The sequence below is a fragment of the Opisthocomus hoazin genome, chromosome 1 (assembly GCF_030867145.1).
Source record: "Opisthocomus hoazin isolate bOpiHoa1 chromosome 1, bOpiHoa1.hap1, whole genome shotgun sequence".
NCBI classification, from domain to species: domain Eukaryota; kingdom Metazoa; phylum Chordata; class Aves; order Opisthocomiformes; family Opisthocomidae; genus Opisthocomus; species Opisthocomus hoazin.
The window spans coordinates 57,747,839-57,819,927 of record NC_134414.1 but is presented as its reverse complement, the minus strand read 5'-3'; the positions used below and the strand labels follow the sequence as shown (position 1 = coordinate 57,819,927).

Genomic DNA, 72,089 nt, shown 5'->3' with positions numbered 1-72,089 from the left:
AGGGGGAGCCTTTAAATAGCCGCGGCCGCTGCCTCTCTGATAACATGCAACATGCTGAGCTCTCTAAGCATTCTCACTGCAGCCCTCCAGCTCGACCTGTCATGGTGGGGCAGGACCGCACCTGCCCACAGGTTGTGGTCTGCCCAGCGACAACAGACTGCAAGTGAGAAGCTGGGTAGTGCAGGACATGGAGGGTGTATTGGAGGATGCGCCCTTCCATGTTTTGATGTGCCTTACCAAATATGGCCAGAGGTCATATAGAGTTCATTTGAGGAAGGGGCTTAAGACCACCTGAGATACTCCTCGTGACCACCCCCCCCACTGGCACCCGCACAGAAGATCTCATACTTTCTGGAACAAGCACCATAGAAGTCCTCAAGAGGCGGGACTGAGGGTGGAGACTGGACTATAAAAGATGCAACTGCAAAGAGCCAGGTGTGTGTGCCTGCCACTGGAGGACTGCACCATCCATCATCGTCATTGCAGGATCCTAGGGTGGTGATACCTTTGTCTTCTCTCTTCTTCTCTTTTCATCTCTTTCCTTTCCTCTCCCTCTTACAGATATTTCTGACAAGAACCCACATTGGCAACGTTTTTCATGTTTTACAAGTTCAAGATACCTCTGTTATAAATAAAACATTTTATTGGTCATTTGGTGTCATTTCACCTTAATTTAGCCCAAAGGGGTCCATGGAACCTTAGTTGCGCCCCCCCCCCCATAGGTGGGACATGACATTTCATGTTAAATTCAGGTGAGATGTCACAGAGGTGTTAAATGCCATAGGATGCCTGTGGAAAAGTCTACCCTGCCTAAGAAAACTTACCATGAACAGTCGACTCTGTGGAGTTTGGAGAGTGATCTGCTCACATCAAATTATACATCTTTATTGATTAGTCGAATCTCGTATGTACAGCAACAAATATTATGCTACCTGTATATGTAGATTGCCTAAGATCATGCTAGGGTTGAATTAGACTTTTAAATGAAAATGTGAGTTTTCTTCTTTTCATATATATTGCATGTCAGTTGGCAATGGAGAAAATCTTGTGTAACATTTATGTGCAATCATGGTAAACCTTAGAAGTTAAAAAAAATAATTTCTTTGTCACCAGAAGTATTGAATGTTAAAAGCCAACAAATAACAAAACATGAGGAAACCCAAACCAGCGACAAAAAGAAAAAAAAAAAAAAAAAGAGTTAACTAGATTATATAAAATTAACTGGGACCTAAGGACTACATATTATAAGGCAGAGTGAAATATCCAAATATCCATTCTCAAGTCTGTCTGGCCAATGGTTGTCAGAAAAACCCACAACAGGGCTGATAAATTTCTTTTGTCTTTACAAAATCAAAGTCTTGAATGATACTTCTCTCTCACACCGGGTTTCTTCCCTAAACAGGACTAGAAACCTAGAACATCGTACTGAAAATTACCCAATGGTTAGGACACTTTACAACACGTCCTCCATGTTTTTTTTGGTGGCTATTAAGGATAGTCTTGCATTGCAACATCTTGTAGTAGTGGCACCTAAATGAACTGACTTCTATTGAATCACATCTTTCCAAGAAGCTGTAAGAATGTAAGTGGATTCAAGACTTGCAGCAGTGCTTCTGAATTGACTGAAATCCTCTGAATCATTAATAATGCTATTTTTCCCCAGAGGACAGAAATAAGGTGAGACCTTACATTAGCTTGGTTTCAATAAACTTTCCCTTTTTTCTTTCAAACACACAGAGAAAAGGCTTCTGTGAAGGAAGACCAAATAAAAATTGTTTCAGAAAAAAGATCAGTGTTACGTTTTATGCAGTCAAGGACTTCAGGAGATGAAAAGGCTAAAAAAATTTTATTTCTTAATAGTGTTGTTTCTCTTCAGAATTCTTCCTTTCTTAGAACCAAAACTAGAGAGAGAAAATTGCCTTTGACCTTATCCTTACAAATTATTAATAATTACTGATTTCAAAACCAACCCAACAAAAATATGCCCATAATATTGTACACTAAATTAGAGATCATGCTTTAGAGACACACAGGAATGTGAGATGTCTAATTAAAAAGAAAGAAAAATATAATTTTATAAAGCATTCTTTACTATCTTAACATCTTCAGAATTTCTCTTCTCTGGAACAGCTAGAAGTTAATCATTGGGAAAGAAGTTGTGCCTGCACCCAACTGCACTGCAAAAGTCTTGCATGTGCATATTGATAAAAATATCAGTGCAATTCATATGACATCATGCCAGTGACCGCAAATAGGAGGATAAAAATAATTCTATATAAAAAGAATGAAAAGAGAGGCTGTGTTTGTATTATTTCAGGATTTATTCATCAGGTTCTTTGATACTGATTACATTTTTTGTTCAATAATATTTTTTTATGGAAGTTCTGATTGTTATCTTTGTACATAAATAGACAAGCAGAAATAGAACTACTATAGATTCAGATGAAAATAGCTTTTAAGTTTTTGCTGCCTTACATGAGATGATCAGTATATTCATGAAACTGCACATCAGTAAAATATGAAATACAAAATACAAATATACTACTGAGTGTTGCCACTGTATACACAGCAATGTTTAAAAACCAGAAATGGAGTCAGTTATCTAAATCCAGTGTAATTGATTTAGCTCTATTAATTCAGCTATGTTTATTCTTTACACCAGAGGAACATCTAAAACTGCTGACTTTCATGGCAGAACAGCAATCTTGCATCACAGGGGAGTTCTGCAGGACTGACGTAAAACAATGAAAGAAAGAATGAGAGCAGGGTGGCTAGTCTACCTTCTGTTTTCCATTTGAGTGCAGTATCAGTGAGGCATTGAGGGCAATATACAGTTGTCATGCAAAAAGATGGGTTAACTTCAATATAAGGAACTACTCCATTGCTTACAGGCATCTGCATGTCTCAGTATGTCCTCTCTGTCTTCCTCCTGCCTCCTGGAATGTGATGAGTTTCCTGTGGGTCCTGCAAAACATCTGCAGGTTCCATACAAATGTTTTGGGTATCATAAGGGTCAGAAATGGCTCTAGGTGTTTCAGTCAGCTGACGATAATGAGAAGATTTAGGCAAAATTAAATGATCATGTTTACACAACTGATCCTGCCTGCTCTTGAGATCATGATGGCATTCATTTGCCTGAACAGCAGTGTCTGGAGTTTTTCTGGGATACCCCACCTGGCTTCTGTCTCTCCAAAATAACGCAAGCTCACTGTCATTCTAAACCACACCTGCCAGCCTGTCCAGATGTTTAGCTATCCTAAGACATAGCAGATGGCACTAAATGCCTGTGTGTAGGCAAACAAATTGAATCTCTGTTCAGTACAATCACCAGCTGGACCCTCAGTGTCATCTGAGACATCCTATCTCCATTACCTGGAAGAGGCTGGCAAATGACACACAGGACTTCTAGGAGACCCAGAATATCTTTTCAGAGCAGCATCTGAATATCATCCAGGAATACTCTAAGGACTCCTGGAAGGCTTTAAATACATGTGCTTAGGTGAATGAAACAGCCATTGAGTGCAGAGAGCTATTTAGCTAAATGAGACACATATTTTTTAAAAGCTCTCTAGACTCCACTGACTGTGTTGAGTAGAAACTTACTGCAGTTGTCTGTATGGGGTATATTAGGAGTAGACAGCAAGATTTAAGTGGGAGTGGGCTGAAGGGATGGTCACTGTAAGAAGAGGCTAGGAGCTGTCCAGACACAGGCAATACCAGCTGGCTCCAGGGCACCCACTTCAGGACACAACTGAGCCCACCAGCCAAGCTGGTGGTGCCTTGGGGAAAATGTATTAAAGAAAAGGCAAAACACTGCACAGGCAGTGAGGAGTGAGGAAAAAAAAATGTGTGAGAAACAATCCTGAGACAACCAAGGATAAAAAAGAAGGATGGAAAGGAGGTGCTCCAGATTCCACAGAAGACAGTCACTTTCAGCCCATGGAGAGGGCCATGCCACGGCAGATATCCACACTACAGCTTGTGGAGGACCCCACACTGGAGCAGGTGGGTATTCACCAAAGGAACTGCCATCCATTGAGAGCCCATGCAAGAGCAGGTTCTCCTGACAGGAACAGCAGCTTGTGGAGATGGGTAGATATTTTGCTGCAGCCTGTGGATTCTGTCACAATGCAGCAGATATCTACACCATGGTCCATAGCGGACCCATGCTGGAGCAAGCTTATCCTGAAGGACTGAAAGTCATATAAAGGACCCACAATGGAGATGGGGAAAAGTGGGAGAAGAAAGGAGTGTGTTGTGGTTTAACCCCAGCCAGCAACTAAGCATCAAACAGCCGCTCACTCACTCCTTCCTGGTGGGATGGGGGAGAGAATCAGAAGGGTAAAAGTGAGAAAACCCATGGCTAAGAAAAAGACAAATTAATAGGTAAAACAAAAGCCATTCACACAAGCAAAGAAAAATAAGGAATTCATTTACTGCTTCCCCTCGGCAGGCAGGTGTTCAGCCATCTCCAGGAAAGCAAGGCTCCACCACTCATAATGGTTCCTTCTTCTTCCCCTCCCTTTTTAAGGTGAGCATGACATCATATGCCATGGAATATCCTTTCGGTCAGCTGGGGTCATCTGTCCCAGCTGTGTCCCCTGTCAACTTCTTGTGCAACCCCAACCTACTCACTAGTGGGGTGGAGTGAGAAGCAGAGAAGGCCTTGACTCCGTATAAGCACTGTTCAGCAGTAACTACAAGATCTCTGTATTGTCAACACTGTTTTCGACACAAATCCAAAACATGGCCTCACACTAGCTACTATGAAGAAAATTAAACCTACCCCAGCCAAAGCCAGCACAGAGTGGCAGAGAGGAATAACTATGTGCTGACCATAACCACCTGTTCCCCACTCTCCCTGTCCTATACTGGGTAAAGGCGTAAGGGACTAGGAAGTAAAGGAGTAAAGTTGAGCTTGGGAAAAATGAGTGGCTTGAGGGGGAAGGTGTTTTAGTGTTTGGTTTTGTTTTTCTTCCTCAGCTTCCAAATCTATTTTAATTGGTAATAAATGAAATTAATTTTCCCCAAGTTGAGTCTGTTTTTCCTGTGACAATAATTTTTAAGTGATCTCCCTGTCTTTATCTCAAACACTGCATTTTTTGCATCATATTTTCTACCCTTGTCTTGTTGAGGAAGGGGAATGAGAAAGCAGCTGGATAGGGGTCTGGCAGCTGGCCAAGGTCAGCCCACCACCCATAGGAATCTGGACATTTTTTTATGCGACTATCTTGGATATTAGAGTATCCCAGACAGCAATTGCAACAAATAAAAAGCTTGATCTCCTTTGATTGATTTGATTTGGAGGCTGGTAACTAGTGGTGTCCCTCAGGGGTCAGTACTGGGCCCAGCCTTGTTTAACTTCTCCATCAACGACCTGGATGAAGAGTTAGAATGTACCCTTGTGGAATTATTAGTAAAATTAACATTTTACATCTGAAAATTAAGGTTTATATGAAAAACGTAGCAGTGTTCACACATTGAGGGAAAACATGAAATCAAAAGGAGCTCTGAGGATGGGACACAGCCGCAGCAGGCATGCAAGGAATCCACTAACACAGCAACTCACTGCAATGTACCATAGAGGACGGAACGGATTGGAGACTCCGTAGCCGTGCTCCGTGATGGTAAAGCGGGAAGAAATGGTTCTCTAGAACTGATAAGCAGCTCATCTGGCCCCCCGAGCTAACAGGTTTTCGAAACCTTGCCAAAGTGCTATCCTCTCGTGAACTTTGCTCGTTTTAATATCATTTTAATACCAAAACACACCTCCATCCCAAAGGCTACCCACTTCCGAGGTGCGACCACCCCTCTTCGAGTCTGCGCTCTCGATTTTTCGCAAGCAATACCTTTAAACGTGAAGTGACAGAATTTTACACCAATCATGATAAAAGGTATGTATGACTACAGTCACTCAAACTCCACCTTAAAGGTAGAAAGAATATAAAAATAGCCAGGGAAATGGGGGATTTTCAAAGGAGAAGATAACACCGTAGATTTTCGGAGAAGAAGATCTTCGGAGGAAAAGAAGATAACACTGTGAGCAAGTCAAAGGAAACTCCACCTCAGACTGCCTCCGACAACCGGGATTGGCCGACGGGCTGAGCCTTGCTTCTCCCCCTCTTGGGATGCCTTGGGTGAGACTTAAACTAAGCGCTTTTCTTGGGAATAGTTAGTCCCTAATGATTATAGCCAGGCTGTATTATTTATAACCTTTTCACGCGTTTTATATTTGCACGTGCTTTCTTGCAGACAGTCACTATCACTGGCAATTCAAAAAACCTATATATCTGTTGCACAAATAAAACTGCACTGTTTAAGTAGCCAGTTGTCACAGTTTCTCACTGAACGCGACCAAATGCAGCCATGCTAGTTCATGAGCACGACTGGACTGAAGATGCAGACTGCTATTAGTGTATCCAGAATCGTGGTAGTTTAATATACGTATTAAACGCGACTGGACTGGTAGTGGCAAATTGGACATCACTCAGAATTTAAACCTAGCCGCACCTAGCCTCTCACTTCGGTGAAGAGCATTAGAAAGCAGGGAGTTTATTTTCTGCCGAATTAACGCAACAACCCTCAGCAAGTTTGCTGATGACACCAAACTGGGAGGTGTGGTAAATACACCAGAAGGCTGTGCTGCCATTCAGCGTGACCTGGACAGGCTGCAAATTTGGGCAGAGAGGAACCTGATGAGGTTCAACAAAGGCAAATGCAGGGTCCTGCACATGGGGAGGAACAACCCCATGCATCAGTACAGGCTTGGGGTGGACCTGCTGGAGAGCAGCTCTGCGGAGAGGGACCTGGGTGTCCTGGTGGACGACAGGTTAACCATGAGCCAGCAGTGTGCCCTGGCTGCCAAGAAAGCCAATGGGATCCTGGGGTGCATCAAGAAGAGTGCGGCCAGCAGGTCGAGGGAGGTTCTCCTTCCCTTCTACACCGCCCTAGTGAGGCCTCATCTGGAGTACTGTGTCCAGTTCTGGGCTCCCCACTTCAAGAAAGATGAGGAGCTACTGGAGAGAGTCCAGCGGAGGGCTACAAGGATGGTGAGGGGACTGGAACATCTCCCCTACGAGGAGAGGCTGAGGGAGCTGGGCTTGTTCAGCCTGAAGAAGAGAAGGCTGCGATGGGACCTAATATATACTTACAAATATCTGAAGGGTAGGTGTCAGGAGGATGGGGCCAAGCTCTTTTCAGTAGTGCCCAGCGACAGGACAAGGGGCAATGGGCACAAATTGGGGCACAGGAAGTTCCGTCTGAACATGAGGAAGAATTTCTTCCCTCTGAGGGTGACAGAGCACTGGAACAGGCTGCCCAGGGAGGTTGTGGAGTCTCCTTCTCTGGAGATATTCAAGACCCGCCTGGACGCATTCCTCTACAGCCTACTGTAGGTGACCCTGCTTCATCAGGAGAGTTGGACTAGATGACCCACAGAGGTCCCTTCCAACCCCTACCATTCTGTGATTCTGTGATTCTGTGGTTCTGTGATTGTATTAGGCACTTCAATATGCAGTTCACCTATAGGGACGTACATTTTGATGACTAAATTTAGGCATCCCAAGTATGCAAATAAGTTTTACCACATGCAGCTCACAATGGATAGATATAGTTGCGTAAAACTTGAAATCAGTTTCAGTCAGTATACAAGGGTAATATGGATAAGCATAATGAGAATTTAGAAATTCACCAGACTTCTGAACAATCGTAGGACTGGTGTCTGTTATCTGCTCTGCAGATGTAGCTTCTGTAATGGTTTGGCAAAAAGATAGATAGATAAATGTGCACCAATATATGTTTTAATAATTAAGAACATTTGTTTTGAAGATTAGGTTTGATTATGTTGAAACACCATCAACAGAATGAGGAACAACTTCAATTCCAGTATGAGTCTGTACAGACACACTTTCTTCAGGAACTTTTTTCAAGCTGTCAAAATATAGATAATGAAATCTAACCAGGAGAATATGTACTATGATTTAAAGATGTCAGATAATATCTTTATAAAAGAAATACTTGTTTTGTAACACATCATAAAGTGATTAGACTCTCCAAATGACTCTTGCTGTATAAATGTTGCTAAAGAATTCCAGTTAGATCAAAAGATAAAATGCAAATGTGGATACCATGATTACAGTGATAAAAGAGACACGTTCAGCTGCACATGAAAAAAAAGGATAGTTCTTGTTCTCATTCCATTTATCCAAAGAGAAAGAAAGTACTGGCAATAATCAAATTCTTTTTTTTTTTTTTTTTTTTTTAATAATTAAAAGCTATGCAGGAATAGCTGTGTTGTAATATGCTGAAGCCCTACTCTGCCATGAAGAGGAAGCGTTCTTTTAGGACCAGGTCTGATTCTGAATTACAAAGCAGGCTCAAAAAGCAAAATGTTTGTCTGCTTATAAGTCTCATGAGGAGTCTGATTAACTTCCCTCTTCTAGTTAAATTTTGACACATCATTTCATAAAACTGGAATACTAATTACCTGATACACTCTTTTCTCATTTTGTCTCCTGCCTCTAGCTGGTACCAGCTGTATACAAATCCCAGATTAGACAATTACAGAGTAATTTACTCATAGGGAAAATTTCTTTGTAATCCCACTAGTTAGAAACTAATGTACGCTTTCAATTTTTTTTTTTTTATATCTATCCATTTCATTTATATATGTGAAATGTATCTATGATTTCTCTTCCATAAGGTTTATTTTACTGATCTGGGGATGTGAATAGGTGAAAAGATTAATTTATGTATAAAAGTAAAAGCAAATTAATAAATATGAGTGTCTCGCATTGTCTGGAAAAAATCTCTATGCATTTATGAAGACTGTATAGGCATCTCGAATAGTAATTAATCTGATCAGATTCAGTCTGACTAGGATGTTGGATCGTTGTTCATCACTGGATTAATATGAGCCTACAGTGAGTTTCCTGTAGCAAAAATATCAGATACATCATTTTCCTAATAAAAAGAGCAATACTAGGCAGTGAAATAGTATACAGCATTGATTAAGTAATTATTTGAGTACCGTATGTCCGTATTTTAAGAAAGTTGTATAAAACTGAAAACGCTTGAGAGGGCCTAAAAATAGAAGCATTACCTACTTATCAAAAAGAAGCTTGAAAAAAAGTGATATGCAATGTGCATTATACATAGAACAGTTAAAGGATCTATTTAGAATAGGTAGAATACACCTCTGTACAAAGAAGTTTCTGTTGAAGGTGGAAGGATCTTTTTTAATTAGCAGGGAAACCATTATAAAATGTAGTGGTCTCCAGCAGAAGAAAGCAGAGCTTATACTAGAAATAAAATGTGAACATTTCATACTTAAAGCAATTAATGCTGGAATAGATATCCTAAAGGTATGGGAATTTTTCCACATCTTACAATATTTAAAACAATGTGGATATATTTATGATATGTTTTAATTTAGCAACAAATTACTGGATAGGTACAGAAAGGTATCAAATTAGTATAATCATTCCTGTTGCTTTGAAAATCTTCCATTTTCTGCCCTCATGAATGAGCTTAATCTAATATCCATTGAAATCAGAGTGTTGCCACTGATTTCAGGCTGTTTATGACTCCCCTGTCTAGTCTCCAGTACAAGTCTTCCTTTTATATTTTGTAATGCAATCAAAAAGCATTGGTGCAAAAACAAGTCTACGGGAAGATTCAAAAACATTTTTTTGCTGGATATAATTATTAGAATTTACTTCAGATCCAGTCTACTGCTTCTTTACTATCTGGTTCTCATTAGTTTTCCTTTAATAAGATTACAAGCAACAGTGTGGTCTGAAGAATTTTTCCTGGTTTAATTCACTGGGGTTTTTTTCTTCTGAAAAAAATTGGCATTTTGTAATTTAATATTTAAAATTAATTTCTTTCTCTGCACACTGTTTTCTGGATTAATTATCCTGACTTTGAAGGCCCTTTAAATGTGAGGCAGTGAAGTACAGGTTCATTTGGCACACTACAGTATAAATCTTTACCTGAGAATCTGCTTCAGGTCCAGACCTGCTTCAGGTTGTAGAAACAGGAAAAAGATCTACGTATGAAAGCAATTCTGAGTCTTATGCTCAGAAAGCAATAGTAGAAGCCCCAAGACTACTATTTTTACCCACAATTAGGATGTAATGTTGTGTCTCTGTCATGCACTAAGTTTAGTTTTGATGTTCTTCTTCCTGGTCAGGAATTCATAGAAACAATATCCTGTTAAAAGATATGAAGCAGTTAGTATTTCAAAGACTATGTCTCTGAAGATATAACTGAGTCTTTTATGTCTGACATTTTCAAGGTTTTTGCTGTTATCACCAAAGCAAGAAGTGGATTTACTTAAAATCTGAGATTATAATAGATTCATGGTTCCGGGTTTCCAGGCTGGCTACAATATTCCCAGGCATAACTTTACAATTCTTATGACTTAGTCTTGCCCTAAGAGATAATTGCAGTACATGCGCTCCAAGAAACACCACATTTATCTGTATTTATTACAACTGTCAGATACATTTTTATATTAAGGAACATTCTGCATACTGCGTTACTTTTCTTAAATAATATAATTTAAATGTTTATGAAATGGTGGACTATGAACCAGTTACAGGCTCCTTCATGGTGGGATGTATCCTGCTTACATCTCAAGCCCATGTTGAAGCAAGAGCCAGATGCATGCCAGATTCTAGTTAAGCAAACACACAACACGGTACTCGTGGAACGGAAGTCCTGACAACACAAAAAGGACTGCTGTAATGTAAATCAAGAACGCATTGCAAGCACTTTTGCTCCATTTGGATACAGCTTTTAGCAGCAATATCATGCAGACTCTTGACGGTGTTCACATAGTATTCACATAGTTTTTAGTACTGAAATTACTAGAATCAGATTTGAATCCAGAAGCCGTGACTACATTGCTGAATACAAAAAAAGGCCCCAAGGGCAAGAGGTGAAGCCTGGTTGACATCTGTACTGCTTAAGATTTATGTTGGAATAGCCAGCCTGGAGAGGCCCAGTTAAGCAGAGTGGGCAGTCAGGCTCCAAAGCTTCTTGTGTTCTTTTATTTAGTAGTATGGATGTAGTGAGTATACCTGTTGTCCAGTGTTTGAACTATCCTGAAAATTCAAAATACAAGTAAGGTGGAAGTTTGTTCAAAGAGAGACTTTCTATCAGGGGAGGAAGGCAGCAGTGTAGTATAGCTGTAGACTAGAAACTGAATTAATGTTACTTCTGCTACTGACTGTATAACCTTAGGCAAATCAATTAACGTCTCTAGGTATCAGTGTACCATCCATAAAGTGGGTTAGTAGCTACTTTCCAGACAAGCCGTGAGTCTTAGTCTTCCAGATTTTCTTGGAAATTAACAGAAGGACAACACTGTATGAATGAGAAGTCTTGTTATTACTCTTTACAAATTGTTAGCGTGGATCTGACTTAGAAAACTAGTTGTGATTGATAGTTGGTACTACAATATGTCGTATCTTTTTATTATTTTGTAAAAATGGGAAAATATTTTCTTTCTCTTATTACAGCTTAACACTCTCAGAATTATTTCCTTAAATAAATTCTGCCCCACATTTCAACTAAATAGAAACATGAGCCTGATGCAATGTTATTCATGAAGGAATAGATTTTTTAGGATGGCTTTAACTTTTCTTCTGTGAATATCTGGATTTTGTCATAACATGTCCAGGTTAACTGTGTATTTCAGCTACATTAAACTGCAAAGTAGATGTACTCTTCATAACTGCAGATCATTTTTTTGAAAACTGCTGCTAACTACATGGAACTAAATTCTTCCTTTTGGAAACAATATGCAAGAATGATGAAAGTTTGTAATAAATTCATAGGAAAAATAAAATTAAATTACTTTTTATCTTTAATAGAACTAATCCTATTTGCATTATAACATATAGAGACAGAGAATGGGATCCAATGTACTGAACTTAGACACTGAACTTCTTTTAATTTCAGGCTTCCTTTTTCCCCAAATGAAAAAGTTTCAGATATCATCAAAGGGTAGATGGTAGCTGTCTTCAAAAATTTTCAGAGCAAGAGTCATTTTAGCTAAGTCTAAGCTAATAGCTGTTGTTCTACTGTTTTTTTTTTAATATGGCATCTGTTTCTGTCCATTGACTATGCTGCATCCACACAATCCCGTTACACTGCCAAAGAGCTCTATGAAAATTAATGCCATCTTCTGCCATTTCTATCCCTTCAGGGCTTCATCTTTGTGTGCTACGTGGAGACCAGGACGGAGAGAAGAGGTATTGCAGAGTTGTCCAGTGGATGCTCTCAAAACAAGCATAATATCTGGTCAGTTACACTGATTAATACAGGTGTGAAAAGTGTGAGAATGTTTATTTCAGATCATCTGATCGAGGACCTTGTCAAATGGAGATGATAAGGAGAGAGTGGAAGCAATAACCGAAACAGTCTTTCCAATCTTATTAAATTTGTTGTTAACTCTCTCTCTGTGTAATCTCTTTCTCTATCCTGGTGTGTCAGTGCTGCAATGACTCAACGCCAGCTACTGGCGTGACCACAGTTAGTGGATTTAGTGCTGGCTGCTGGAGTCAGACCAGGGGTGTGGGTGTCTCCAGCCTGTCCAGTTGCTAGCACCTGGAGTGAGTGGGTGCCTCACTGTCAGCTACTGGAGTGAGATGGATCTCAGCCTCAACCACCAGGGTGGGAACAGTGTGCACACCAAAAAACAGCTACTGGGAGGACAGGGGATGATTGAGGCGAGTGAGGTGCCCAGCGTCAGCAGCTGGAGTGGGACTGCGGGTCACAGCCCACGTGCCTGATGCTGACTGCTGGGGGTGAGTGTTTGTATCTTCCCCAAACCAATTGTGCATGGACTGTGTGTGTGGGGGGTGTGTGTGTGTGTTTGCTGGCAAACTTCAGGCTGGATGAGTCAGCAAGTAGAATGCCTAGGATCAGGCAGGGTTATCAGGTGGACAGAAGGGTTGCGATAATGCTTGGGGAATGTGTGAATCTGTTTGTGTTTGTGAACCTGGGGAGTGTTTTGTGTGTACTACACTAGTGACCTCCTGCCTCTGCCAGCCCAAGAGGAACAGGGGACTCAGCTGCCTGGGCTTGTGTCTGATGTGAGTCTTGTATGTGGGTGCTGTTGAAGGCAGCACCTTGTCTGTAGTCGTCTGTGTGACAGGCTCTGTCGGTGTCCTGTGTGTGTATGTTTCTAGCATACATGTTCAATTTTGCTGCTAGCTGAATCTGGAAACAGGAAAGCAGCCATTACCTGGGTCTGCAGGCTGGGCTCCAGCAATCAGGCAGGAGGAATCCACAGGGCCTGGAGCTGCTGGAGGTGGCTGCTGCTTGTAACATCCCTTAACGTCCAGTAGTACACAGTACACTGCGCTTTAAAGAGAGTCAAAGAAATCTGAAAGAAGTTTTTAAATTTTCCAGAAGAACTAACCCCATACATTTGGCAGGTATATAACCTGGTAAGGTATATAACTATTGAAATAAAAAATTAGAATGCGATCCTGATCAGTATTTTCCAAGCAAGGGAATCATCCACTGCAGAATGAAGTTTATGGAGCTGCCCCATGTCTGACAGAACTAGTTCCAGCCTTCTCTAAGATAGACCCACTGCTGGCCAAAACTGAACCTATCAGTGCTATTGGTGGTACCTTTGTGATAATGTACTTCAGAAAGGCTAAAATGCTGTGCAGCAGCTGTGAAAGAGGAGTGAGAGTATGAGAGAGAAGAGGCTACGTAGACACTAAGGTCACTGAAGGAGGAGGAGGAGGTGCTGCAGGCACTGGAACAGAGATTTCCTTGCAGCCCATGGAGAAGACCATGGTGATGCAGATATCCACACTGCAGTCTATTGAGGACCCCATACCAGAGCATGTGGATGTGTCCTGAAGGACATCGCCATTTTCGGCGAAGCTACTGAAGGTGAAGGGTTCTGGAGCAGAGGCTCGCGCCGAGGGACCCTTTCTCCGGTGGCAAAACCGCAGCGGCGAGGCGGCAAAAAGCGCCGAGAGAGAGAGAGAGAGAGAGAGGACACCCCAGCCCCCCCCCCTCAGCGGGAAAGCGGGAAGTGCCAACGAGCAGCAGCTCTGACTCAGCGGGGGCGGAGTCGAGTGTGACAGCGGCCAAACCCCCTCACGGATAAGAGCAGCTCCCAGGGAGCGCGGGCGAACAGAGCCGGCAAACAGAGGCGGCGCAGCAGCCCGGGAGCGGCGCAGCAGTTCGCGCGGGCAGGGCGAGCGGGGAAGGCGACTGGCAGGGTGCAGCCGCCCCTTCTGGCAACTCAAGTAGTGGGCATCGCTCTTCCAGGAGATATTCTAGCCATGGTTACCACCCGTGGTAAAGCTGTTGCTCGAAGGAGTGTGGGGACCCAGACGGAGGCCCCACGCAAGAACGCGGGTGTCCAGGTCTCTGGCTGCAGGGAGTGCCTGAGCCTGGCGCTCGTACCGGCGGACAGCAGAGACAAGGGCTGTGTTCGGTGCGAGCAGGTGAATGACCTGCTCAGCCTGGTGGCAGAGCTGAAGGAGGAAGTGGAGAGGCTGAGGAGCATCCGGGAGTGTGAGAGGGAGATCGACTGGTGGAGCCGCACCCTGCCCTCCCTGAGGCAGAGGCAGCAGGAGGCGGCTCCACAGAAAGCAGAGAACCCCCAACCCTCTTGCCACCGAGCAGAAAGAGGGGCCCTAAGAGATGGGGGGGAATGGAAATGGGTCCCTGCTCGGGGTGGCAAGCGAATCTCCCCCCCGGCCTCCCTCACCTGCCCAGTTGCCCTTAAGCAACAGATATGGGGCTCTGGAATGTGAGGGACTGGCCACAGAGGATGTGGGTGAAGGTGAGGCTCCATCGAGGGGGTTGCCTAGAACGAGTCAGACAGCCCCAAGAATTACGACTGCCTCAACTAAGAAAAAAAGGAGGGTCATTGTCATAGGTGATTCCTTTCTGAGGGGAACAGAGGGCCCGATCTGCCGACCGGACCCATCCCATAGGGAAGTCTGCTGCCTCCCTGGGGCCCGGGTTAGGGATGTTGCGAAGAAACTCCCTGATCTGGTGCGGCCTTCTGATTACTACCCCCTCTTGGTAATGCAGGTTGGCGGGGACGAGGTAGAAGAAAGAAGTCCCAAGGCCATCAAAAGGGACTTCAGGGCACTGGGGCGACTGGTTGAGGGATCAGGGGCGCAGGTGGTGTTTTCCTCCATCCCATCAGTGGCAGGGAACAGCACTGAAAGGGGCAGGAAAACTCACCTGGTTAACAGGTGGCTCAGGGACTGGTGCCATCGGTCAAATTTTGGCTTCTTTGATCATGGGGAGGTGTACACAGCACCGGGCCTGCTGGCAACAAGTGGAGCTCAGCTATCACAAAGGGGAAAGAGAATTTTTGCCCACGAGCTGGCGGGGCTCATTGAGAGGGCTTTAAACTAGGTTCGAAGGCGGAAGGGGATATTGCCCAGCTCACTAGGGATGAGCCTAGGCTTGGAGTGCCAAGGCCAGGGGTGAGATTGACAGCCCAGATCAAGTGTGTTTACACCAATGCACGTAGCATGGGCAATAAACAGGAGGAGCTGGAAGCCATTATACAGCAGGACGGCTACGACTTGGTCGCCATCACAGAAACGTGGTGGGACAACTCGCATGACTGGCATGCTGTCATGGATGGCTACAGACTCTTTAGGAAAGACAGACCAACAAGGAGAGGTGGGGGAGTTGCTCTATATGTGAGGGAGCAACTGGAATGCATTGAGCTTGGCCCGGGGGCAAATGAGGAACGAGTTGAAAGTTTGTGGGTTAGAATTAAGGGACAGGCTCACACGGGTGACATTACGGTGGGTGTATACTACAGGCCACCTGACCAGGAGGAGGAGGTTGATGAGGCCTTCTACAGGCAGCTGCAAGCAGCCTCACAGTCACAGGCCCTGGTTCTCATGGGGGACTTCAACCACCCTGACATCAGCTGGGAAGACCATACAGCTAGACAGGCGCAATCCAGGAGGTTCCTACAGAGCATCGATGATAACTTTCTGATGCAAGTGGTGGAGGAACCAACAAGGAAAGGTGCGCTGCTGGACCTCGTGTTAACAAACAAGGAAGGGACTGGTGGAGGATGTGAAGGTTGGAGGTAGACTCGGCTGCAGTGACCATGAAATGGTCGAGTTCAGGATCCTGCGTGGAGGAAGCAGGGCGATAAGCAGGATCAAAACCCTGGACATCAGGAGGGCTGACTTTGCCCTCTTCAAGGAGCTACTGGGAGGAATCCCGTGGGCCAGGGCTCTCGAAGGCAGGGGGGTCCATGAGTGCTGGTCGCTCTTTAAACAACACTTCTTCCATGCACAGGAGCAATGCATCCCCCTGAGAAAGAAATCTAGCAAAGGAGGCAGGAGACCTGCATGGTTAAACAAGGAGCTTCTAGCGGAGATCAGGCAGAAGAGAAAACTCAATGGAATGTGGAAAGAGAGACAGGCCACTTGGGAAGAGTACAGAAACGTCGTGAGAGCATGCAGGGATGCAACGAGGAAGGCCAAGGCTCACCTGGAATTGAAGCTGGCAAGGGATGTCAAAAACAACAAGAAGGGCTTCTTCAACTACATCAGCAGCAAAAGGAAGGCTAGGGACAACGTGGGGCCGCTGCTGAATGAGGCGGGTGTCCTGGTGACGGAGGATGCGGAGAAGGCAGAGCTACTGAATGCCTTCTTTGCTTCAGTCTTCAGTGCTAAGACTGGCCCTCAGGAATCCCAGGCCCCGGAGGTAAGAGAAGAAGCCTACAAAGAGGATGACTTTCCCTTGGTCGAGGACGACTGTGTGAGGGATCGCTTAAGTGATCTGGATGTCCACAAATCCATGGGCCCCAATGGAATGCACCCACGAGTGCTGAGGGAGCTGGCAGATGTCATTGCTGAGGCACTCTCCATCATCTTTGAGAGGTCCTGGAGGACAGGAGAGGTGCCCGAGGACTGGAGAAAGGCCAATGTCACTCCAATCTTCAAAAAGGGCAAGAAGGAGGACCCAGGGAACTACGGGCCGGTCAGCGTCACCTCCATCCCGGGTAAGGTGATGGAGCAGCTTATCCTGGAGGCCATCATGAAGCAAGTGGAAGAAAAGAAGGTTATTAGGAGTAGTCAGCATGGATTCACCAAGTGGAAATCACGCCTGACCAATCTGATAGCTTTCTACGATGACATGACTGGCTGGGTAGACGAAGAGAGAGCCGTGGATGTTGTCTACCTTGACTTCAGCAAGGCTTTCTACACAGTCTCCCATGATATCCTCCTAGGGAAGCTGAGGAAGTGTAGGCTAGATGAGTGGTCGGTGAAGTGGATAGAGAACTGGCTGAATGGCAGAACTCAGAGGGTTGTCATCAGCGGCGCTGAGTCTAGTTGGAGGCTGGTGACAAGTGGTGTCCCTCAGGGGTCAGTACTGGGCCCAGTCTTGTTTAACTTCTTCATCAACGACCTGGATGAAGAGTTAGAATGTACCCTCAGCAAGTTTGCTGACGACACCAAACTGGGAGGTGTGGTAGATACACCAGAAGGCTGTGCTGCCATTCAGCGTGACCTGGATAGGCTGGAAAGCTGGGCAGAGAGGAACCTGATGATGTTCAACAAGGGCAAGTGCAGGGTCCTGCACCTGGGGAGGAACAACCTCATGCACCAGTACAGGCTTGGGGTGGACCTGCTGGAGAGCAGCTCTGCGGAGAGGGACCTGGGTGTGCTGGTGGACGACAGGTTAACCATGAGCCAGCAGTGTGCCCTGGCTGCCAAGAAAGCCAATGGGATCCTGGGGTGCATCAAGAAGAGTGTGGCCAGCAGGACGAGGGAGGTTCTCCTTCCCCTCTACACTGCCCTGGTGAGGCCTCATCTGGAGTACTGTGTCCAGTTCTGGGCTCCCCAGTTCAAGAAAGATGAAGAGCTACTGGAGAGAGTCCAGCGGAGGGCTACAAGGATGGTGAGGGGACTGGAGCTTCTCCCCTACGAGGAGTGGTTGAGGGAACTGGGCTTGTTCAGCCTGAAGAAGAGAAGGCTGCGAGGGGACCTTATAAATGCCTACAAATATCTGAAGGGTGGGTGTCAGGAGGATGGGGCCAAGCTCTTTTCGGTGGTGCCCAGTGACAGGACAAGGGGCAATGGGCACAAACTGAGGCACAGGAAGTTCCATCTGAACATGAGGAAGAACTTCTTCCCTCTGAGGGTGACGGAGCACTGGAACAGGCTGCCCAGGGAGGTTGTGGAGTCTCCTTCTCTGGAGATATTCAAGACCCGCCTGGACAAGATCCTCTGCAGCCTACTGTAGGTGACCCTGCTTCAGCAGGGGTGTTGGACTAGATGACCCACAGAGGTCCCTTCCAACCCCTACTATTCTGTGATTCTGTGATTGTGTGATTCTGCGAAGGAAACTGCAGCCCACGGAAAGCCCACGCAGGAGGGCAATATTATTAATTGGCAATAAACTAAATTAATTTTCCGAAGTCGAGCCCGATGTGCCTGTGATGGTATTGCTGAGTGATTTCCCGTCCTTGTCTTGACCCACTAGATTTCCAGTATATCTTGCCCCCTGTCCTGCTGAGGAAAGGCAGTGATAGAGCAGTTTGGTGGGCACCTGCCAGCCAGCCAAAATGAACCTACTATAAAGCTCTTTACAAAGCACCTGTTTCATATCTGTCCTTTTCTACTGACTACCTCAAAATTACTAACTTTATTGACTAACTTTAATTGACTGACTTTTCTAATGATTGATATTAAGTGAGTTAAAGAACAGTTGTAATGAATTAGCTGAATTTTGTATCAACATTATAATAATGTTACCTTATGTAGAAATACTTCTGTCTAATAATCTAAAAATACATTAAAAAATCTACACAAAAAGTGTTGTTTATAGAGAAAAAAAGAATTATGACATTTTGGAGAAGCCACTAAACATAAAGCACAAACCTCTGCTGTCACAGGCACACTTGAAGGTGGTGGAAAACTTTAAAATGTTCACAATAGTACTAACAAACTGTTGCTGAAGGGCATTTGTCAACTTTGAGAATTTTGTGCAAGGAAGTATAGTTAATTGTGCATTATGGGAAATCCTAAAGCTTTATGTAAGCTTTTGCTTAAAATTTTAGTTGTTATGTTCTCTAGATTATTAGTGAATACTCTATATTGTTCAGAAGAAATCAGTATCAGGAGTAAAGATTTGCAAAAAATAATTTAAAAGGAAAGGACCGATCAAAATGAGATACAGAATTAGAGGACAATTCTATTGACTTTAGAGTTCAAAGGGATGTTTTTAGATCAGTTTGCAAAATAAAAGCTTGGATATGTAACAAATATGCCACTTTGTTTCTTTTCTACTCAGATTTATTACCGTTCATATGCCTAAAATGAAATTAAACCAAGTGTAGTCTATTGCAAAGTCAGGAATGCTCAATGTGACTTTGAGTTGTCTGGAAAACACCATAACTCTAGAGCTGCTGTAGTTCTCACTTTTTGTGGAATGGAAAATAAAGTTCTACTTTGTTTTGGGGTTTTGGTTTATCCTTGACTTCAAAATTATTTCTTTTTTTAGTGTTTTATTGTCATTTTTGAACTGATGATTTAATAGATTCTCCACATTCTCTCTTTGATAAAATTTTAAGGATGACTTCTGTAATCAAATGTGGGGAAGAAGATATAAACCAATTTAAAACTATCATACAGTATCAGATGTTTCTTAAACACTTTACTTTTGGGATGTTGTTTTATATAATAATGACAAAACCACAGCAATACGTTGATGCGTTTTGTGTTTTTGTGAGAATAACACAAGATGAAAAATTAGCTAATTTTACATTGGTCATAAAGTGAGAGAAAATGTTTCTTCTCTGGTTCTGTGTTTCATATTGCATTCTGTGATTGCTAATGGGCTGCCTTGGAGCAAGTAAGTGGGAAGCAAATAGAGAACAGCTGAGGCAGCAAGAACTCTGTCATTTATTAAAAAAACGACTGAGCGGGCAAGAAGTTGTATAGTAGTATGTTCCCAACATCACAAAAGCTCAGTCTCTGATCCAGCAAGGCACATCATAGGCATATTTGTAAGCATATTTTCAGTTGTTTAACCAAGGTCATATACATAAGGGCTAAGACCCTCGGCTGGATGTATGTTCAGTTGAGATGCACTGAAATATAGTCTTTCTTGCTTAAAGCAGACTAGTAGATTAATGAAGGAAGATCAAGAAACAGTATCATTTTATAATTTTTATAGTTAAATACCATTATAATACTTGTTTTGGCAAAACCAAAACGCTCGAGCCATTAGTGGATCTCTATTAAACTCTCTCCTGGCATGAAGGAGCTTTTAGTCTGCATTGAACATGGAGGTGACAAAGGTACTTATCTTTGAGGGTAGCTTCTCCTCTCGGAAAGCTGAGCATATTCTGTTATGAATTTGAACTTGCAGGAAGGCTCCCTAGTGTCACTGGATCATCCAAAAAATGGATCTACAATTAATGAATACTAATCTAAGATGACTCAGAATTAGACTATTTTTTTAATGATTAATCATTGAAAGGTGATTAGCAGAAAATGAGATTAATATTCTGTCCAGATCCTCAAACTGCTTTTTCTGTAGGGTGTCATTAGTGTCTTACTTTACCTGAAGCAAGTCTAATATTTTGCATCCATGTACATACCTCCCTTACAGAAGCATGGAAGAAAGCACTAAACAAATCATCAGACACGTTGAGCAAGAACTTAAAATCAGCTCCTGTAGCCCTTGGGAATGTATGGGACAGTGGAAAACATTAATTTTTAACTCTTCCACTACGCATCAATAGCAGATGTTTACTGAACTATTTTCTACTTTTCACTTTTTGTTGTGTTCCCATCATATAGTAAACAAAATCTGTGGTTTTTTTTTCAGCAGTTATCAAGTTTGGGATTCATTCCATTTAACTTAAAACATCTGAAGGTACCCATTTTGTCATTATCATTCTCTTATCTCCCTTTCTCCCTCTAATGTGGGTGGATAAAGGAAATTTGGTGGAGATATATTCTTTCTCCACTGTCTGTAGAAGAAGACTCGCCGAAGGTAAGAACCCTTGCTTTTATACGGTTATTGTCAAGCTAAAAAAGCCTCTCCCTGCTGGACCCATAGGTGTTACCAACTTTAATTCTGATGACTTATTAGAGGTATTTTCGTCTGTGATCTTAGAATATAAGTATTACCGCAGTGTGCTAGATTGTAGGTTGAATGCAATGTTTGACAAAAGAAACCACAAACTGAAAATCTTATGGCCTTTTTAAAATCCTATAGAAAGAGCATGATTGTTGATGGTGATGTCTTTTACAGGTTCCAGAAAAGATAATTCCTACACTCGTTCACCCTGGAGCTCTGGTGTCTTAATTATTTTTTTTAAAGTTTTTGGTGTCATTAAAAAAAAAAGGAAGCCCTTCACTTTGGTGCCTAATTTATTCCGGTATACCATGACAAAGATTTAAAAATATTGCCATGCTGCAGTCTTTTTTGTGTTCTGCAATCATTTTGGAATCCACCAGGGTGAAAGATACTACAAACACAGAATTATTACATTATACATTGCATTACATTGAATTAAACTTATTTCCAACATTCCTGTATTACCGGAGAGAGAAAGTTACAGAAGAATGATCGTCAGATGCAAAAAAAAAAAAGTTACCTGTGGTCCCAACAGAAAAACAATGCATGTTCATCCAAATAAAGTCTCTTCTAACACAGTCGTGGGACTTTGTTTGCAGTACCAAATACATAAATATTCCTATCAAGGTACTACAGCAAGATTCTACAGCAATTTATACCATCCAAAAATCTGATCTAGCAAGCTCGTCACTGATCTAGCTAGACATCATATTTAAGTGACAGCACTCAGGTTTTGCAGTTAGAACAGAGATCCTACAATGTAAATTAGCACTATAATTTTATGTTGGCACTGTTTTATCTATAAGTGTTGCTAATAAAAAAATTATTTTTACAAATTAGTTAAAATATTTTTTGCCTATTCCTTTTTCTTTTAAATTGTCTGATTTTCTTTTTGGCAAAATATTGTATAAAATTAGTTCCATTATATGTCTGTTTAGTTTTATCCATTCACTTCTTTTATTTTTTTGTTTTAGCAAAATGCAAAAAAAATTGAAATGATCATATTAAATTACTGAAGTGATAAGAGGCCTCCAAGCCAGCTGGGGTGGAGTGACAAAGAGAAACTACAGAATTATTCCAAGGATCAGAGCTGGAGAGGATTAAACTTCCCTTACTGCAAGAGGGGAAGTGTCAGATATATTGGAGAACGGAATAATAGGAACAATGATATGTGCTCAGAGAATTAGCTACCTTGTTCTTTTGCGGTTGAAGCTAAGGCAAGTTTCGCCACCCTCTTCACGACATGTGAAAAGCAGAATTTGACATTCATGCAGCACAACTGTGTATTGTATTTCAGCACACAGGCAGAGGAATATATTCTTAGGATTTGGACTTGGAAGAGAAATACAGTGAGACTAATTAAATAACCCAAAAAATAAATAACTCAGACTTCAAAGGTCTCAAGAGATAAAAAATAATTTTGGTAGGGATGATTCTGAAAAAGTGTTAGGTGAGTGTATCAAATATACTTGCTCTGTTCCTGCTCTTCTTCATCATCCATTTATGGCCATTGTTCTGTACAGAATACTGGGATTATAGACCCTCAGTCTGAATCAGTATGGCTGTTTTTATGTTCCCTAGAGACTGCCCATATAAGAAACAGCTTGTATTCTGTAGATGCTGATGGGAAAATGCAGATCAGCAGTATCCAGGGTTTATAGATAAATTCTGCACCTGCATGTGGGAAAAGGAGCAAGCCTTCTTTCCAAATTTTCACCCCAGAAAAGGAATTTTCTACAGCAATGGCTTTACTGGTTCTATTAATACTTATGCTGAGTTTAAAGTGTTCCAAAGCACGTGTCATGATCTTCTGCATAAACTGATGGAGGTTCCCCTGGTGTGGAACCTACTGATCAGGAACTCACTATCATGACATAGAAATGAGAATTTTAACAGTTTCAAGAAGGAATGATATGCTTTAAACACTGCCATGACATATTGTACCCTATGAGATATTGTATTCTCTGACAGATTTACTTGGTTGCATGTTGTTGGCACATATGAAGATAATAACAGAGGCCAGTCAATAAAGCATTCTTGCTACTGCCTACTGTAATGGTAAAGGTCTATTTCTTACTGCTGTTTACTACAATAAAAAAATAATAATCACAATTGAAAAAACCCCAGAAAACAACAACAAACAAAGTTGGACAGCAATATTGCATTGCAAAGACAGTAAAAAACATTGTGCTTTAGACTGAATTCTGAAGGTCCTTCACATCCAAAATCAAAGGACGAATAAAATGTGTCATTAGAAGTTGTAGAAAAACAGGGGGGTTGGAACCAGATGATCTTTAAGGTCCCTTCCGACCCTTAACCTTCTATGATCCTATGATTCTATAATCTGTTTTTCCAACAAAGCTCTTTAAATCTACATGATATCAGTTTCCTGTATCATACTGTGGTTTGGTAGCTTTATACCTATCTGTCAGTGTGAATGATGATAAAAGAATTGGCCACAAACATGTAGAATTACCTTCAGATCCAATATCCTAATGGTTAAAAATAAAAGTTAATAACATACAGTATTTCACAGTTTTTCACATATGAATTTTAACGTAACTTTGCTGATTGATTTAAAGTGACCATTTTTGTAGTTATTGTAACTACAAAAATTTAACAGATATTTTGATGTTCTTACAAGTTTAATCATTCATGCATACAGCCTGTTTTCAGTAACTACTCAGTACCAGAGAATCCATGTGTTTTTAAAAAAGCCTGAAGCGGAAAGAATTGTCTGGAAATTTCAGTGATTACTCTGATGTTAGAATAAATCATGTTGAACAAATATTGGCTGCTTCAGCAAAAAATATGTGCAATCTTTCGCAGATTTTAGTCTTGTGATTAAGGTCTGGATTGCAGATCATAAAAAGTCTTAATTCCATACCTGGATGTATAAGAGTTTCATTTCCCGTGATATTATGCTACTTGTGAATAGCATCATATCAAATTCAAAATATAAGCACTGAAGACTTTGAAAATCCAACTAATAAACTTAAAATCTGCAACAGTCAAATTGGGTTATTACTTCAATGTCTAACATGTATATTAAGAAGACAAATCCACAAATGCACCTAAAGAACTCAGATACACCATCTTTGAAAAAAAAATTCTCTAAACAAAATATTTTCTTTTTATATATGCAAACTTCTATTTTTTATAACCTGTTTGATAAAAATGAGTGAAGTTACTAATTGATTTTATACAGTTAGAGCATGACCTTGTGTTTGTGTAGCTGAGGTAACAAGGTGCTAATAAAACGATCTAAATACAATAAAATGTTATTTTCGAAAGAATTACTTTTCAAAACATACTGGTCTAAAATAATATATTAGCTAAAATACATTAATGTCCCTCATCTTCACCAGATTCAGCCTGTGCAATGGAATGTAAATTATTAATTACTTGAAGACACCGTTTTAAACTGTTGTTCAATAAATGCTTCTAGTTTCCAACCCCACAGATTAATTACTTTCTTTAAAAAAAAAGATCTAGACACTTACAGCTAAATTTGCATGCATGAAAATACCCTTTGACACAAGAGCAGAGTTTAGATCTCGTTACCTAAAACTAAGTAGTGTATTGCCTAACATCTTAAAAATGCTGCTGCTTCTGTTTCAGATCTAACCTGCACATGGTAAGTAGGATAGATATATTTTTCTTAAATGTCAAGATTATTTCTAATACTGTTCATATTTTCCAACTCTGTATAGCATTACATTACCATATCTACTGAATTAGTTATATACACATTTTTCAAGGCAATAAGCATCACTAAACTAATGTTAAACAGAAAGTAAAACCAACATACTTCACAGGTACAAAGTTTCATGCAAGTTATTTTTGCATGTAAATCAAAAGCAAAACACTAAACATTTATAACACCGGTTAACCTTTGCCCAAAACATCTTTCTGTTTCCACAATGAATTGGTATGAAGGGGACTCTTTTTATTAATGATTTATTTAGCACATAGTCAGTTCTGTGACTCTAAGTCCAATTGGATATATCTCTGCCTATTGGCTTAGCATGGAGCTCAGTGAAGGCTAGCTGCACAGCTATTTACCCGACCTTTCAAATGGGTATTGTATCCCATATCAACTTGCAGTTTGCTATGTTTCTATTCTAACCTATAAAAGCCAGTACAAAACTATGTGTAAGGGTCATTAACAAGGTTCCACTAATTGCAGGAATGATATTTATATAGCTAACAATTTTTATGAGCCTTAAAATTTGCAGACAAAATACCTGCATCATCTTTGGAAAGTGGTACATTGATGATTTATCCTGAAAAATAAATGCAGAATTAAATAAAAACACTGAGACTAAATTTGCCAAGATGACTCAGAATTTTTTTCACAACAGATTTATTTATTTGTTTGTTTGTTTGTTTGTTTGTTTAGTTATTTATATTAATGTCTATGCTAAATTACAGTTGTTCTTTCTTAAGTGTTTCATTATATGGCTGTGAACCAAAGGTTTAATGTGTATTTGTCACACAAATACAGGGAATATAAAATGTCAGGTAGCTTTTCCAACGTATACAACAGTGCTCTAATATCTTCTTTTTTAAAACTTACAGAAACAAACAGATCTGCAACGGTTAGGGAAAGCAGTACTTGCCAAAGGGCCCTTTTAATTGGAGGAAATTATTTCTACACATAGTCCCAAAGTTTTACTTAATTCTTTAAACAAGAGTTCAGATTGAACAACTGTGTAAATTAGCCTTGGATCTCAGTAACTAAAATTTACTGTGTTTTCTTATTGTTGGCTTTATCTATACTTTCTTTCCCTTTGCGCTTTCCTTTGTCAGTGTAAAAAGGTAAATAATGGATAAAGGAGTTTCATTTGTTTGTTTTCCACAGAAGCCCAAACAATAGGATTTGAATTAGAATTACACCATTACCTAAATTACATTTAGGTTTCAGGTTCTGAAACCTGTGATTGTTAGTAGTGCTAATACTGTGTTGTCTTTTAAAGCCTCATATAAATCAGAATTTTTAGAATTGTATAATAAAAATCACTGCTCACTGCTGGGGTTTTTATGGTGTTATCTCTCCTACATCTCTTGATTAATCCTTCAAGCTATATGGGACAGGAATTGCTTTATACAGCTCCTGATACAATAGTGGTGTGGTCTGTGCCTAGAGATGCAAGTGAGATTATGGTGTTCTGTTGTGCTGTTAATCAGATAGTGAGGAAAGAATTTCCTATGCTTTTCCTCATGTTTCTGAATTTATGATGTAAGGATAATCTATTTATATGTATTCCAAGATGTGTTAGATATTATCTTCTAGAGCTACAAACGAAATTGTTCTATAACCTACTCACTCATATTTTTATTGATTTTGTCCTACTTGGTCTAAAATACATATGCTGGACATATTTACATGATATTATTTTTACTTCACTAGTATATTCATTCTATAGGAGATCTCTGCATGAAATATTTGTAAATACACACAGTTTAAAAATAGGTTCAGTTTTGATTTTGCAAGTGTTACTCACCTTTCCACATACAGCCTATGGAAAATCCATTTGCAAAGACAAAATGTATTGCTGCTAAAACAGGAAAATACATTTTTCTTTCAGTGTCTGAGTTTTATGTATTACAAACTCAAATTTCTTGTAGTTTAAAGCATCAACATCTAGTTTAGAATGGAAAGAAGGTTATTAACTGTATGTAATAAGGAAAATCTGGGTTTAATAAAAAAACTTAAAAGAATTACAACTAACTTGCAGTACTAACTGGATAGTATTTGACTTACATATGTGATAGGCTGAAAACCTTCAAAGTTAACTTAATCAAAAAAAGGACTTACAAAAACAACAGGAAAAGGAAAATACAGGACCTGCTTGTCAGCATGTTGAATTAAGGTTTGGGAGAGTAAACTCAATCAGGATGTTAGCAAAATGAAGAACAGTTAAGCATGTTATAAATTTAAACATCAAGATCTGTAATGTGTGCTTGAAACATGTAACAATGACAGCACTCCATGAAATAGGAAAGATTTTTGTGAATTTAAGTTGTCATTTAATGAAACTTAGGAAATTAAGAAAAAATTGAAATCACACAGTAGACTATGTTAACAGTTATGTGGCATTAGAGCTGTTTCTGAATCTGGGGAAAAAAAGTCCTTAAAAATACAAGCCTTCCATTCAGAATATCTTTATTCACTATTTATTTTTAAATCGTTTCAGTGTAAATCAGCATCTTTCTAGAGATATATCTCAGCAGTACAGGTACGTATTCCTCGGTAAGGACATTGTGGTACTTTAGCAGGAAATTTTGAGTTGAGGAGTTTTCTGAGATTACTGAAAAGCTTAGTAGCATTAGAAAATAACAGGAAGTTTAGGGAAGAATTTGAAAAAACATGGGGTTTGGAAGTTATTACTATAATAATTGAGGTTACTAAAAGTAACTATTACAAATCTATTAGAATAATAGAAGTTATTCCAATAATAGAAGTTACTATTTGGTTCAGCATTTCACTATGGCGTGACGAACCAAGAGATATAGTCTAATTCTCCTCTCGTAGAGAACCATGGCTTTGTGCCACTGTAATAGTTCACAGTTGCTATTCCTGATTTATATAGATAGCAATAAATGATGAATCAAATCATGACATGAAGTCATGCATGAAATATTTGGAAAAAGATAATCTCAAAAAGAAACTAAACACTTCTGAAAACACACCCCTATTCTTACAAAAAAGAAGAAAAAATGTCCATATAAAACTAAATAGGTATAATAAAGGCTGTGTCAGAAAAGAAAGATCTTATCCATTCAGAATATTTTTTCTGCTTTAGCAGCCCTATGGCAACAGGACTATTTTATCAGGTGATTGGTATCACACACACACCAGATGACAGAAGTAGTACCATAGTTATGGATGTATTCCTCTTGTTCATGGCCATGGTGTTAGCCATTGAAGGAAAAAATTCTCCTCCTTGACTGGGTTTAAAACTTTGTGAAGGATCCCAAATGCTGTAAACTGAAATTTTGTGCTGACAAACTTTTCTTTTTCTTTTTTTTTTTTTTTTTTTATTTTGGTAAGTATTCAATTATTTTTTTTGGAAATAATGTTTAGGTGCAGAGGTGATATCTTTCACAAACACTTCTGTGCAATACAGAAGGCCTAACACAGAAAAAAAGAAAATTAATCAAATATATATGATAACATGCCAACAAACTGTATAGAGTTGAGAAGAAAATTACTTACTTCATTAGAACTAACTAGATCGTAAAGTCTATAAATAATAGCAGTTTCATAAAGGAAATAAGATGATAACTGAAAAATAAAACATTTCTAATTTAGTAATAATTAAAAGTTTGGAGAGTTGACAGAAATAATTTATAATGTGTATACAATTCTTATTATAAATGGAAAGCTTTATAATTATCAAAAGTGTCACAGCAAGATGTAATATGTGGTGAAGACTTGATGTTCTATTAATGTCAGAAAATACGTGAAGAACTATTTTTCAGCATACTGTTAACATTTTCTGATAATGATCAGAATTGTAATGACAGATTTTCCAAGTGCCCTGAACTTCTCCTGTTAGTTGGGTCAATTTTCATACATAAACTGCTGTATGTGTAATATTAAAGGATGGATACAAAAATCTGGGTGTACATTTGCATATACAACATTAATTTGTTTATGTAAATTTTGACATCTGCATTTGTGCATAATGGATGTATGTAAAATATAGCACATAAGTTGTGCAACCAAAAACATGAGTATAACATTTTCCACGTATTTTTTTTCTCCAAATTATCATCCATATACCTAATATACTTCTATTTTCCTCCAGGCTTCAGGCTAAATTTGGTTCTGCTTGGCAGATACCAACAAATGTGTGAAAGCAATAGAAACACTGTGTAACAATGACAAGAGAACAAAGCTACTGAAACAGTTATCTAGAGCATTCTTCCAGAGAATAAAAGATCCTTAATTAGCAACTGTCAGGATATTGCTTTGCTGGAGATCATATATTATGTCTTTAAATGCAGGTAATCACAGAATTATTTTGACATTCATTATTACCATATCTTAATAGAATGCATTTATATTTTTTTTTAAAAAAAGTCCTCTTCATAAAAGACAGTCCTGACCCTAATATAATGAAAAGCTCAAGAAACTCTTAACTCTCATTTTTAAGTATGATATAGATTTTCACCTTCAAATTTGGCATAGCAATGCTATTTGAAAAACTTGAATAAAACTAGGAATATTTGTATTTTTTCTACATGATGTCTAGATTAATGCAGATATTCGTTTCTAAAGAGTCTGCAGAAATGAAAACATTATGAAGAAGAAGCACCTCTGGTGTTTAAATATTGACAACTGCTTCAATGAGGTAAATCCATGAGAAAATATTAGACCCAATGGCATTATTATTATATGGCTGCTGGTTTGGGTTTTCTTGATTTTGTCATTCTCAATTTTATGTAGCTGCACTGAAAAAGAGCCCACCGGAACCTGAACTCCATTATGCTATGAATTTTTATGCCTGCTATATATGACCTTTCTGTCAATTGCTTTTGAACCATGTTGTATGCTAGACAAGTGACCATAGTCCAAATTAGATTTCCCAAATCTAGAATATAAATCTAATTTAAAGGTATTCATCGTTATTCTGAAGTGCTTCACCTCAAGAAGCAGACTAATGCACTCTGGACACATCCTTTGCACATCTTTTCACTTAGTCTGATCTAAATTAAGACTAACTAACAGACAGAAATGTCAACAGAGTTCATCATTATAAGACATGTGGAGAAATCAAGGCCACAATTTGTATACTAATCTTCACAGGAAATCATTAAACAAATCATTTGTAGATTATACAACCTGGATGTTACAGCTATCAAATTTTTTTAGCATGAAAAGTTTAGGCCACTATTTTGTTACAATCCTGTAAAAAAACACAGTGTCGACATCTATACATGTATTTTTTGTACATGTACTTATATACAGAAATTCAAGCATACTCCCAGCTAATCACACATATAGTTTAAGCAAAACAAGTCTACTAAAGTTAAGGGAATTATGTGTATGTAAGTAAGGACTAACATTTGGGCTAACAAGAACAGTCAATGTATTACTATCTCAGTCTTCCTCTTTGCCATCCCCATCCCCTACTCCATCCTTGACAATCAGAGGCCACTGTATCTAAACTTAATAATCATTACAATTGTACTAAGTTGAAGATATCTCTAGTGTCACTTCCATAGACATAGGCATACAATTATAAATGCATTTCCCTTCAAACCATGTCCATTTGCAGTCATTTCTGTAGGTTTTCAGCTTGTCTGCTTGTCATTTCAGTCCTGCTCGCAGTGCTTTTTTAAGCATGAGAGTTGTCCTTTGGCTTTCTGAGGCCTAGTCTTGGATAATTGTTAACTGAAGGGCAAAACACAGGGCAACGAAAGGCAGAACTCTCATGATCCAGTGCATGCCATGATGAAAGCTACCTGACATAGCAGACCTCCTTTGAGAGGCAGGAAGACAGACAGCAGAGGGAAGAAGATAGAAGGAAATGCCATCTCAGGCTTCTAAAACTTTGAAAGAAAAGAAGACCCTGCTGCTGGCTTTAATAGTTCATAACAACAGCTGTCTTCCCCTTGTGAATGCTTCCTATGATGTAGCGTTCCCTCTTATGACATTCTTCAGTTCCGTCTGCCTCTCGTTTTGCTTCACGCCTCACTGCACCACAGGAGGCATCATATTGCAAAAACCTCTTCTCTCGTGAAGTGCCTAAGCACCACAGGGATAGTACTTCTCTGTCAGAATGAAAAGAGTCTTCATTACATAACCCAGCCTTTTTTCCCACAGAAATATACTGGTAACAATAAAACTTATCTGACACCATTTAATAAACCAGCTTTGTAACAGAATTCGGTGAAACTGTCAGATACATTATGATGGCACTTTGCTGCATAATTTAGGACTAATGTGCTTTAAAGTACATGAGACATTTATATACATATATAAGCATACATAGATACCATGTACACCTATGGTGCTGTATAAAAGAAAACAAAATGTATACATAGCAAATGTGCCCATAGTTACAAAGTTATGTATAGAATATACACTGTTTTCTAATGTTTATAATGCTTGATGTTTAATACTGCAAATATAAATACTATCAATCTAAAGACAGTCTTTGGATTATTCTGTTAAGTATCACACTGCATTTCTGAGGTATTAATGCTATTTTATATTTGCTTTCTTTACTGTTCATTGAAGGATAAAGAACAAAATGAAGGGGTTTTTTTCATTGCTATAAGAAGCTGTCAGACAAAAACACATGAACTGATTTCATGAGGTCAAAAGTGCCAGTGAATACTCAGTAGTTTTTTTGCCAATTGATCAAACAATCAAAAATCAATCAGTCCTGCAAATCCTTAGATATATGAACAGTTTTACTCCTGTAAGTGGCTCTTTGTGATATTATTAAATTTTTGAAAGTAAAGTTACTGGTATGGTTCAGAGCACTCAAGTCTAAATATCAATAATATATTCACTATTATAAACATCATTTTTGCTATAGAACTGCACCTTCAGTATACATTCTATTTCACAATGATACATTTAAAACCATTCTGTGAAGTAACATTGCTTGACTTCATGTTTTATTGAGTATGGCTTTTTACAGATATATTAAAAAAAAATCTTAAAGACTTATTTAATTAATACTTAAAGTATTTTGAAACCTAAACAACATAATGCATTGGTAAAATCCATTTTTATAGTTTGCAATTATGATATGACTATGTTAGAAAATATGTATTTTATACTCTTATTTACTATGGAATAGTAATTCAAATTAAGAGTACAAAGTGATACATTATGTAAGATAGCTCAATGCAACTGTTTCTAGCAGTTTAGATCAACCACTTGTTTACTGACAGGGTTTTTTGGGGGGCAAGATTGGTGATGCACGTCCAAATATTAAGCAATATTCACTTTTGACAAAGGTTATAGTTCAATACAAAACTAGGTAAACTGAATGTTTAGTTTTGGTTTTATTTTAGGTAAAGTCATGTTTTCCTTGTCAGGAAGATTTTTATCTAAGAAATTCTAAAATGCATTTGAAAAATAGTACTTTCTCAGGAAAAAGGTGTGGGTTTCTTCTATATTGAGCATGTCTGAAAAAAAGTGCTATTTTCACTTCACTTTCTAATACAAAGTTCATTTATCCTATAATGGTTATGGATATGCCAATGAAAACATATTTAATGGAAATTAATGTAAAGAAAAAAGTATTGTAGCACCCAGTAAAGTCTTAGGAAATATTTATTAGTGAAGAAATACAATACAAAAGATTTTAAAGGTCGGATCCTACAATGCTTTCCTGATCAAGGTGGAAATTATCAAAGTGCAGAATTTGACAATTGCTAATTTATTTCTAATACAAGATGGATATTTGATCTTAGTATTGCATTAGTCATCTAGGCCCAGAGCCTCAAAGACATAAGACAATATTTTTTTTAGTAACTGTCATTTAGCCCTTTATTTGTTATATAACTGTGTATGAATTAAATTATTTGAAGTCTATAGAAGAGATTGAAAACTACTTTGCTAAGCAAAAGTGCACCGATTTCTTTGGGTGTTTTGCCTGATTAAGGACTGCAAAAACAGGCCTCAGGGAAGATCTAATAGGAAACATATTAAGTGACCGTGAGATCACACATTAATTCTGTCCTAAGGATAAAACCTAATCCTATTTTTGACTGAAGTGATAAATTCTTCCTGGCCTGGCATCAGCACATGCATAGTTACTTCCTTCTTGCTTTTTTTTGTGTGTGTAAAAGAGGCAGTTTAATATCAACCTTAATATGTCTTTCTTTAAACTATAACATATAAAATGTGTTTATGACACAATAACGACTTAATAAAAGTATTAAGAATATAATACTTTTATTGAAAACATGTATGAAAGAAAATTAAAAGAACTGCCTGTTAACTTCAATGGCTTTTTTCTACATCTGTCTGCAGCCTTCTGGAAGAGTTACGTCAAATTATTTTTATTATGTCAAATTCTTATGCGGAAGATGTGAATTTTCTAGCCAGAAATGTAGGTAAGAAAACAGGGCATTTGTTCATCCAGGATAGACTTAGTAATTTATATACTTCTAGAGTCTTTACTGTTACAAAAGGCTGTAAAATATTTTTTTTCTAGGAGAGGGAGACATTTAAGTTATAACTGAAATAAGTTCTAACTTAATGAATTAATTCTGAACTATGTTCTAACAGTGCCTTCTTCTAACACACTCAAAACTACTGGAAAGCCACATCTATATAACAAATATGTAAAATATGCCATGATTTCTCTTAAATCCCTTTTATAAACTACCTTCTTAACCTTCTGTTCTGGGATGACCAAGGGAATTCAGTTACACTGTAAATATGTTATCCAGGTACAGCATGAAAAAAAGAGCATTCCTTAAAATCGGGATTACACCCATTGTTTTGTTGGTTAATAATTTAGATATAGTATTTCAACGAACTATACATAGTATTTTAATCTTGGGCATGTCAAAAATACAAAGCTGCATCTTCTGAGATTTTGCCAGAGGGGTTAATACATAACTATTCAACAAGACTAGAAGATTTCAATAAGACTAGTGTTGAATTTATCAAGCCCTGTAAATTCAAACTTCTTTTAGAATTTACAGCATGTACGCACCATCTGATTCAAAGACTTCAGTTGACAGATAGCCTATTATATAAGTTGTCCTGATGGTTAGTTACTTTTGGAGCTGCTAATTTTTCAGTCCCATCTTAAAGAATCTAGCTGGAGTCAAACAAGACAGTCCAACAGTGAAGGAACGTTTTATGGTATCTTGAAAGTTTTCCTCTTTAATTTGTTAAACTATCATAATTTTAAAACTGTTAAATAATTTAATTATGTAATAATTCACCAATATGAATGGTTAAAAAAAATGCTGAGTGGGAAAAAAAAATTGGGCCTTTTCATAGTATTACAAATGTCTGCATTAGTTCCCACATTTTTTTGCATCAATACATGCCACTTAGATCTTCTGTAGCTGCCAAATTTTACATGAAAGACCCTACATTAAAAATAAACAAAAATATCAGATTGCATGACATAAGGCTTTCTTCCTGCTGGCATCTCAGGTATACAGACATCAAATCCGGTCCTTGACATATCACAGCAATCAGGTTAATATGTAAAATGAAACAGTATGGAAATATATGCCAAATATTGATTGTAATAGCAAGTTTTCCTTAGGTAGCAATTAAAAAATAATGAGTAAAAAGGTACAATAAATATAGAAGATTTCTTGTATTTCCATGTTATATTTTTCTTGAATTATTTTATACTATTGCACAAAAAACTCAAATCTGAGCTTCAAAATACATGCATGCAACATATGAAGAAAGAGTGTAATATCAGCCATTAGAACTATTGGAACTAATGTTCAAATGTTCTGAAAAAAACACAAAAATGTGTTTGGACGAAGTCTCAAGCAGAAATCTTAACCAAAAGCTGGGATATTTACACTAATATTTGGACCATGTATCCCTTTAAAATTATATTTTATTTTGAAAATTTGCAATCTGCATATGATAATATTCACTTCCTGTCTTAAAACAATGGGGAGTATTGCTGTGTAAGTTGAACAGTTACACATTTCAGTGGTAGAACTGATGTCTGAATGCAGCTTTTATTAGCTTCTTAAGTGCCCAGTGCTGTTCCCATTGGCAGTGCTCCCATTGACTTCAATCAGGGCAGGAACAGGCCCTAATTTTGTAAGGCACTTTGGGATCCTTTGGGAAGAAAGGTGTTAGAAGAACACAAGCCATAATTGTCAATTAGTTATCAACAAAGCACTCTCACTAATATCTCCCATCATCATAGAACATTGTATCTTAGTTTCAAATTTCAGTTTACTGTAGCAACTTTAATTTTGTGACACCATAATTTCCAGCTTTGACATGAAGATTTTTGATTCCAGTGTAATAAAAAAAAAAAGTAAAATGATAGAAAGGATTTTTCTATGGTTATATAAAATAAGATCAAAAACCTGCCTCTCTTCTGACTGTGCTGCCTTAACTATAGCTAAAATCTCCTTTATATGTAAGACTCTCATATGAAGGGTTAAAAGGTTATGTATATCTAAAAAGGATGCTTACAAGTTTAAGATTTTGTAATATTCTAAGTATTCAGTACTCTCTGTTCTGTATGTTTTTACTTTCGCATTTCTACATTTGGACAATGAAAAAAAAAATCCTTTTCACTTCTGGTAACAACAATCCTTGCTTTCAGATTCTCTGCCTTGCAAGTAATTACTTTTTTCTCAGCTTTAAGAAATAATTTTGACAGTATTTATCTTTTAGATATTTAAAATGCAGAGATATGTATAAATTGACCACATTCCCCAAACATAAGTTCACTAAAAAGGGCTCCTACTTGCTTACTGTGACAATTTAGCTAGCTGTAACACAGAAAGATGCAAGGCCTCTTAGTCATTGTCCACTCACCTCCTAAAAACCCAGTGAGTTCCTAAAATAAACATTACCTGATTTTTCAGAGTTCAATAACAACAGCAAAAACAATGATAACAACAATTCTTGTGGAAGCCTTTGGATGACAGCTATTTAACATCTTTATATTTCATTCAAATCCTGTATTCCCTTTTTGAATAAAAAAATCTAACGTATTTAGAAGACAAGACAAAATGAAGACATGCAGAACTTGTAACTACTTATCTTCCACATATGGCTTTACAGTTCAAGTATCTGAATAAATAAAAATACTCCTTAACCCTCCCAGTAGTTTCCTGACATTAGGCTTAAACGTTATTATGAGTAACATTTTCAAGGCGGTAACATTAAATTAAAAACAAAATACAGGAAAACACAAGGTTAGTATTTCAGCAAATGAACTAGCATTAGATTCCAAGGTCCTCAGGCCCTTCTGAGTATATGAAAATGCTCTCTGATACAAACACTTTGTCGCATGTTATCTGCATCATTAAACACAGAAAGTTCCCTTTTTAGAGGAAGAAAAGACTTTGGTAACAGTAATCATTATCCTAACATGTTCAGAAACACTTCCCCGTCAAGAAAATCGTAACTCAGACTGACTTAAGCACGAATGTGTCAGACATATATTTGTATTTCTTTTCTTCAAACAGGAAAGTGTGTTACACAAAAAATTCCGACTGAACCTGATGAGACTACTCACATCAGTCAACTTATTCACATGTGGAAGTAGTCAGAGAATAAAAATCTACCTTTGAACGTCTGTCTTCATTGCTGTGTTAAATTATCTTTCTGTTAGGGTTGTGAAGTAATATCAAGCTTTAACGATTAAATGATCATTTGTGAGGCCTTACATCAACACACAGAGCAGGAGGTAAGGGTAACTAAGTGTAAGACAAACATAAAAGAAAAATAGTTTCACTATACAACCGTAAATTGAAATTACATAGCATTGATCAGGCCAAAGTTGGGAATTTTTGATATTTCACTATGGATTATTACATAGAGCAGTAAATAATTCTCAAACATTCAAATAGCAAATGAGGTAAAATTAATACATATCTTAATATTTTAAAGCATGAGTCCAATTCATTTGGACAATTGTTCCTAAGATAAATATTATGAAGACAAAATGATGAGGATGCTTTTTTTCACTGTAATTAAACCTCTGTTTCTAACCAAATCTAACATAAACTTCTTAGTAATCTGATAATTCTTAAGAAACATTTAATTACAGATAACATTCAGTATATAAATATACTGAAAATTATAGAACACATTCAGTATATAAAATTACATACGGATGAAAAAATATTATCCATTATAAATACAATCAATAATGTTTCTAAAAATTGGTGAATTTAGAATAACTACTTTAACTACTTTTCATATTTATAGAAAAAACTTTTCTCAAAAGAGTAGCAACTTCTTAATTTTTAAGAAAAAAAAAATTGTTGTTGATGTACAAGTTAGAACAGTATGCATTAGCAGACTTCTACCACTTAAAAATCTTAAAGTAATATATTGCACAAGAAACTTACTAGAATATACTTTTCAACATGATATTATGGTACATTGTCACTTACTTGTTGGTAGCTATGACCTGCCATGCAAAAAGGTAAAAAGAAACATTTCAGACCCAATCAGAAATTGTCGATAAGGAGTTCATTTTACCACTTAAATTACTCTGTTGAAAAGCTTCATTATGTAAGCATTGCCTACTTATAAGACAGTTCCTCTTTTTGAGAAAAGGTGCATTAAAAAAATCAGCTACAACAGAAAAAGCTTCATTCTGCACTGACTGGTGCCTCAGACATAAATACATATAAATATATGTCTATGCATGTATGTATTCATGTTACAGATTTACACTAATGATGTTATAGATAGACATTTTTAATAAAATCTCTACCTAAAAAAGAATTTCCTTTGACACTGATGAGGATTTTGCTTAAGGTCTTACTCCAGCTGTCAGAGCTACAAAAGCAAACACTTATGCCCTTCACTGCCCCACAGTTTAAGAATGGAGAGAGGAGGGGAGAAATGTAGACCACATGCTTCTGCTTAGAAAATCAATAGTGATCTAAAAGAGTACAGTATTTTTCTTTAACAGAAAATACACACACTTAAGAACAATAGCTTCTATCCTTCTGCAGACAATTGTGCTCCGTACTCAAAATAAAATAAAAAGCAGACTTCAAAACAAAGGCAAGCAGTTTGACTCAGTAACATGTAGGAAAAAAGAATAAGACAAGGAAACAAAAAATTGAAATAGGAAATGCATAACTGCTAACTCCGTTTTAAAGAGTTAGAATGTTTTTAAACTTAACGTGAAAAAAATTATGAACGTACCAAAATACAGCATATTTAAATCATTTCCACAAACAGTATTGACTAGGTTGCATGCTATCTTTGGATGGAAATGAAAGAAAAATTACCCACATGGCATAATTTGGATGGAAATGAAAGAAAAATTACCCACAAAGCATAATTTAATCACTGAAGAAAGAAAACAACCTTTAGAAACCACCAAAGTTTAACTGATAGAGATGTTATAACTGATTGAGATTTGAAACACCTTTGCAGCAGGTATTTTCCATATGCACAGTAAGCTAATGAACACTTTCTACCAGGAAAAGACAAAAACATAAGACAAACTGCAAAGACATTCCACGCTTTCAAAAACTGAAATTAATGGGAGAATTTTCGTTCACTTCAAAAACATCACACATACTGATTAGCCAGTTTTTCCTTTGATGCATTTTTTTCATCGTCACTAAAGGAACATATGTATACTTGAGAAGAAATGATTCAGCAGATTATTCATTCTTTGAAAGTACATAGTTCAAGTTCTTTGATCTTAACATAAACATTTCAAAACAGAAAAAATGTACATATTCTTAACTTTTGAGCTTAAAGTGAAATATACTGTAACCAATATATTCAGGTTTGCTATAAATTATCAGGTAAAATCTAACTGAATGGGCAGTACTGTATGTAACAGTACATAAACTCATGGAACCACATAATTTTATTACTTATAAATAGTTCTATGAATGAATTAAAAAAACTATGAGAAAACTACTTAAAATTGCAGGACTAACAAATTTTACATAAATATGACATATTTGTTTCAACTTAATAAATTTCCAACCTGAAAATGCATTTAAGATGTTTAATTTTACAAATTTTTAAAATAGAATTTACAATGATAAAACTGTACCACAGCTGAAGAGTAGCAGTACTGTGAACAACCTTGCTTTAATTTTAACAGAAAGCAATTGCCATTGGGACTACCAGCTTTATCATACTTGTGAATAAAAAAATTATTAGTTCACTTAAATTCAGCATTTAGAAAGAGAACAAATCTTCATCATGCAGTAATTACTGCATAATTAAACAGTTATGAATTTATTACTTTATAACTAAATTCAGATATCTAATACTGAGAGCTTTGTAAGAACTGTTTAGTATGTGTTTATTTATCCATTTGACTAAACAAACTAATTGCTATTGTAATGAAGTTACAGTAAAGTTAAATTTAGGCCACTCCTGTTATGTGATACTACTTCAAATGTAAAAGGTAGAGTTTTAAGGTGCAGCAATATTAATGACCCTCAATCTATATTCAGCCAGTTGCATCCTGGATTTGGGACTGAACTTTTGTCCCTAGCAACCCCAAACCAACATTTATATTACTATATTAGACAAGTTGGAGTCTTGTAGGACTGGAGTGACTTTTTGGTGACTCTGTGAATACAGCATTTATATGTTTCATATGCTATATGAAGCACTTTTGCTTCATTCCAGGTCTAAAAGATTTCAAAACACATGCGGAAATATTCTTGCATCACATTAAAGACAATGTTAATTAAAAAAATAAAGATAAGTGTATGCACACATATATACATACATATGCATACTTCTACATATATATGTGTACTTACACTTTCCTATATATATACAGAGACATATATAATTCTGTTTTAAAATACAGATGGTAACAAAATACAGATGGATAAAATAATAAACTACTTGTTAAAGTCTGTTTTCAGAAATTAGAAAACTGTACTACATTGTACTCTTTCATTTTATTTTAAGAACCTTAGTCAGTACTTTTATTTAAAAATATTTTATAATAAAGTTGATATGAAGTCTCTGACAACAGCAATCTTAAACTTTGTCCCCTTTCCCAAATAGGAATATAAACTTTTTGCCATGGTATTGGTACAAAACTACTAGAAGGTCTTGATAATCTCATGTTAACAAAATCAGACATATTGTTGAAATTATGAGAAGAAAATGGTTTATTAAATGAAATATTAAACTAGACAATTATTATTTCAACTTCTACCTTACCCCACTCCAGACGTATTTTTGGAAGGCCACCTAGAACCATATCATGATATGCAATAGCAATCATGTGTCCAACATTAAAAACAAAAAAAAATTACATTAGACATGGTCTATAGTTTTCTGCAAAATTTAAAAATATCATAAATAAGAGGCTGCAAAATTGCAATAGAAGTGATTGCACCATCCATGGCAAAAACACCGCAAGAGAATAATTTCTATCAATAGTTATTTCATCTAATTCAAGGTTTCAGTAGAAAGGCTGAAGAATTAAATAAGTTCATATGTTCCACCATTCTCAAGAATCACATCTGAGTATGTGGATGTAAACTGAACTTCCCATAAAACCAGGACAACATGGTTCTGAAATAAATTCTACAGTGCTATACTACATCAATGTTCATTTAATTTGTCAGCAGATTGGAAATAGATGTAATTCATTTTAGAGGTACATAGCAGAACTACAAATGTTTATCATTACTGTCTTCATTTTTTTCCTTTTACAAAACAAAAATGCTAAGAGAATGGCTTATGTTGGTGACAAAAAGCCAGACTTATAAGGGCAAAGCAAATGTTTTGTAACCACTCTAAGTCAATAGAATCCAGTTTTATACTTAAACAAGTAGCAGCAAAATGTGGCCCATTAGCTGTAAGTTAAATAGTTAATTTGATAACCATTTAATTACAAACTTCATTACACTTTATTTCTTCGTATATTCAATCAATTAAATGCCTCTGGCTCCTAGGACCTAAATGTGTCAGTTTGTGTTTCCCAACTCTGTTCAGTTCAGTGTTTTAACAGTAAACAATTATTCTAATGCATAACTGTACCTAGTATTTCTGGAGTATTATTATACTGATAGGTACTCTGAAATGTAGCTGAATAATGAACAGAAAAACTCAATAAAAAGACTTGTGATATTTATATTAGGATAGTATTTATACATAGATGGATAAACACAAATCTGTAAGACAGTATTGCTGGACTGCAAGGAGAGCTACGTGCTCTCGTTTCATCAGAACAGACTGCAAATCTTCTTAAAAGTGTCAGGAAATGATGTAAATGAACAACTAGTACAGCCGCCCTGTTCAGAGTGCTGCTACCTTGTCCATCATCTCACAGAACCGCCTCATTTGTTTACTCCTCCACCCTCTTGTCATTGTTTAGCTTGAGGTTCTACATGTTCCGGAGTAAATGGATGCTGCAGAAAGGATGTGCAAGTTCCCTATAATAAAATAATCAATAAAAATGTGAAAACCATTTGAAGGTTGACAGCTATGGAATTGTATCTGCCATTCACTCTCTCTTCTTTCCACATTTTTCTTGTTTAATGCCAGTAGCGCCAATAGTTTTCTCTGTTCTGCATAAGACAACCAAAGATTTTGTCCCCCTTCTCTAGAGGCTAATTTGGAGATGCTGCATTTCAGTACGCTGGTCTTTAACCAAATGAAAAGCTATTCAGGCTCCCCGGAGACACTGAGCAATATAAAGAACCTGCCCTCTAAAAATAAAGGAGTTCTTGTTTACCCTCTCCTTCAGGATGTAGTGCCTTAACGGACTCTGCCCCCTGAGAGGGAACCATATGCATTAAGCAGACTCTTAAGTTTCTGTAAGAAACACACAACACGCTGGTGAGACATTTTAGCTCCAGCTAAATAAAAGTCTAAACAACCTACAGAACCAGTATGTTGCCTTCATATTTTACAAAAACCCTTTATTAGCTATTCCTGCTTTTCAGATATATGTGTTTTCCATGGGTCAGAGGCTCATTTTTTTATGACATTTTACCATAAATTTTGATATATTACTTTAAGAATTAAATTGTTATGTGATATGAGAAGAGGCACTACCACATCTAATATGTTCTCCTAAAATAAGAATTAGCTACATGCTTTGTAAAAAATTAAAACATAGGAAAACATTCAGAAATTAAATACTGCAGTATACAGAATCAGCTGAACATGTTTTCACAACCTTAAGTGACCATTAAAATAATGGGAGGTAAATCTAAAAAAAAAGTGTGATAATTTGGGCCCTAGAAGTATGAAAGTGGAAGCTGCATTTTTGTCAGACCTTTAACGGAGAGGAGAGGAGAGGAGAGGAGAGGAGAGGAGAGGAGAGGAGAGGAGAGGAGAGGAGAGGAGAGGAGAGGGCAGGCAAGGCAAGGCAAGGCAAGTAAGGGCAAGGCAAGGCAAGGCAAGAGATGTCTCACCCCTGAACTCACCATCAGTATTTAAGACATTAAATTGCCAGAATATGAAAAAAAAACCCCAAAAAAGTACAAAGAATATCTCTTTTACTTCATAAGAATAAATGTTCTATATTATCACGATCCATGTTTTAATCCTAGTAGTTACATTGATAAATTAGGACTCTCTTCCAGCTTTTTTCCTCTTTTATCACAGAATTTCATGCATTTCTGAAACTAATTGTGAGGCTACATGAATGATTCTTTAAGCTCAATATTATTTGTCAAAAAACTAATTAAAAAAAAAAAAGCAGAAAAAAAATCACTGTAATAACCAACCTAAACCAGCCTGAAAACCAACATAAAACAAGATAAAATAATCAGAATTCTCAAAATAGGGATTTTTTATTATTATTACTCTTTTACCCCTTTGGTCAGCTCTAACTCAGCAGACCATCATGCAGAAGCTTTCACTGATCTTCTAACAAAACAAAGGTCATATTCTTATACAAACATCCTGTCTTTAAACAAATCATCGTGTTTTTAAATCAGAAGCACATCTTTTGTCAAGTGAAGTTCCCATCTACTTTTTCTTACTACAATTTTCTGCAGGTGTTAAATCATTGCATCCACTGAGTGGGAAATCCTACTTCCATTAAGGTCACCATTCACACATAGCCCTTTCAGGTGTGTTTCAGGATAATTATGGACTAAAGAATATTATTTTGCACTCTGTATCCCTTTGTAAGGACTTATGTTCAAGAACGCACTTTCTGAAGGTAGTTGATGCCATTTAATTTTTTTCTCCAATAATGGAACTGATAACTTGTTTTTTCTACTGAAGATGAGAAATTGAAGAGATTTAAATTAATTGTTCTGATTTTAGCATAGACCCTTACAAAAATTCTTCACTATCAGCTATTACTGATAGTGTACTATCAGTACAGCAGTACTACCAGCCTCAGAAATGGCAGCATCAGAACGCAAGCACAGACTGTCGAGGCATTTCTATCAGCTATTTCTCACAAATCCAAGCAATTCCTGCTCATTTACTCATTTGTGGATGCTGCCTCTTTGTGGCAGAATGCCATGTAAAATGTACATTTCACATTAAAGACCTAATCCTACATTTGTATTGACACCTATGCAAATTCCTGCTTATGAGTGCAGAAACACAGAGAAAAAAAAAATATATACGTGAACAGACAGATAGTGTTTGCAGGACCTTCTCATTCAATGTTTATGGAGTTAGCCTTTCTCTTAGCAAATGACAAAACCAGTGAGGCTGAAAATTTTCTTACTTGTACCCATTTAACAACAGTGTGCCTCTACTGAGCTTAAACGGAAGAAGAACCAGGCTGCTGGTTTCAGCAATAGCTGTAAAGGAGGTTATTCAAAATTAGGGCTCCAGAACTGCACCTCAGGCAGCAATACTCACATGTGTCACTAGTGTCAATGGCAAGTCTGCAGCAGACCAAGAGCAGTGCACAGAATAGCCATGCGTTGAGTCTCTTGTGACAAAATAACACGCCTCATACCCACATTTCAAACTGAAATAACACTCCACTCACTAAACTGTCCAAGCTAAATACAGTCATGCCTTTTTTTTTTTCTTTCTTTTGCTTTTGCTCAGTGTGGGTGGCACAGAGGGAAGAACACATGCCAACAAAACATTTAACTTGAATTCCAATGGATCAGTTATATATCTTTGTTTTTGTAGAAAGTGACAGATTGTACACGGATAGGAAAAGCAGAACAGAGCAGAGCCCTTTTGCAATAAAAGATGTACTAATGAACAACTCTGCAAACAATAACGAATGCAATAACCTAATCAAGAAAGACAAAACTGCATGTGAAATATCACTTACCCTGTTCTATATATTAGAGAACACTTCAGCAAGGAAACAAAATGTAAATATAAAACTATCCTATTCAATATGTTGGTGAAACACATATCTGTGTGTCTCTCTGACCCATGTTATATATGCTGGTAATTAGCGTATGCCATGTTTTGAAAACAGAGAACACATTATGTTTTGCTTAAAAATGTTAGGTCTTTCTGATGAGCCATAATTGCTAATGAAGAGAATCCAACATACAAACAGATGATTTTGGCAAGAAATTTTAAACTTCAGATACTCAGTGGTTCATGTTCTTACATTTGAAATATTTATCAAGTGTTTATTCAGAAACTATTAAAAAATCACATGTGCTGGGATACATATGAGACATCAGTTGTCCCATTTTACAGTGATGCTGTGTTTATGAATATCCTTGCCATTGCCTGCTGCCCAAAGGGGTAAAGACATTGTATATAGATGTGTACAGTCCATCATTTGGTCTTTCGGGATGCTAGTAAACACACGGATCTGTACAAGTGCAATTGTACTTGACTAAACAATCAGAAACTGGCTACAACTGTTGTATTATCATTATATTTGGTTAACTGAAAAAAAAAAGGGATAACTGACAAATCAAAAATTAAACATTTTTTTTTTCCTCCTAAAATGAATGCCTTCTACATGTCCCTCACTAGTTTGCCCAACCAGATGCCTGAGCAGGAGGTTGCTAAAAGGTACATTTTTAAATAGAGAAACATGATTTTATTCTATTGTGATCAGATTATATGTCTTAGATTGTCTGTTAAGATTTGGTCATAATTGGCTTTATCTGTAATGATTTAAAAGGTCCTCCTAATACTACATCAGCTTTGGGAAAAAAGCCCTCCATGTAGTGCAACACTTTAAAGCGATCCGCAGACTTCGGACCCCATCCTGAAAAAAGAAAAAACACTTAAACATCTCTGTAATCTTACTTGCAAGAACAGTTCTGCATGCTCTATCCTAATGTTTTGGGCATTCAACTAACTTTGCTCAATGAGTGAGTCTACGGGACTACACGCATTAGTAAAGCTGTCCATGTGCTTAAGTGCCTGCAGGATGAAGGCCTAAGTTGGGACTTTTTTCACAAGTAAAGATACTCAAGTGAGTAAGAATTTGCAGGATTAGGCCCTAAAATAGTGAAGGAAAGAGAAATGCTAATATGCATATAAAAATAGGTGCTACAATAAAATATTTTTTTATATTTCATCAATAAGTTATTTTCACTAACCAGTTATGGATCATATATCTCTGCACTCTTTAATGATTCATCCACATCTACAGCGATCCTTTTAAAGATCATAATATATTTTTTTAATTCAAAAGTCCAGAAAGCATACAAACACATCCTTAAAAAAAGGAAACCTTGTATTAAAGTCGGGGTGTGCTAATCTCTCCATAAAAGCCATTTAGACTCAGTCATGGCTAAAAGGGGAAAATGTGCGCCGTACTTTTCAACCAGAAAGAAAACAAAATCAAACAATGTCTGTACTAAAAAAAAAATTTAAAAAGTGACTGTGACTTTTGCACTTGTAACCTGAATGTGACCTGATAAGACCCTCCTGCCACCTTCCCCAAGCACATACAGACAGACACACGCCAGTGTTGTGCCCAATTTACACAATAGGTGGTTTTGTACTTCCAAACACAGTAAAAGAAAGAAAAAAAAAAAAAAAAAACCTGAAACGAAAGCAGAACAAACAGCACACCCTTTCAGAATCATTCCCCGAAGCTGAAAAAAATCCTGTGCCAAGGCACTTCACCCTACAATAAAACGAATTACAGAGAAGGGGTGAAAGGATGAGGGCGCGGGGGGGGGGTGGGGGGGTGTCAGCATTTACGTTTCTTTGTTTTGCGTGTGGTTGTTAAATACAAATACTCTAGAGAAGGAGCTGCTGTGGCGGGCGGGGGGGGGCAGGGAGGGGAGGGCTGTTTCTCAGAACTGGCTGAATGTGGTCTGTTTTTCCAGCACTTCGAGGTAGTCCGGCTCTGCGTTTAGTTTTGCTTTTAGCTCCAGGTACTCGTTCCTGTTGGGCTCTACATAGACAGTACTCGGGGGGCTGTAGAGCACCGTCTCCCGCAGCCTGCCGTCCCCCGGCCCCGGGTGCAAGTACTGGTGGGCGCGCCTAAGGTCATAGCCGGGGGAGTAGGTGTAGGCGGCGGGGAGCTTGGGGTAGTCGGGGAGGGCGGAGCCGGGGGTGCCCAGCGCGGAGGAGGAGGAGGAGGAGTGCTTCTCGGGCTCCAAAATGCCCCGGTAGAAGCGATCGGCGTCTTGCACCGGGGAGAGCAGCTCCTCGCGCGCCTCGATAGTGCTGACGCTGTACGCCGGGCCGCGCGCGGGCGCCTCCTCCCCGCCGGGCGGCGGGAGGGGGGGCGGGGGGGGCGGCGGCGGCGGGCCCCCCCCCCCGGGTTGCAGGGGGTGGCTGCTGTAGGTGACCTTGAGCTCGTGGAGGTCTTTGTAATCCTCGCCCGCGTTGCCCTCCCGGGAGCGGTAGATGGGGTTCTTGCACATGTGGCCCAGGGGGTGCGGGATGTACTCGTAGACGTGGCCGGCAGGGGTCTTCACTTTGGGCAGCGCCGCGCCCCCTCCGCCGCCGCCGCCGCTCCCGCCGCCGCGGTGGGGCGGGTGCTGCTGGAGGTGGGGGTGGTGGTGGTGGTGGTGGCCGCCGCCGCCGCTGTAGACGCTGTACTGCATGTTGAAGGAGCTCACGTCGGAGTTGTTGGCGCTGGCGTGGTCACCCTGGCCCTTCTTCCGCCGCTTCATCACCAGGACGAAGAGCCCCGCCGCCACGAAGACCGACATGATGAAGACCAGCAGCAGGCTGAGGATCAGCACCGAGAGCGGCACTGAGGAGCTGCCGCCGCCGGCGCTGCCCGCGGGCCCAAAGCCGCCCGCCGTTGCCGTGCCGTTGAGGCGCACGGTGGAGGTGGAAGGGGTGGTCCTGGCCGGCAGCTGGCCCGGGGACGGCGTGGGCGTGGAGACCACGATGTCCGAGTAGTCGGGGCACAGCAGCTCCGCCCGGACGGCCCGCATGTCGCTCTGGGCAAACTTCTTAGGGGACTCGCAGATGACCTGGTCCACCAGGACACCGGTGTTGAGCTGCTCCAGCCACAGCTTCATGCCCACCACGTCGCACGTGCAGTCCCAGGGGTTCTCGTGCAGGTCGATCTGCAGCAGGGATTTCAGCTGGTCCAGCACTCCGCTCACTGGCAGGTAGGAGAAGTGGTTGCTCCGCAGGCTCAGCCTGTAGAGAGACAGACCAGAAAATATGTTCCCCGGCAAAGACCTCAGCAGATTGTTGTTCAAAAACAAGAGCTGAAGGTTGGGGACAGGTTCAAAGGTGCCCGCCTCTATCTCCCGGATGACGTTGTACTGCAGGAAGAGGTACTGCAGGCTTTGCAGCCCATAAAACAGCTCTGGGCTCAGCTGCTCGATACGGTTCCCATTCAGGTACAGCCTTCGCAAATTAGTTAAATCCCCAAAAGCCCGGTCCTGAATGACCGAGATCCGATTATTGCCCAGGTGCAGCAAATCCAGCCCAGTAGCATCCACAAAATCTGCCCTGCGTACCAGAGCAATGTAGTTTTCTGTCAGATACATCTTCTTAGGATTATAGGGTTTAGGCTGCAGTTCAGAAATGCTCTCAATCTTCCTCTCCTGACAGTTGACATTGAGGCCCAGGTCAGAAATCTGCAAGTTGCAAGTGCAGGCAGTGGGGCACTCCAAAGGCACCGGGGATTTGGTCTGGTAGGCAATGCTGGGGCCGTAGTTGCTGTATCCCAGGTCTTTCGAGGGCAGGCGGGAGGTGGGGCGCACCCTCGTCTTGTTGGGCTGGCGGGTGCCTTTGGGGGGCTTCAAGGGGGATTTGTAAACAGCTGAAGAAGAAGTGGCCACGGAGTTGACTGAAGCCGGGGTAGTGTGGAAATACCCTGTGGTGCTCAGTGGTGTCTGTGGTCTCATTTCGTAATCCGAGATGAGCCTTCTGGGGCAAAGCTCCTGCTTGGAGACTTCATCCAAGTCTCGACCATGTAAGCGGAAAGGGGTCTCACAAACCACATCTCCCACCAGAGCAGAGTAGGAGATACTGTCCAGCCAATCCTTCAGAGCAATCAACTCACAGGAGCAATTCCAGGGGTTTTCCTCCAACTGCAGCTCCACTACTTTATCCATGTGCTGCAAAAGGCCCACATAGGGCAACAGCTTCAGCCGGTTACCCCTCAGGTCCAGGTGAGTTAAGGGCACAAAACGGAAAAGGTTGTTGGGCAGACTGGAGAGGAGGTTATCATTGAGAATTAGCACCTGCAGCAAATGCAGCTTGCTGAAGGCATTGGGTTCAATGATGCTAATATAATTATAATCAACCTGTAGGTATTCCAAACTCTCTAGCCCAAGGAAAGTGTCATCTCGTAAAAGTTCCAGCTTGTTATTGTTCAGGTGCAGCCTCCTTAAACCTCTCAGACCATGAAAGGCCCCCGTTTCGATGTCTTGTATGTCATTGCTCCCCAGATGCAAAATTGAAGCTCCTGTATAATTGACAAACTGGTTCGGGTACAGCCTGTTCAAAAGGTTCCCAGACAACAAGAGATGGTAGACGGGGAACCTTGGTGGACTGATCTCAAAAAGGCTGATGATTCCTCTGTTTTCACAGCTCACTGTTAGGATGCTGTCCTTCTCCTCACAAGGACATGCGTTATCACAGATTTCCCCATAATACTCGATGCTTTCTGCCCACGAAAGAACTAGCGATGTTAAAGCAAATGCGATCGTCTGCAGCATCCAGATATGCATTTTTTTGTTGAGGTCCTGTTCCAAAGCTACTGCAGAGCAGCAAGCATACATTTTATTTCCTGTAAGGGTAAGGAGAAAAAAAGAAAGCAGCATAATAACACAGACCCACAGAATTTAAAACGGACACAAAGTTTATATACGTCTTCAGTGGGGTAGAGAATTGATTGTTAATCAAACAAAAAAAAACTCCTGTCACTTCTAATTCCCACACTTTCGAAAACTGGATAGCATGCATTGATTAAAAGGTTGATGGACAACTACTAGTGAGTCAAATGCCTGCAGTGTTTAAAAAGGTGAGGTCGCGGTAGGAATTGTTCTGGTTCTGTTCCTGTGGGGTGCATTTCAATGCTTCCTTGGATTTCTTTTTCACAACCAGCCCCATAAATATACATAAAATGGCTGTCAGTTCAGTTTCATGGTTCTAATTTAAGAGAAAAGAAGCACCATTTTACGAGGTTTCCCACCTCCCCTATTTCCCAGCTCCCCCTTCCCTTCAGAACCTCCCCAGTGAACAGCGCACAAAGGTCTTCCCCTCCTTCTACCTTGATTTTTAACCGGTGGTGGAAATGCCATGGTTGGAATCCAAAGAAAAATGCTCAGTGATGGAAACAGCAGCTTAATGCAACAGAGAGAACACTGACACATTCTCCACATCACCCATTTCTTAAAACTGTTTTATGGGAGGGTTTTTTTTCTGTCTATACATTTACAAAGCCCACACCCACCCACAGAAGCAGGCGCACACACACGCACACACACACATGCCTGCGCGCGCATTCTCACACACACACACACACACACACACACACACACACACACACACACACACACACACACACACACACACACACACACACACCACCCACCCCCACCCCCCCCCCCCCCCCCCCCCCAGATGACTTCTGCGGTGGAATTCTTCAGTAATGGGATTAAATACGCTAACCTCCTACTTCAGTGCACTTCAGCTCTCTTCAGTGAGAGCAATTTTGTATCTTTGCGCAAGCAAATAATTTTAATTGATTTTATGACACACACCCCCCCATGAGTTACATACAATGTAACAGAGCTGACTATCAAGCAGAGGTCTTCAGTTCCTACACACACGCATGCACACACACACACACACACAAAGAAAATGTTTTAATCACTCACCCAAAATTTGTGAAAAATGTAAAACATGCAGATCATCTTCGGAGCCTCAGCCATATCTGACATATCGCTTATTCCCAACGTTCTGCAAAACTAGCCTGGTAGAAGTGGAGAGATCTAAATAGGTCTCATGGAAATAGCTCATTGCCAACACTTCAAGCATCAGAGTTACTGATTATAAGCAGCGATGGCTGTCAGTACTCTTCATCCTTTCAGGAAGAAGACACCCAGGCTGATTAAAAGCCAAGGGGGGTGGAAGGGAAACTCTACCATTGACCTACATCAGTAATTAATACCAAATTTCACCTAGCTGGAAACAAATCCCGTTTCCATTCCTTCTTGCAGTCTTTCTGACTCCTTGTGGCTTTCTTCTACTAGTCTAAAGGCAGTATGAACAGGGAAAATAAATGCATTACGTGTGTCGGTAGGGGAAGACTAATAAATCATCCAGGCTTAAATGCTTGCATTTTCTATCATCCACCTCAGAGTTCCAATCCTCATGCTAGAACTCTCGTTTAGGGGAACACATCCTAAAAAATGGGAAGTCTCAGTGCTGCAAGACATCTCCTGTGGCATCAGGTTCAAGGCTGCAAATCTAGCACTTGCAGCAAAGGCAGTCATGCAGCAAGAAATTGGAAGTCTCAGCGAATCTCTCTCTAATTCTGACCAGACGTCAACTGGATCGGAATTACTCAAAGCAAAAGGCTTCGCTGCATAAAGGCAGCAGAAATCTTACTCAAAGGCATGTATCTAGCATATTCTTTCTCAGCTCGATCGGATCCATTCATCCATCAACTGACAGATCTTCGGAGGGGAGAAAAAAAAAAAAGCCATTGAAAACCTGCCCGATCAGTATTAAACTCCCAGGCATTTTACAACTTTAATTCAATTACGGTTAGTAAAGGAGGCAAATACAATATTCCCTCCCTCCTCCTTTCTCCCTTTCCCTGAAAAAAGGAAGGGGGGGAAGAGGGGGAGGGGACGTAAAGAAAATAAAGTTGTAGCTGGCTATATGCAAGGTTGCAATCGCGCCCTGGAAACCCCTCCGTGATGACTGCCTGCTGCTGTTCACCAGCTCCCTACAGAGGTTCATACCGGGGGGGGAAGGGAATGGGGGGGGAGGGGGGCATGGGGGGGGGAGGGAGAAAAGGAAAGGGGGCTGCATCGGGATTTTTCCTGTGTGTGTGGTGCTTTTTTTTTTTCGCCCCCGAAGAGTCCAACCCTTAAATCGCCGCGCTGCCATACCCGGCCCGAGGCACCGCTCAGCACCGCCGGCAGCAGCGCCGAGCCAGCAGCCCCCGCCGGACGCTTCCGCCCCACCGAGCGGCCCCCGGAGCCGGCAGAAACAGCTGGGGGGGGGGGGGGGGGCGCGGAGGGGGAGGGGCTGGGGGGTGGAAAGCAACGGCGAGGAACGACCCGGCGGGGAAGGGGCGCGGGGGGGGGGGGGTGGGGGGGGGGGCGGGAGGGCACGCAGAAAAGAGAGCAGGAGAGCGCGAGAAAAGTCATCCCCGGTACTTACTTGGCCCGAAGGCTGCGGGGCCCGGGCATGGTGGCAGCCCATGGAGACGCCTCCCCGCTGCGCGGGGTCTGCGCGGGGCCGCGGGGGCGGCGGCGGAGGCGGCGGGTCCGGCAGCAGCCGGGGAGCGCAGCGGCAACCCCCCGCACGCGGGCGGCGCCGAGACACCAGCGCTCGCGCAGGGGCGCACACGCGCGCGCGCGCAGACACACCACACACACACACACACACACACACACACACACACACACACTCTCGCACACGCGCGGGGCCGCGGCTGCCGCGCGCGCGCCCTCCCGGCGCGGGCGGGGGCGGCCGGCGGATCGCCGCGCTCCCCCGCGCCGCCGCCGAGCGCAACGGGGCGGGGGGCTGCGGGGGGGGGGGGGAGGAAGGGAGGGGGAGGCGAGGGCGGGGCGGTGGCGGGCGGGGGTGGGGGGAGGGGGCGGGGGGCTGCGGGGCGGGTGTCCCCGGCTGACGGCGCGGTGGGCTCGGCGACGCGCAGCCCGCCCGCCCGGTCACGCACCGCGCACGCACACGCGCGGGCACACACATGCCGATACTAGAGGCGCGCTCCCGCGCCCCCCCCCCCACGACAGCCCCCCGCGCCCTCCGCGCGCCGGGACTGTGCTCACACTTTCCCCAGCACGGGCAAGTTTCCCCGCGCTCCGCCGCCGCCCCCGCACTCCTCCGCACCCTCGGGCCGCAGCCCTGGGGCCCGCGGTCGGGAGCGGCGCGGCCGCCCCCGTCCTCTCCCTGCAGCTCTGGCTGGCCACGGCCACGGCCACGGCTGGGCGGCGCGGAGCCGCCGTTCGCTGCGCGGGAGGCCCCGCATCCGCGGAGGCCGTGGGAAACCGGGTGGTCGCGGCGGAGGGAGACGGTGCGTTTGGCCACACGCAGCCTCCGAAACTGGGGACGCGAGGTCTGTGTGTCGGGGTCGTTTAGTTTACCTTTCCCCCCCCGCCCGCCCCAGCTACAGGGCGCGGACGGGGATGCAGCAGCAGCAAAGCGGCTCTGCGGGCGCACCCCCCGGGTCCCCCCCCTCGGGCCGCGGTGCCGGCGGCGCTGCCGGGCGCTCGGGGTGACCCCGCCTCCGCGGGGCGGTGCCTCCCGCCGCCGCCAGGTGGCAGCGCAGGGCGGCGGATGGGCTGCGCGGCCCCGCGCAGGGTGCTCTGGCCCCAGTCGCCGGCAGCGCCCCGGGGCTGTCGGGCGGCCGCCGCGCCGGGCAGGGCAGGGCAGGGCAGGGCAGGGCAGGGCAGGCCGGGGGGGGGGGGCGGGGGAGTGGGCGACGCTGTGCTGGCTGCGTCCTCCTTGCTGTGGTTCTTATTTTCCTGAGAAATTACGTATTTGGCTGAGCATTAAAAAATAAAAAAAGTAATTTAATGACACACATGCAAAGATGTGCACATGTTTGCATGTGTGTATTCATTAGTTATGCTCAGTGCACATTGTAGTATGTAAGTGAAATAAGTGTTATGCGTACGGGAATACATAAAGTACATCCCATGTGCACAGCATGGAGGTTGGAATCCAGCTTTAGCTCAAGTGTGGTGGTAGACGTTGTTGTGCCCTCATGGGTTTTCTTGTGCGAGTCTAAACGCTGAAGAGGGAATAACGCGCTCCGTATGATATGTGAATTCATCACATCTATATCTTCTGCAGACCTCTGTTAACTCGTGTCTTAGCATCCCTACGTGCTGAACCATGGGGTGATTGTACATAACCACCTTTTTCTTAACGCTCAACCTTCCCCTCCCCAAAAGGTGTATTCTTCTCTTCGCAGATATCAAAGGAGTATGACTCAAATCCTCTTTCCCTAGGCCTGAAATATGCAAGATCTGGTGTTTGGATGGATGATGACTTTCTTATGTAAATCAGATAATATTCCTGACCTTGCAGGAGTTTTTGGAAAGCTTCTCAGTGGGACAAAGTACTTCTGTTATTAAAAAATCTCTGGCATTCCTGTTTTGCGGCCAACCCAATTTGTTCAGTGGAAGGTCTTGAATGGCTTTAGATTGAGTTCCAAGATACTGTTTTAGTTAGGAAAAGAATACGATACTCCACTAGGCAATTTTTTCCCCCTCTAACACTCTTTAAAGCTTTCCTAGTATTCTACATGAAATATACGATGATAGTGGAATAAAAAGAATTCACAGATAGGAAATAGGGAAGTTTTACAGGAGTTTCTTAGGATCCCACTATTTTTGAAAAACATTTTTGTTTTGAATTAATAGTCCTGTATTTTAAATATATGGGATTTTATGCATATGTGCTTGCATTTTTAAGGCCTGGCACATTTATTGCAACTGTTTGTGCTTCCATGCTATTTTTCTCTCTGACACAAAATTAGGCATACATAAATACTTTTTTATTCATAATAGAGAAAGATATTTTAAATATCCTTGGCAGTTAGGCTGAGCTTAACTCTTTCAACAGAACCATTTTGGATAAGTTGACATTTCATAAACCTGAAATCATGTTAAAAACTATTATGTAAAATTCAGTATTGTACATATGTTTCAGTTTAATTAATCTGGTCCTGTGCTAATGAGAGATTAAAAGTATAATGAACAGATAATCCAATTTAATAAAATCTTAATTCCAAGTTGTTAGACTGCTAGATTATTTTAGTAGGACACATAAGGATTAAGTAGTTCTTAGTGTAGAACTACCATGCTGCTGTTCCATGCATTCTTATTATGATTACCATTGTGTTTTCAGTAAAATACCTTAAAGTTCCTTATAGTTTTGCAGAATATTTACTTCAATATGCATGACTAGCACGAGAGAGCACAGCTCTGTGTTCCTTACTAAAATCAGTAAGGAATCAGACTCCATTTGAATGGAGTCCGTATAGTCTGAAAGTATTCCTCAACAGTGGAAAGTTAAATCTGAATATTTAAGATATAACTTAATTTAAATTAATAATATTAATTTAAGATATAACTTAATTTAAATTAATAATATTCAGTTATATCTGAATATTTAAGATATCTTAAATATTCAGATATAACTGAATTTGAATATTTAAACTAGAATTATCATTATAAATATGAGCACACAAATACCAAACAGTAAATGCTGCTAAATTTATGAGAAGTAAAGATGTCTTTATTACTATAGTGTGTTAACTTTTGCTAATTTATCTTTCATCTGCCTTTCATTAAACCAGGAGATCCTAAAAACCTTTAAATTGAATAACTCAGGAGGAAAATTGAACGTAACGCTTATAATAGTCATATGGAATACAAATAAAGGGACATGAATGAGGATGGAACAACAGAAAAGATAGATAAACAAAAGGATGTGATGAATAAGTTGATTATATCTACAAAAACTTGTAACTGCACAGGTCTACCCCCTTTCTATAGTACTTCATAAATAAGAGTAACAGGAACAGTTGATACAGTATGTGGAACCAGACACTATGGGAAAAGAGGAAGGTACTGAAGGAGGTACTGAAGTCGTAAGTGAAATGTATTGGAACTGAAGGATACACACTGTTCAGGAAAGACAAAAAAGTTGGTGAAACAATTTCATGTTAGTGCACTAAAAACTGTTAGGAAGTAAAGGCTGTTAAGCAGTAGAGCAATAAAGAAGTTAAATTTGAGGGTGAAGTAAAGGGTAAGGAAACAGCTTCATGGGGATGCAATCTATTATGAATCTGCTGTTAGGGATTTAATCTAGATAATAATGCCTACAAATACAGGGAAAAAAAACAACTCTGATATTGTGTGATTATGGAAATTTGCATGATTCCTCATATCAGAAATATCAGAAAAAAATTGAACCAGTGATGTTGGGGATGATATGAATTTGAACGTTATAGACAGCCTCTTTTAGAGAACAGACACTGAGCAAGCAAGAGGCAAGGACAACTTAATTTTAGTGAATGATAAGACCTGCAGGAAAAACTGATGATAGAAAATAATCTTACATCTGGTGGTTTTGAGCTTTTCCACTTCTTGTGAAGCTGCTAGACAGAAAATTGTGGAGGACCTGTAACCGCAATCGAGCATTTCAGAAAGTCAAAATGAGAAACAAAAAAGATTAATGAGATAGTCCTGAGTGAGGATCATCAGAATTAGAATTCAAATAGGGCATGATATTACTTTATGTAAAAAATTGAAAACACTATTCAATATTTACTTTGGGGGAGAGGGGGAGAAACAAAAAAAACCTCCAAACAAGGGGGATGAAAAAGAATTCCCAGAAGGTAAAAACCTTAAGCAAGATATAAAGGGTGAGCACAAAACCTATAAAGAAATGAAAAGAAGGTATAAAACCAAACTGAGAATGCTCAGAAGCTTTGATAAACTAACACTTGCACAGAAAACTGAAATATAGTAAAAAATTATCAAGCTGTGTATGTAAAACGGGAACTGAGTAAGTGGGATGGATGTTAAAAGATGGGATGGACACTAAGCAGAAAGTAGGCCTGGGCTAAATAGTTACTGGAAAAGTTTCTTTTGTTTTTGGTAAGACTGCATATTTTAATATATAAAGAAAGGAGGAATAGGGCAAGGGAAATCACATCATCAGCATATCTGGTACCGTGTGGCACAAGTATTTGGTCCAGAAAATTTCTGTCCTAGAGTGCTGAAAGGATCAACACATGAAATGCAAGTTCACAAGTAAGCAAGTTGAAAATTTCTAAGAAGCATAGACAAGGGGACAGTACATGAGGTTGAGAGGGGAGTTATCTAAATGGATGGAAGTCATTAGTGGAGTTTCTTTGTGACCAGTTTTGAGCCCAGTTCTTTGTAATACACTTAGCACTGATTTCAGGGTATAAGGTAAGTGGGTCTCGACAGAGTTTGTAGACCATACAAAATTAGAGGTCTTGCTGAGAACCGGATAATCAGACAAGAAGACGTGTATATAAACACATATATGTATGTATACATGTATATGTATATGTGCATATATATATCTATATATGTGTCTGTGTTTGTGTTGAGATACATATATATAAGTGAATATATATATACACTATATTAATTTTCACAAACTTAATGTTACTGTCAATAATTTAACACATCGGTATTTGTAAATTTATTTAGTATGTATCTATATATTATTTTATTTTGGTCTGGACTGATAGGAGTGGTGTGAAATTTAATAATGCAATCTACAAATTCATGGATGAAAACTTTTGCTATAAACAGTGAAGATCCAATTTTATACAAAATTCTAAAAATCTGGAGCTAGTGCTCAATCAGAAACTATTTGTCGCCGTTATAGAGAAGTACTGATATAAAGGGAAAAGAGAAAGTGATTCTATGATGTTGTAGGCAGGATTGTCCTAGTAAGTGGGAAGGTGTTAATACTATTGTAAAAGATGTGCGTTTTCATGAGTGCCTGTTGTATTATGCATGGTTCTAGTCATACATTCAAAGAAGATCTTAAAATGAAATCTAAAGATCAGAAAGAAAGTAGGGTAATTAGGGCATGAAAAATGTGTCTACAGAAGAGAGTTTGTTTTTTTTTTTTTAAAAAGGCATACATTGCCAAATATATATTGAAAGGACATGTGATTCCTTACAAATGCATTTTTAGTTAAATACTAAAAAACAACTGAAAGCATTTGAACTAAAGAGTGATGTTGGAATACCATCAAATACTTACGTATTGATTATATTTTAACATAGCCTAGAAATGTGAAGAAATTTACTGACCAGCTGAGAAGTGAGATACTGGAAAGGTCTTCCAAATAGGTAATCAGGCCAATAAAGTGAAGCTGTTTTAAGATAGAACTTGGAAAGCTTACAGAAAATATTATGTAGTTGAATGGGACAGTTCCTGTTAGGAAAGTCACATTTGTGCCCAGCTGGGAAGGAAAGAGCTTTTTGAAGAAGATGGAATATGGTTGTTCTACGTTTATACTGTATCTGTTCTCTGCCTCAGGGCTTACTGCAGGCTCTCCAGTCAGCAAGGATGTTTTCTCCCTTTATTGTATAATTTAGATTTTGAGTTCTGTTAATTTCTTTCTTTCTTTGGTTTTCCTTTGTAAAGTGGGACATGTTTTAATTCCTAGAATATTTTATGATCAATTTCTAACACATTTCCTCCTATTGCAGGGGCCTCAGTAAGCCATTAGCAGGTGTCATTGTTCCCTTTCTACCCCCCGTTTCTCTTTTTCCCCAAGGAACATTAGAGGTCTGGCTTTTGGTTTGTACTGCAAAATAAAAGGTTTTGAGTTAGTATTGGAAAGCGGGCAGTACCAAGTAGAGTAGAAGTTTCCTAGACCTTTTTTTTTTTCACTACATATCCAGTATATGGTAACCCACAACTGTGAGGACGTAGAAATTCAGATAGTGCCTGCCAGCTCTACGTTCCTGTGCTTTCTATTACTACTTTTTATGAAAATCATATTCATCTCAGTTCCATTATGCCAAAAATAGTAGCTAAACTTTCAGCATTTTTAGTAGGACATGGCATGGATGAAGTGGCATATAAGAAAAAATCTCTCTACCATTTCCTAAACTGTTCTGTCGTTATATGTTTAATCTGACTTTTCATCTCTCCTATCTCCTTGCTGTACTTAGGATTATCAAATATTTAAAATTATATTGTATCAAATATGTTTAATATTAGGTATATAAATCTATCCATAATAACTGAAATAAAAGGACTCAGATTTCGTGTGGATCTGAACACTTTCTTTGGTGTAGCTTCTTAGTTTTTCTGGTGGAAATAGTAGGATGGGAATTATACAGAGTTTTATTCACATTCTTACTCACAGGGGTAACCCTAAGGTACAAATCTATTACATTATTTTTCTTTTCTTTCTGCTTTATTTTTTTTTAACAGTAAGTAAAACAGATTTAATAGGAGAAACTCAGAGAATTACCAAGTGTTTTGTCTCTTAATGGTTAAAACATTCAGTAGAAGGAGATGGATTAAAATATTTACTCCAGATTAGTTAATAGAAATTTGAATATGACAAATATACTATCCCTCAAACATAGAGACTGATCTATCTTGTTCCTGTTCACTCTGAAGGAGTTAAGCATCCCATGAGAATTTCTATTGAACTGTTCCTCACAAGCAAAACAAGCAGAGGAAGTCAGAATTTGAAAATCACTAATTATGTATAAATTAGACTTCCAAGTAACTCAGTAAAACAGCATTAATGTGATTCCTAATGTCTGTGAAAAAATTGCTGTCTAGTTAAATGTAATTGGCAATAAAATATACAACAAGGAATGCAGATCCTTGAGGCACATGAAGGTACATAAAGCAAGAACTTTGGTAGACTCAATGGTTTTTGAATACTGGGTCTGGACACTGTAAATGATACGTAGGAGCACATACATGTATTGGTAAACTTAGCTCTGTGTGACTATAAGTGGATACCAGTGCTTAGCTTTGTGTTTTTTCAATTGCATAGTTTTGCCTGAGAATAATGAGTTGTTTCACATTTTTGGAATTGTTATTGAAGACAACCTATCTGCACACAGTGAACTATAACAATAATTTTAAAAAAGTAAATCTTCAATTTGATTTCTAAAAACTTACATTGTAAGTTTAAACATGTATTTACAAAATATAGATATAATACGTGTTCGTTTCACACATTTATATGCATGCATTCACTTAACAACATAGAATAGACGTATTCTTAATGAGACAGTTTTGTCATTATTTAAGATAAAGATGAAGCTTTGTTTACACATTGTAATGAAAAATCAAGTTATTATTTAACCATTCTGCCTAACAGGTAGTGTAACTATGCTATGTTGCATTAGAAGGAAGTGAGGAATCTTTTGTTTTATTTTGTTTTTAAAGTAAGTGGACTCATTCCAGTAAAAGCGCAGAATCTTTATAATGAAGTGAAGTTGCATGTTTCGGCTATTCAGCATGACTTCATACCACTGGTGACTCCTCCAGGTCTTCTGACTGGGGAGTTTCTATCAGTTGCTGCCACTAGGTGTCCCTACATGCACCTATGTGCAGGAAAATGCTAAATGAAAACATTGAAGGAGAAAAAGAAGAGAAATGGAGCAGAAGGACTAGAAAACATTATAGTAAACTTTCTTTGTGATTTTTAGAGTTCTGTTTGACAACTATCTTGCACATTACTGAAGAGGACATATTAATAGATTCATGACTGTGCAGTTAGAATTCAAAAACTTTTTCAAAAACTGGATCTTAATGTAGTCTTAGAGTGGTCTTTATGATCTTATGTAGTTATCTGTATAAAATAGGAAAAAGTCTTCTTAAACCATGTCAGTTTAAGTTTTCTGTTTGGTAAATTTGTTATAATTTTAGAATTATTCATACAGCTTAGTATGAAAATGGTTTTTCAGGTAGTAAACTCTTTGTTCATTATATAAGTCTAAGAGTGATGAAGAAATATGTAATGAAACTAGCTTCTCTAGAATATGCTGAGAAATGGGATGTTTCAAGAATTAAAGGCCTTTGATGGATTGTACAGCCATTTAACCCTTATAATTAATGTCTAAATAAATCACTAGTAATATAAAACACTGTTTTATAGCATAGTTCTTTTCATAATCAAATTGTTATTAAATGTTATGCAAACATTGTTCTAGTGGGCCAGTTGTTTAATCAAAGTCAGCAGCCATTATGACATGAGAGATGATGATGATGATTATTGTTGTTATTATTATTATTGTACAGAAAAGGAAACATACAAAGAGAAGTGAAGATATATTCTTTTCATTATGATGAACAAGATACTTGAACAGACACATCAGAGGATTAAATAATTATTTCCTGTGACATCATAAGGAAGCATCTACAATGCTGAGAGATGGATTATACTGGTATTTTCTGGAAACCGGGAGTTCTTAAGCAGTGCTTTCTCTTTTTCAAAATACAGACCTTTACTTAAAAAAAATAAACAAACAAACAAATAAGCTTTCATCCTTCTCAATACTATTCAAAACATGACTACAGAAAAGCTGCTTTTCTGAACCTGCAGTCAGTAATCCTGAAACTGAAATTCTGAGTTTACTTGTTTTGAATTTGTAGTGAATAATAATTCTCTTTTGGAGATGTCAGCACTGTTAAACATTTTACTGCTGGACAGTTGTATCACACATAGGCTAAGAATCTGGGATTAGGGAAAGAGGTTTTATTTTAAAGATATCGAATAACAACATAATTATGCTGGAATTCCTCTGCTGGTTTTAAGAGAGTCATGGTCTTGGTTTAGAATTTGAGTCCACAGTCTTTTCACACAAAGGTGAGAGAGTTATAAGTCCACTGCACTGAAAACTCATGAACTGATGAATGCATTAATGCCTTGTCTGCTTCATGTTACTGGTTCTTCTTTGAAAGTAAACTGGCTGAAAGGCAAAGTGAAAGCAACTTGTATCAGGACAGATATGATAATCTGGTACTGGGTTTGGATTTTCACTTGTTTATTGTAAATTAAATTACATTTAAGTATATCTGGTCAGTTGAGAAGAGTGAGTGTTGGCAGATCAATAAATCTGTGAACCTAATTTATTACAAAACTGAAAATCTGTCTTAAAGATATCGTGGTGTGGTCCCATATTCTTTGAACTACAAGCTCGCATCAGGCTAACTTCAGCATCTTTATTGATTACAGTTTTATGATAATGCATTACAAAGAGAAGTGGTATGTAAGGACTGGCGTTTTATTTCTTTATTCTGTTAACTTACTAATTGCTGTAACTAATAATCAGTTTAAAATCTCTATGCAGTAGGCAGTGGAAGGAGGAGGACTGGTGCTTTGCCATTCAAAATGAAGAAATAGAACATGATTTGTGAGCAAGGGATATTTTTTTGTTGAAAAAAAACAAGTGAGAATCTGCCTGTGTTTTATTATCAGTAAAATAACTGAATAATACCAGTGTTTTATTAGTTTACCAGTTAAGTTATTAGTTTAAGTGAAAAATGGTAGTGATATATGTATTAAAAGCCTCTCTATTGCATGTATTATCTATACAAACTATACAGATATATTGCAAGACACTAAAAATATAATACATTGAATAAACGTCATAATAACTACATGATACATCTTAGTTAATAATTCCAAAATGCCCTGCAAATATTATTTAAATCTTATTATATTGCTAGTTAGAATACACAAAGCAGCCTTTCGCATACTCTGTTAAAGAGAAATGTAGATAGTCTCCAGAGGAAAAAAATGCTGATGAGCAGTTTATTTCTGCATAGAATTGGTATCAAATTTATGATTTAATGTAGTTTCAGCTCTCTCGTGGAAAGTGGGACAGGACACTTGGGAGGAATGTAGGAACATTGTCAAAGTATGCATGGAAGCAAAGAGAAAGGCTAAGGTCTCTCTGGAATTAAATCTGGCAAAGGGTGCCAAAGACAACAAGAAGGGCTTCTTCAAGTACATCAGCAGCAAACAGAAGGACAGGGAAAAAGGGAGCCTGCTGCTGAATGGGGGGGGTGCCCTGCTGACAGAGAACACAGAGAAGGAAGGGTTACTGAACATCGTCTTTGATTCAATCTTTATTGCTAAGGCAGGCCCTCAGGCATCCCAGTCCCTGGAGGTAAGAGAGAAAGCGTGGAGAAATGAAAACCTTCCCTTGGTCAAGAAGGATCCGGTTAGACACCATTTAAGCAAGCTGGACACCCACAAATCCATGGACCCTGATGGGATGCACCCATGAGTGCTGAGGGAGCTGGCAGATGTCATTCCTGAGATGCTCTCTATCATCTTTGAAAGGTTCTGGAGAACAGGAGAGGTGCCTGAGGACTGGAGGAAAGCCAGTGTCACTCCAGTCTTCAAAAAGGGCAAGAAAGAGCACCCAGGAAACAACATGCTGGTCAGTCTCACCTCCATCCCTGGAAAGGGGATGGAACAGCTCACTCTGGATGTCATCTCTAAGCAAGTGGAGGAAAAAAAGATTATCAGGAGTAGTCAACATGGATTCACCAAGGGGAAATCACGCCTGACCAATCTGATAGCTTTTTACAATGGCATGAGTGGCTGAGTAGATGAGGGGAGAGCAGTGGATGTTGTCTACCTTGACTTCTGCAAGGCTTTTGACACTGTCTCCCACAACATCCTCCTACAGAAGCTCAGGAAGTGTGGGCTAAATGAGTGAACAGTGAGGTGGATTGAGAACTGGCTGAATGGCAGTACTCAGATTCTTGTGATCAGTTGTTCAGCGTCTAGTTGGAGGCCGGTGACTAGTGGTGTCCCTCAAGGGTCAGTACTGGGCTCAGCCTTGTTCAACTTACTCATCAACAACCTGAATGAAGAGTTAGAATGTACCCTCAGCAAGTTTGCTGATGACACAAAACTGGGAGGAGTAGCTGTTAAACTGGGAAGTCTGTGCTTCCATTCCGCGAGGCCTGGACAGACTGGAGAGCTGGGCGCAGAGGAACCTGATGAAGTTCAACAAGGGCAAGTGCAGGGTCCTACACCTGGGGAGGAACAACCCCATGCACCAGCACAGCCTTGGGATGGACCTGCTGGAGAGCAGCTCTGCGGAGAGGGACCTGGGGGTCCTGGTGGAGGACAAGTTGACCATGAGCCAGCAGTGTACCCTGGCTGCCATGAAGGCCAGTGGAATCCTGGGGTTCATTAAGAGGAGTGCGGCCAGTAGGTCGAGGGAGGTTCCCCTCCCCTTCTACTCTGCCCTAGTGAAACCTCATCTGGAGTACTACGTCCAGTTCTGGGCTCCCCAGTTCAAGAATGTTGAGAAAATACTGGAGAGAGTCCAGCGGAGGGCTATGAGGATGATGAGGGGACTGGAGCATCCCTCCTATGAGGAAAGGCTGAGGGAGCTGTGCTTGTTTAGCCTGGAGAAGGCTGAGAGGGGACTTAAATATTTATAAATATCTGAAGGGTGGGTGTCAGGAGGATGGGGCCAAGCTCTTTTCAGTGGTGCCCAGCGACAGGACAAGGGGCAACGGTCACAAACTGAAGCGTAGGAAGTTCCATCTTTACATGAAGAAGAACTTCTTTACTTTGAGGATGACAGAGCACTGGAACAGGCTGCCCAGAGGAGCTGTGGATTTGCCTTCTCTGGAGATATTAAAAGCCCACCTGGACACAGTTCTGTGGAACCTGCTCTGGGTGAACCTTCTTTAGCAGAGAGATTGTACTAGATCCCCAGAGGTCTCCTCTCAGCCCTACAATTCTGTGATTTTGTTACTGCATTGGTGGATAAGGGAATACCAACTAATATTATCTACCTGGACTTGAGCAAAGCATTTCATACTGTCCCACACGACATCCTTGTCTCTAAATTGGAGAGACACAGATTTAGTGGGTAAGCCACTTGGTGGATAAGGAGTGGTCACACTCAAAGAGTTGGGGTCAATCGCTCAATGTCCAAGTGGAGACCAGTGATGAGTGGCTTCCCTCAGGGGTTGGTATTGAGACTTTCGCTGTTTAACAGCTTTGTCAGCTACATGGATAGTGGGATGGAGTGTACCCTCAGTGTGCCGATGACACCAAGCTGTGTGGTGCAGTTGACACACTGGAGCAAAGGGATTCCATCCAGAGCGACCTTGACAGACTTGAGAGATGGGCATATGCAAACCTCATGAAGTTGAACAGGGCCAAGTGCAAGGTCCTGCACATCGGTCAGTGCAATCCCAAGCCCATATACAGGCTGGGCAGAGAATAGATGGAGAAACGCCCTGAGAAGAATGACTTGGGGATGCTGGTTGATGAGAAGCTCAACATGACCCAGCAGTGTGCACTTGCAGCCCAGAGGCCAATCGTATCCTGGGCTGCATCAAAGGAAGCACGGACAGCAGGTCAAGAGAGGTGATTCTACCCCTCTACTCTGTTCTTGTGGGACCCCACCTGGAGTCCTGCATCCAGCTCTGGAGCCTTCAGCATAGGAAAGACATGGACCTGTTGGAGCAGGTCCAGAGGAGGGCCATAAAAAAGATGTGGGAGCAGGAGCACCTCTCCTATGAGAAAAGACTGAGAGAGTCTGGGTTTTTCCTCCTGGAGAAAAGAATGCTCCTGTGAGACCTTATTGTCACCTTCCAGTACCTGAAGAGGGCCTGCAAGAAAGCTGGAGAGGGTCATTTTACAAAGGCATGTGGTGACGGGACAAGGGATAATGGCTTTAAATTGAAAGAAGGTACATTTAGATTAGATGCAAGAAATAAATTTTTTATGATGAGGGTGCTGAGGCACTGGAACAAGTTGCCCAGAGTCGCTGTGGATGCTCCCTCCCTGGATGTGTTCAAGGCCAGTCTGGAAGTGGCTTTGAGCAACCTGGTCTAGTGGAAGGTGTCCCTGCCCATGGCAGGGGAGTTGGAACTAGGTGATCTGTAAGGCCGCTTCCAACCCAAACCATTCTATGATTCTATGATTATGGTTACTGTGGTGATACCTAGTAGTTGCACATTGCATCTGCATTCTCCATTAGAGATATCTGATCAGATAGTATCAATGCATATTGACATTATGCAACCTATCACTTAGAGAAAATCATTTCGAGTGAGATGGTCTGTCCTCTTAAAATCCAGTGGTAACTGAATAGTGTGAAGTCACTTTACTCTACTTGGCTACCTGGAAATTTGTAGGCCAAGTAGAAAAAGCAGATGAAGGAGAGGTGATAGGAAATATTAGCCAAAGTCTTCATTTCAGGAACTGAAACAAAATGACATCAGTTAACCAAAATGTTGCATATGAAATATTAAATACTTTACAGAGTTAATTCAATTCATTTCTTAGAACTCACACTCCTCTATCTCATCTGGAAAATGTATCAACTCTTAATGTAGTAAAATGTTGGAAATGTTTGACATCCTTTTATGTCTGGCTTCAATCCATGTTTTTAAAGCAATTTTTTTGCTGAAATGAATGGCAACAGAGAAGTTTAATAAATAACTGTATCATACCTAAATCACAAAGTTTGTCTTGCCTGAGATAAACTTCAGCATTTTGAAGTTTACGTCAGTTCTGCAAGCTTCAGGCTTTGTTAGGAAGCTGTCTTCCTTTACAAAATGTTACCTACTCCTGAAATGCCTTTGTGCAGTGCTAAATGAAATTAATTTCTTCCAATTGAACAATTTCCCAACTACTGTAGGTAGGGCAAGAAATATTTTACTTGGATTTGTAATATAAACATGCTTTTTAACGACAGAAAGGTACTGTTTACTAGGCAACCATGCATGGTGTTTAAATCAGGGATGTGTAAATCATCTTAAATACCATCCTATAGGTAATGATATGAGATGGGCATCTCCAAAGGATGATTCTACTTAGGCAGCCTGATGTCTACTCTAAATACATGTTCCTCTCTACTGATCATGGGGACATAATGCATTTAGCTTAGGGCCTGAGCAGATACCTAAAATCAAGAGGGCTTAATACGTATTTGGTGAATAGTCAGTCACCGTGTTAAAACCGGAGATACCTAAATATAACTGTGAAGACATCAACATACATATTTATACTTTAAGTCATCTGTAGTCGTATTGACATGGGTGGGGTTTTGGGGGAAATATAGTGCTACTGATCATGAGGCAGATATTATTTCAAAATTCAGACTTGCATGAGAAAAAGTACTTTTAGAAATTTAATATTACAGAAGACTTCTTAAGTTCTCTTTCAAAAAATAGTTCATATGGTCTTGAGAAAGTGCACATGAAAATTTCTGCATGACTAAGTTTATTTTATGTAGTTAATATGTCATAATATGTATTTTTCATTTTCTATTTTGTTAAACTGATGTGGATGAATGTATGGTTTGTGGAACAAAGCTGTTAGCATTAATAATGTGATAGCAGACCGGCGTAGCCAGAAGTGGTGATTTTTGTTTGTTTCCGTTTTTGCTGTTGTACATAGAATAAAATGTCATGTGGGTCCCATATGAAGAAGTCAATTTCTTTGCTTTGTGTTTGTGTTTTCTTACTTTATCAATTACTATTTAGTCAACAAAGTCTGTTTAATGAAAACAATTTTCTGTTAATTAGTATTTTATTTTCTTCCATTACATACTCCATTGTTCTTAATAATATTTTAAACCTGAATAATTTTTGTTTGCGTACAGCTAATACAGCTCAATGGTTGACCTTCACATCCAAGATAAAATGGAGTAAGTCTCATTGTTACGCTGAGAGGAAAGTAAAAAAAAAAAACAACACACACATAAAAATGCTCTCTCACTAATGAAACGTGCAGATTTGGCAGGATATCCAGGACAACGACTGCCACATGATTTATCACTAATGACTGCTGACTACCACATAATTTAATTTGCTACACTAACACCCAAAATGCTACTGTAAAACATACATGGTTTATTTTCTGTTTCTGCTTTTGACAAAAACTGGTTTAATTGACTTGCGTATCCCATAGGTATCTTCACTCCAATTTCTTAGCTGGAGGAATCTAGTAGTATCGTAAAAAACCTTCTGACCTTTGTAGATATCACAAGTATGTAATCTCTAGTCATTCATCATGTGCTGCTGCTTACAGCACACTCATTCAAATAGTGTATTTTAAAATAGAATATCTATTACTTATGTAGAGTAAGAAGTAATACATATTTTAATCTTGCGAAAAAAGCTTTGTATGATGGATTCATGTTGCATTATCATATATCTGCTTAACAGTAAATTAACAATATCTTATGTTTATTTAGCACAAATTATTTTGATGTGCCTCCATCTGGTTTTGGTTTCTTTTTCTAGTATTTATTATACTACAGTTATGATTTTTAAAATTTGAAATTTTATTAATAATTTCAGATAGATTTTGAGGCATAACCATATTACTACAATTCCTTTTTTTATTATTTTTCCAATCAAATTATCTTTGTGTTTTATTGCAGAGTTTCCTAACTCCCTTAAATCTTGTTTAATTCTGGAACAAATTCTGAAATTATGGGTAATATTTCACTCCACTGGTACTATTACTCCAGAAAAATGGAAGTCCCAATAACAATATCTGTGAGCAGAGAAACTTCACTTTTGTTTTTGGTACTTCTGCATCAAAAGTTCATCTTTTTACTCTTTCAGAGTAGTTGTAATAAGTGACATTCACCCCATTTCCCAAATCCTGTCCATGATAATTTGCCTGCATATGCGCAGGTTAAGATTTAAACTTAAACTACCTATAGGTTCTTCACCCACAAGTCTGTTCCCCTTTCTGAGCTCCATCTTGCAGAATGTGATGTCAGTGGACGGTCAAACCACTCATACAGAGCTTTGAAACTATTCCAAGACAAGTAAAATATTTTTTTTTTCAAATTATTTTATCGTTATTTGTTATATGATTTTTTTTTTCCAAATAGGAAGAAAATTTGCATGCCTGAAATATACTCACAAGAAATAGCTCTGGAGATGCCATACAGTTTTACTTCATCATTTGAACACCTGCAAAAGTTATTTATTGCTCTGAATACTCTTCCACTACGGATAGAATCCTTTCAATAGTTTTAATGAAAGAAACTGTTAATTAAAGCCGTTAATTTACAGACTGCCAAAGCTTTAGAGAGTGTTTGCTTAGATATCTGACACGTACATTAGATAAATTAGCAGGAGAAAATGCATCACTTGGTGTTTATTATTATCATTGTTGTTTACTCTCTTTTTCGTACATAAGTTCGAGTAAAAGTTTGTTGATAACAACAGATTACAAAGTTAAAACTTCAATAAACTTAGAAATACGATAAACAATAACTTGAGCTAAACCTGTGGATAAATTCAGGGACTTACATACTAAAAGAGGGCTGAGGTAGACTTCAGGTAAATCAGAATATAATTCGAAGCAGTTCCACTTAGAAGAGCCCTTCCGTGACACCTAACTCCGAAGAGGCAAGAAATCGCTTCTGTGGGAGACTAGCTGTTCTTACCGGAAAAATTCAAGCACAGCGAATAGGTACTGAAGACTGTTTTAACAAAGGCTTGTTTGCTCTAGGCTGCCTTTGTACTTAAAGATAAACAGGTGTTAAAAGCCTCCTTAAGAACCCAATCATCCTCTCAAGATAGCTATTCTTTCAGTTGACTATGTCCATTTGTCCCTAAGGGAACGCAGGGATCTAAGAAAATTTAAAGGCTCCTGTAAGTGCTGAAAGTTAGACGGGACAAACTCAGGTTCAAGAACCTATTTTTGGCTATGCCAAAATGAGTAAGCGTCCATGCTGCTAAACTCTGTTCTGGAAATTAAGAGAAGCAGCTTACATGAAAGACCTACGTACGTTCTTTAAAGGTTAGTAGTATGAAATTGAGTTTGAGTTTGTGTCTGTGGAAAGTCTTTAATCGTAAACCAGACAAATTTACAAACATGAGAGACAAAAGATTCTGAGGCAGACAGAAATTACGTTTGACTGAGGCAGACTGCTAACAGAAATTTTTATTATTAACCTGTATGAAAATGTTCTCTGTGTTATAATTTGGCACAAGCCTGTTCAGGGGTTAATTAGCCTTACATTCCCACTTCACTTCTCCCAAAAGAAAAACAGTGCACATGAGAAATTTGCAGTCAGTTGCTGAGACGTTGTAGGTCTTAAAAGCAACTCATGACTTCAATTGCTGATTTTTTTTCAGCAGTTTTCTGCGGTCCGTTTGGTTTTGGAGCATGAAGAATCAGATGCCAGCTCTTGTGAAATACTTAACAATATATAACAATAATATAATTTCACAATAATAAAGTATTGTGAAATTCTTAACAAAGCTTTTTGACGTTAGTGACATGCCATACTTGCATGTAACATCTACTTCCTAATACCTACCACAGAAAAGTCTTGTAATAGGTCCTTCCTTGTCATGTCCTTGAACATATATACACCATCCAAAAAGTAATAGCCATTATAATGCTTATGCCTTTTCAGAGTGAGGAATATCTCCTCTCTTCAGCCTTAACGTGATGACTCATCACAGCTGTCTTGTCCTCACCTCGACCATCAACGACTTAACCAGATAATGATACTTTCTGACACAGCTCCAAACCTTTCCTGTGCTAGCATGCTCATCGTCAGATGTCAGCATGTGGGCATGGCATAAGTTGACCAGCACTTAGAAGTGGGAGTTTGAAGTAAGTCCATAGCTGAACCCATCTGCCTTTAGGCTTCTTAGGCTTTGCATTGCTCATGAAGCTTGCCCTGCACTAGAGATCTAGTGCAGCATGAAAAGTCAGTTGTCCCATAGGTTCAGTCTGTGTGAGTGCCTGCAATTAGCACAGTGGTTCCCCTTTATTTGCACTCTGGGCCCAGACCGTAAGAAAGCTCGTTACTTTCTTCCCTGGAACATGGCTTGGAGCTTGGTCTCCATTTCGCTGCAGAGAGCCTGTAGGCCTGGGCTAGTCCTTGTTAGCAACTAAAAATAGAGGCCAGGTAAAATTTCTTGTGTTTCTGTGTATCTGTATGAATGCTGGTGGGTGAGTAGGGAGCAGGGTGTGGTAGGGCAGGGACACTGAGAATGTCTGAAACATTTAGGTTAGCTCTACATTTTTATCAGGTATAAAATTATTTTTGAAAAGCAGTTAAAAAAAACTGCCATATGAAGGCACCAGCTTTAGTGCCATCTCACAGCATTTTCAGTCAAAATGCTGTAAGCTACTATCAAGGAGCTTTGCCTGGAGAATTTTGGAGGTTTTTTTTGATACTTTACAATGTTTTTCAAACCATTAACAGGGATTTTACTTTGCTTCTTCTTGTTATTCTGTTGTTGCTTGTCTGTTGGTTGTGGCATTTTCTGCTTTCTTTATAAAATATCTGATATGACTTGATTCTGCCATAATTTCTATATTTATTTTATTATATGAAATACATTTTCTACACTTAATATCTTTGGGGTTTTTGTTTGTTTGTTTTTTTTCCTTTCCATTTCTGTGTTTCTGAGCTCCAGTGCAATTTGATACCAATTGGTTTTACAGATCATTAAAAACAGAGTATTTGGCTCGGCTGTCCCAGATATGTCGTTCAAGGGACATTCAAAGAAGGATATATCCCTCAGCATGCTATTTTATTGTAAAATGTGGAGAGACTACTGCTTTTGTATAGAAGTTCATTGATAAGAAATTTTGACCAAGGAACTTGATAACATGAGTTTAATGGTCCCTTCAAATTGACAAGTTTCAAAAGCACATCCTCCCACTCACTGGAAGCTCTGAGCATAACAGGCTAGGCTTTTACATTTTGTTAAGCCATTTATGGATTTAAACCTTTAATATTTTTCCTTTATTTCATTTGGTTTGTTTACACATCCTTTTTTTAATTTATAGTAGTCAGTTAATAATCTTTCAAATGATTGGAGCAGCCATATCCTGGCATTCCACTCCAGGAATACCTTTTTAGTCACTGACTGTTCGTAGTATTCAGTTTGTTCATATAGTAGTTCAGTATGACCTTTTCAAACTCTAAACGAACAAAAGCAGGGTTACATTTTCAGTGATTAAAATTAAGAAATATAAAAAGAGCTGTATGAAGCTGCAATGCTTAGCAGAGCAGTTATCAGTGTTGGCTATATCCTCCACTCACTGACAACACTGTTTTAAGCAGTTATAGTTTCCTTTGGTGACTTTTTCACCAAAGATGTGAAATGACTCTATAACTGAAGGTCAATTCTTGCAGTTACATTTTCAAGATTAAAAATGTATTTGTAAACAGCATAGAGTTTACAAAGATCTGGAAAAGATAATTTTGCATTCAAGGGAAAGATCCTCTTCAGTTCTGTTAGAATAGAATTCAAAGATATTATTTTCTTTCCTTCCACCTCACATGCCTATCTTATTTTTTCAGTGGAGAATAAATGATCGTAATTACTAGACTCTTGAATATTCTCATGTAAATAGAAACCAATTCCAGAGACTCTGAAGATTAATGTGAGAGGAACTTTGAGATCTAGAGGAAGTCTACTGTGTGGCATTATGTATTTCTAGCTGATCACTTGTTTTGCAAGATGCCCTTCATTAAAATGCTAGGATACGTAAATGCGCCAGACTATAATTGCCAAAACTTTTAACTGAATAAGACTTCAGAGTTCAGTTTCACATCATAAAATTTGCTACTCTGCTGTGAATTATCTTTGTGATGAGGATAATTTTGTTCTTTAAAATCATCTAGCTAATATGTACTGAAAAATTCTGAACACATTCTGGAATATCTAATACATGCTGAAAAATGCTGAAATACTTTTCTTAATGAATTGTACTAAAGCAGGATGATTTTAGTTCTTAAATGCATTTTTTTCTGGGGTATACTCTCCTATGCTTTTTCAATAATTTCTATATTGCAGATATGAAAGAGTAACAACACAAAGGCAAATACATACACTTGCCTTTGTTTCATAGCCTATGGTCATATCATATTTCAAATGTAGTATTGAATCTGCTTCTCCCAAAGGTTTTTAATGTCAGTTTGACCCCTGAATAAGGTTCTTCTCCACGGAAAACTGATACAGCTGCGTGATAAGGGAGGAAAATGCTTGCAGCATTGGTTCAAGAGAAACATGAAGAGGAGTGGATCTGCAGATGGCAGAGTGAATGTGAAGGTCCTATACGCATATATATGTGCTCGAGTCTGTGTGTATGTATAGAAGCGCATATAAATATATATCTCCTATGTATAACTCTCCTATATTATATCTACAAGTGTAACTGTCTTTTTTTTTGGAGGTGTGTCTT

At 39.4% G+C, this 72,089-nt stretch overlaps 1 protein-coding gene across 2 annotated transcripts; it reads right to left on the bottom strand.

Moving 5' to 3' along the window:
* Positions 1–39,623: 39,623 nt before the first annotated feature.
* Positions 39,624–51,635, bottom strand: SLITRK5 (SLIT and NTRK like family member 5). Of its 2 annotated transcripts, XM_075423584.1 has the most exons (3): positions 51,521–51,635; positions 50,005–50,099; positions 39,624–48,911 (listed from the first exon to the last, which is right to left on the bottom strand). In XM_075423584.1, exon 3 carries the CDS (start codon positions 48,901–48,903, stop codon positions 46,000–46,002), a length of 2,904 nt encoding a protein of 967 aa, XP_075279699.1. In that variant the 5' UTR covers positions 48,904–48,911; positions 50,005–50,099; positions 51,521–51,635; the 3' UTR covers positions 39,624–45,999. The 2 variants fall into 2 exon arrangements, with proteins under 2 accessions (XP_075279699.1, XP_075279708.1); XM_075423593.1 differs by lacking the exon at positions 50,005–50,099.
* Between the last annotated feature and the right edge of the window lie 20,454 nt (positions 51,636–72,089).

What these genes read in the sequence shown, in the direction of transcription:
- SLITRK5 (XM_075423584.1), bottom strand. Translation starts at nt 48,903, where the DNA reads ATGTATGCTTGCTGCTCTGCAGTAGCTTTGGAACAGGACCTCAACAAA.